At 43.9% G+C, this 72,089-nt stretch overlaps 1 long non-coding RNA gene across 1 annotated transcript; it reads right to left on the bottom strand.

Annotated features, from left to right (window-relative positions):
* Positions 1–23,512: 23,512 nt before the first annotated feature.
* On the bottom strand, positions 23,513–60,863 carry LOC112643973 (uncharacterized). The gene is made up of 5 exons (XR_007411633.1): positions 60,755–60,863; positions 30,342–30,463; positions 28,974–29,048; positions 28,240–28,359; positions 23,513–27,141 (listed from the first exon to the last, which is right to left on the bottom strand). It is a non-coding gene; the product is annotated as an uncharacterized LOC112643973 (long non-coding RNA).
* Between the last annotated feature and the right edge of the window lie 11,226 nt (positions 60,864–72,089).

Raw genomic sequence — 72,089 nt, 5'->3', positions numbered from 1 at the left:
AAGGGGCCTTGAACTCAATTCTTGCTCTGTCTCTGCCGACTCTGTGATCCTGAACAGTCACTAACACGTTCTCAGCACCAGCTGCTTAATCCGGAAATGAAGATACAATCTGCCCCATCTCTTCTCCGGGCTTTGGGTATCAGGAGATAGGGGATATTAAAGCGTTTAAAGAACAAGTGGGAAAGCATGACTGCCTCCTCTGTCAGAGTTTGAGTTTTTGCAACGGAACACAGACAGGTGTGCCCAGAAGTGCCTCAAGCGCATCAACAGCCAGGTGCACACAGCACTGACTTGAGAATCAGTAGCTACAGGTCCAATTCCCGCCTTTCCACAGAAATCCAACATGGCTTAGAAATGCCCTAAACTTCTATCTCCCCACACCATACCCAGCGTTGTGTTCTCTCTCTGCAAAAGAAAAATGTAATTCTCAACATCATGCCAATGCGAGGAGAAACCTGCAGCCATCGGCCCAATATGGCAGGAGCCAAACCTCCATAAATAAGAGGTTTGAGATAAGTTATCAATTGTTTCCAAATTCCATAAATGGGGAAAAGTGAAACTTCACATATAGGAGAGTTGGAGGCACTAAATATAATAGTTTGGGTGGATCGTTTTGGGTCATGTTTAACACGTAGTAAGTTCACAATAAATGTGTGATCCCTTCTCCTGAAAGCCGATTGTGATACTGTCTCTCATCGTATTCCATAACCAGGGGTTTCTCTTTTCTTTAGGTCAGGTAACATAGCTCTGGGAATGCCTTCTTTAGAGATAGATAGATAGATAGATAGATAGATAGATAGATAGATAGATATAGAGATAGAGATAGATAGAGAGAGATAGAGATATATGTGTTCGATTTGTCAACATATAGTATAACACCCAGTGCTCATCCCGTCAAGTGCTCCCTTCAGTGCCTGTCACCCAGTCACCCCATCCCCCTGCCTGCCTCCCCTTCTACTTCCCTTTGTTCGTTTCCAAGAGTTAGGAGTCTCTCGTATTTTGTCAGCCTCTCTAATTTTTCCCACTCATTTTCCCTCCTTTCCCCTTTAATCCCTTTCACTATTTCTTATATTCCCCGTATGAGTGAAACTATATAATGATTGTCCGTCTCTGACGGACTTACTTCACTCAGCATGATACCCAGTTCTAGCCATATTGAAGCAAATAGTGGGCATTCATCCTTTCTAATAGCTGAATAATATTCCAGTGTATATATACCACATCTTCTTAAAATCAAAGTGAAATTAAATGAAGCCAACACACACCTACTGGAACAGCTAAAACTGAAGAGCATGGTAACATCCCTACCAACATAAAACAACTGGAACGTCAGTAAGAGTACTATTGATAAAACTGTTGAGAGATGACTCTCAGGAGAAGTATGAGGTCATCAGTACGCCAGCAGTAAGCCATCTTAGCTTTCAACCTGTTTATCACATTCTTTTCTAGCATTTGCCGTGGCTGAGAGCAAAAGCTGAAAGGAATGACGTTTGATGCTTTTGTAGTGAGGGTAAAAGTTCTTCTAGATGGAGCAAGAAAGGCTCAGATCACAGAGAAACAGATGGGTGAAGGGAAGAAATCCTTCATGGGTACCAAAGACAGGAGACAGCAGGTGGGGAGAAACATGAAAATGGGCATAGGCATCAAAAGGGAGGAGGTGAAAGCTGAGAAGGAAAGTACCCAACACCAACTTGACAACCCAGATGATCTATGACGCACCCCCCAATTACAATGATAAGAAAATCAGTATGATACACATTCCTAGGTTGAAAATATTTTTTGTGCACAACCCGGAAAATAAATGACAATTTGAAGAGCTTAATTTACATATGCACAGTGCTTTACAGTTTACAAAGTATGGTGTAATACTAATTTCTGAACGCTCTGAATAATGGTCATTAGTTCAGTTTCATAGATGAGGAAACTGGAGTTTCCGGGGCCCCAGTTACCCATGATCACAGAGTTAGTAAGTGGCAGATATACCCTTGAGCAACCTGCCAATCCTAAACCAGGGATTCTTTCTTCTGTGCCTGTGGTTCTCAACTGGGGGATGATATGGCACTGCAGGGGCCACTGGCAATGTCTGAAGACATTCCTGATTGCCACAACTCGGAGGGAGTGGTGAGTGATGTTACAGTCATCTAGTGGTAGAAGCCAGGGATACAGTTGTTACTCTGACAATGGGTAACAGTAGCCCCTAGAACAAAGAATTATCCATCCCAAATATCAATAAAGCCAAGTTTGAGAAACCTTGCTTTATACAACACCTCGCTTCCCAAGTATATGTTGCAAAACTGGTATTATAAACAGCCTTTTCTCCAGCTTCCAAGCAAAAATAATAGAAGTATAACCAAAATATATGAATTTTTGCTTCTTCTTCCCTTTCTTATTGGTTTCACATCACCCAGGACCAATGCTAATCTCTATTTTCTTCTACCTTTAAGTCACAGCTAGTAGCTGCTGTGTGGTTGCACATACTCCCGTGGACTGTGAGTCAGCCCAATGGTCAAGATTAAATGGCAACAAAATAAAAAAAAAAACAAAAAACTAAAGTAGTACAAAGATTAATTCCTGATTCACATTATATGCCCAAAAAGTGTTGATGAGATTCCCATTCCACAAATATTCAGGGACACAGGACACGAGAGGCTTCACCATCTGTAGCATATGGGTCCCTCAACTGCATGACAGGAGACAGCCTGAAGGCTGCACACTAGTCTTAAGACTTCGCAGCCCACCACCCAAAACTAAGAGAGTACAGGGAGACTGGAAATAAACACTGGGGGCTGCTCCCCTCTGATACAGTGAATACTTTGGACTCCTTCTTTAGAGATGGAGTCAGAGCCCAGAGTGACACAAGGAAAGGATGTTCTCTCTGGGCCGAGGTGGGTTGTTAACCTAGTGCGTGGGGGCACAGAATGAATCCTTGTCCCTTGTATGTCTATGGCTTGGCCCTCTGACCAACCAGCAATGGCTTGCACCTCACAGAAGTTGAATCTGTAGTTGTGCACTCAGTACAACATCGCTGAACACCCTGTGTGTACAAGGCAGTGTGTGCTTCATAGGAACATACAAGGAACACGGGGTATCCATAAAGTACACGAAGGAACTGGAAGTTCACAACTGCACAGAAATGTGATGATGTGATTTTAGACTATGTGGATAATTGCAACAGGTAATTTAAGTAGGAGCTGGGCATTTCTCGGCGGATTTTAAGCACAGGAGTTCTAGAAGAGGATAAGAGCTGCAAAGAGTTCTCAAATGCAATTCTGACTGCTATAGTGGCTGCCTGTTAGCCTTGTGCTAACAGGACTCTGAGGCTGTGCTCCAGACCAGCAGGTACCTGGACTCAAAGTCCAGTTAAGGGCACTGCCTTCCAGGCCGCGACATCTGTCCAAGACTTCTGCCACCAACCACAGGAGCTCAGCTTCCCTGCCGACAGCCTCCCTGCAGACCAGCTAACTGCAAATTCAGGCATGCCCATGGACTCTCTCAGGTTTGATAATTTCCTAGAATGACTCACAGACTTCCGGAAAACACCGTACTCACAATCACAGGGGCTTTTTATAGCAAAGGGATAACAATCAGAGCCTGCCAGAGGAAGAGACGCTACAATAGACTGTACATCTGTGTCCCTCAAATTCATACATTGAACACGTAACCCCCAGTGAGATGGTATTAGGAGGGAAGCCTTTGGGAGATGACAAGGTCATGAGGGTTGAGTCCTCATGAATGGTTAAGTACTCTCATTAGAGAGGCCCCAGAGAGTTCCCTCACCCCTTTCACCGTGTGAGGACATGGCAAACATCTATGGTCCAGGAAGCTCTCACCAGATACCAAATTGCCAGTACCATGATCTTCGATTTCCCAGAGTCCAGGACTGGAAGAAATAAATTTATTTATTTATTAACACATATATAACACTCTGTTGTTATAAGCCACCCAGTTTATGGTATTTTTGTCATAGCAGCCCAAATGGACTAAGACACATAGGGGTTAGGAGAGTTCCATGTCCCTCAGGGATGCCTCACCCTCTTGGCATCTAACTATGGCAGTTTGCACACACAGCGTTAACACCTGGGGTCCCATGAGTTCGGTGTCCATAGTCTGTGCTGGAGTTTCATTAGACAGACATGATTGAATCATTGCCCACATGGCTATCCAAAGTGCCTTCCCTTAAATCACATGGCTGGCCTTTCTGGTTTGGCCAGCCCCCACCCTGAATCATCTACTTAGCATGAGCCATCAGGTGTGGGCAAGGAGCCCACCATAAATCATGAAGATCCTCCTATCACTCTGATAATCCCACAGGTTAGAAGTTACCTCCAGGCACCAGGGACGAGCGCCAGACATCCCTTTGGGTAGAGCTAATTCTTCACTAAGCAGCAGAAAGTACAAAGAATGTTAGTAAGGATTTTATTATTAATGAGTTCACATGTAAATAATTTCATAAAAATTTTATTATCAGTGATACAATTTATTAAGAGCAAATTATATGCCAGGTCCTGTGCTAAATATTTTATGCAGTGATTTCATTCACTCCTCAGAAAAACCTTCGAGATGGGATTATCTGCAAATGAGGAGACTTAGTTTTGTAGGGTAACGTGCCCACCTATTGTTAGAGGAGGAGATGTCAAAGCCACAGGCCTGACTCCAGAACATGTGATCTTAACCACTCTGCTCTGCGGCCCTGACCAATGACCACTGTCCACCTCCAGCACAGGAGTGGCACACAGGGCACACAGCTGCTGTGCCTAGGACAGGTTTCTAGAAGGCAAGGAGTGGATGTGTGAGGCTCAGTGCCCAGGCTCACACCAGCCCCTTGTTTGCTCTCAACTCTGCAGTGAGTCTTCGCCCCGCGACCCCACAGTATCTCAGGAGGCAGCACAGCCCCTGCCCCCACCAGCTAACAGTCTAGACATGCTCAGAACTGATGAGAAGGGGCTCTGAATTGTGTCATACAAGGCAGCCGCTTGGAGGCTCCTTTTTCCTCCGTGCACATGGTCTGTAAACCTCGATCTTTCAACCTCTTTTTCACATGTCCCTGGAACCCCCACCCTAGTCAGTAGCTGGGGTCTGATTTCCTGGCTCATCTCCAGCCCCTTATCTTCTAAGTTCCATTTATCCTCCTCCCTTCATTCCAGGAATTCCCAGAGTGACCCACTCTAATAGAGGGAAGATTTTCCTTCTACCCCAGAAGCAGTGCTCCACCCCCACTGCCAGGCTCAGCCACCACACTGCTCGCTGAATGTCTCCCACTGAATTGAGTCTTCCCTGATGTCACCTGGACGTGATCTCTGCATGCTGCCCCTCCCCATGGCTGCAGTCTGCACGCTAGCTGGCTGTGCACTCCTGGTTGGTTTTCTCCTACCTACCCTTCCCTTATTCTCTCTGTGCCCCGAGAAGCCTTTCTTCAGCTTGTACTGGTTCTCCAGACATGCCAGGGTTTTGACCCCTTTGGAACAGAAGGTGGGTGAGAAAAAATTAAAAGATGAGAATGTTTTCAAATTAACTCCCAGTTTATGCCAGATGCTGGAAAATTACTATAACCATAATGGTCAAAGAATAAAAGGTCTCTTCCTCAATTTCTTTCAGAAGTGTTCTATAGTTTTGAGGGTATAGATCCTTTACATCTTTGGTTAGGTTTATTCCTAGGTATCTTATGCTTTTGGGTGCAATTGTAAATGGGATTGACTCCTTAATTTCTCTTTCTTCAGTCTCATTGTTAGTGTATAGAAATGCCACTGATTTCTGGGCATTGATTTTGTATCCTGCCGCGCTACCGAATTGCTGTATGAGTTCTAGCAATCTTGGGGTGGAGGCTTTTGGGTTTTCTACGTAGAGTATCATGTCATCGGCAAAGAGGGAGAGTTTGACTTCTTCTTTGCCAATTTGAATGCCTTTAATGTCTTTTTGTTGTCTGATTGCTGAGGCTAGGACTTCCAGTACTATGTTGAACAGCAATGGTGAGAGTGGACATCCCTGTTGTGTTCCTGATCTTAGGGGAAAGGCTCCCAGTGCTTCCCCATTGAGAATGATATTTGCTGTGGGCTTTTCGTAGATGGCTTTTAAGATGTTGAGGAATGTTCCCTCTATCCCTACACTCTGAAGAGTTTTGATCAGGAATGGATGCTGCATTTTGTCAAATGCTTTCTCTGCATCTAATGAGAAGATCATATGGTTCTTGGTTTTTCTCTTGCTGATATGATGAATCACATTGATTGTTTTACGGGTGTTGAACCATCCTTGTGTCCCAGGGATAAATCCTACTTGGTCATGGTGAATAATTTTCTTAATGTACTGTTGGATCCTATTGGCCAGTATCTTGTTGAGAATTTTTGCATCCATGTTCACATGGATATTGGTCTGTAATTCTCCTTTTTGGTGGGGTCTTTGTCTGGTTTTGGAATTAAGGTGATGCTGGCCTCATAGAACGAATTTGGAAGTACTCCATCTCTTTCTATCTTTCCAAACAGCTTTAGGAGAATAGGTATGGTTTCTTCTTTAAACGTTTGATAAAATTCCCCTGGGAAGCCATCTGGCCCTGGACTCTTGTGTCTTGGGAGGTTTTTGATGACTGCTTCAATTTCCTCCCTGGTTATTGGCCTGTTTAGATTTTCTATTTCTTCCTGTTCCAGTTTTGGTAGTTTGTGGCTTCCCAGGAATGCGTCCATTTCTCCTAGATTGCCTAATTTATTGGCGTATAGCTGTTCATAATATGTTTTTAAAATCGTTTGTATTTCCTTGGTGTTGGTAGTGATCTCTCCTTTCTCATTCATGATTTTATTAATTTGAGTCTTCTCTCCCTTCTTTTTCATAAGGCTGGCTAATGGTTTATCTATCTTATTAATTCTTTCAAAGAACCAACTCCTGGTTCTGTTGATCTGTTCCACAGTTCTTCTGGTCTCGATTTCGTTGAGTTCTGCTTGAATCTTTATTAACTCCCTTCTTCTCCTGTGTGTAGGATCTATTTGCTGTTTTTTCTCTAGCTCCTATAGGTGTAAGGTTAGCTTTTGTATTTGAGTTCTTTCCAGTTTTTGAATGGATGCTTGTATTGCGATGTATTTCCCCCTTAGGACTGCTTTTGCTGCATCCCAAAGATTTTGAATGGTTGTATCTTCATTCTCATTAGTTTCCATGAATCTTTTTAATTCTTCCTTAATTTCCTGGTTGACCCATTCATCTTTTAGCAGGATGGTCCTTAACCTCCACGTGTTTGAGGTCCTTCCAAACTTCTTGTTGTGATTTAGTTCTAATTTCAAGGCATTATGGTCTGAGAATATGCAGGGGACAATCCCAATCTTTTGGTATCGGTTCAGACCCGATTTGTGACCCAATATGTGGTCTATTCTGGAGAAAGTTCCATGTGCACTTGAGAAGAATGTGTATTCAGTTGAGTTTGGATGTAAAGTTCTGTAGATATCTGTGAAATCCATCTGGTCCAGTGTATCCTTTAAAGCTCTCATTTCTTTGGAGATGTTGTGCTTAGAAGACCTATCGAGTATAGAAAGAGCTAGATTGAAGTCACCTAGTATAAGTGTATTATTATCTAAGTATTTCTTCACTTTGGTTAATAATTGATTTATATATTTGGCAGCTCCCACATTCGGGGCATATATATTGAGGATTGTTAAGTCCTCTTGTTGGATAGATCCTTTAAGTATAATATAGTGTCCCTCTTCATCTCTCACTACAGTTGAGGAAGACACAAAGAGATGGAAAAATATTCCATGCTCATGGATTGGCAGAATTAATATTGTGAAAATGTCAATGTTACCCAGGACAATATACACGTTTAATGCAATCCCTATCAAAATAGCATGGACTTTCTTCAGGGAGTTAGAACAAATTATTTTAAGATTTGTGTGGAATCAGAAAAGACCCCGAATAGCCAGGAGAATTTTAAAAAAGAAAACCATATCTGGGGGCATCACAATGCCAGATTTCAGGTTGTACTACAAAGCTGTGGTCATCAGGACAGTGTGGTACTGGCACAAAAACAGACACATAGATCAGTGGAACAGAATAGAGAACCCAGAGGTGGACCCTGAACTTTATGGTCAACTAATATTCGATAAAGGAGGAAAGACTATCCATTGGAAGAAAGACAGTCTCTTCAATAAATGGTGCTGGGAAAATTGGACATCCACATGCAGAAGAATGAAACTAGACCACTCCCTTGCATCATACACAAAGATAAACTCAAAAAGGATGAAAGATCTAAATGTGAGGCAAGATTCCGTCAAAATCCTAGGGAAGAACACAGGCAACACCCTTTTTGAACTCGGCTACAGTAACTTCTTGCAAGATACATCCACGAAGGCAAAAGAAACAAAAGCAAAAATGAACTATTGGGACTTCATCAAGATAAGAAGCTTTTGCACAGCAAAGGATACAGTCAACAAAACTCAAAGACAACCTACAGAATGGGAGAAGATATTTGCAAATGACGTATCAGATAAAGGGCTAGTTTCCAAGATCTATAAAGAACTTATTCAACTCAACAGCAAAGAAACAAACAATCCAATCATGAAATGGGCAAAAGACATGAACAGAAATCTCACAGAGGAAGACATAGACATGGCCAACATGCATATGAGAAAATGCTGTGCATCACTTGCCATCAGGGAAATACAAATCAAAACCACAATGAGATACCACCTCACACCAGTAAGAATGGGGCAAATTAACAAGGCAGGAAACAACAAATGTTGGAGAGGATGCGGAGAAAAGGGAACCCTCTTACACTGTTGGTGGGAATGTGAACTGGTGCAGCCACTCTGGAAAACTGTGTGGAGGTTCCTCAAAGAGTTAAAAATAGACCTGCCCTATGCCCCAGCAATTGCACTGTTGGGGATTTACCCCAAAGATACAGATGCAGTGAAACGCCGGGACACCTGCACCCCGATGTTTATAGCAGCAATGGCCACAATAGCCAAACTGTGGAAGGAGCCTCGGTGTCCATCGAAAGATGAATGGATAAAGAAGATGTGGTTTATGTATACAATGGGATATTACTCAGCCATTAGAAATGACAAATACCCACCATTTGCTTCAACGTGGATGGAACTGGAGGGTATTATGCTGAGTGAAGTAAGTCAATCGGAGAAGGACAAACATTATATGTTCTCATTCATTTGGTTAATATAAATAATAGTGAAAGGGAATATAAGGGAAGGGAGAAGAAATGTGTGGGAAATATCAGAAAGGGAGACAGAACGTAAAGACTGCTAACTCTGGGAAACGAACTAGGGGTGGTAGAAGGGGAGGAGGGCGGGGGGTGGGAGTGAATGTGTGACGGGCACTGGGGGTTATTCTGTATGTTAGTAAATTGAACACCAAAAAAAAATAATTAAAAAAAAAAAGAATAAAAGGTCTCCTTGGACTTTCCAGCATGCCTATCTCCTAGTCCTGTGGGAGATTATGCACATCAGCAGGGCCCTCATTCTGCACAACTCTTTCTTCCACACTTACTTGTCTACCTTTAGACATGTGAGAGCCTACCTTGTAGGAGAGCAGGCTTTCCATGGACACACTCGGACCTCGCAATTTAATTCAGCAAAGAAACAAAAGATCATATCACAGCACATGGAAAAGAAAAAGGATGTTCATATTCTGACATTTTGCTCTAGTGAAATAATCTCCAAATGCACAGGATGGGTATGATGGAGAAAAGAAGCCAAGAGTGGGCTCTATTGGGCCAAGGATTTCTTCTGTGCTCCCACACCTGTTCAGAGGGTTACCCATGTCATCAGGGATGAGTTTGAGAAATCAGCTCAGGCCACATTTGCCATTATTTTTGATCTTCAGAATTTTCTAGAGGTTGGCATTAGGGACCCTAAGTATTTCTGTCTAAGAGTTGAAGCACTTCTAAGAATCCCTCCTGGCTCAAGCAGCTATTTCAAATCTCCTAAAAGCAGCAAATTTGGCAACACTGTGAAGCAGCCCGAGGTTAATTGTTTACTTTGGACAGATGCATCAAAGATTAATCCAGAGTGGCATTTATCTGTTGTTCATTGGACACTAGTGGTCAAATGTGCCCAAGCTGGGCAAGATACCCACAAGGGGAAGAGATCCCAGAGACCACGAACCACAGTAATCCTCAAAAGAAAGCTATTTTCAGTCAAGACTCAAAAGCCTATCTTTCCCATCCTATTTTTTAAAATCATGATATGCATTGTAAAAGTTGTGCTTTCCTCAAACCCAGGCACAGCCACTCAGAAAATTGTGCTTTTGTTGCATCCTATCCATGGGCTGCTCCCTTCCTCAGAATTTTTCTGATTATGAGAAACTGATTCAGTCATTCTTCCTCAGGATATTGTCAGAGTTTCTTGGAAATAGTCCTTTCCTGAATAACTAACATAAGATTAAAAATTGGCAAAGGTAAAAGATGGTAGGGAAGACATTGGAAATGTGTCTGCCGTCAATTCACAGCCCTGTTCCAACTTGCACAAGACCTATTGCAATGAAGGTTATCTGGGTTTTCTGTATCCAAGATAATGTATGACATGGCTTCACATTTAGTGTTCACTGGAAGAGTGGCAAAAGTCATGATAGAGGTCTGGTCTGGTCGACAATGTTCCCTTTGGATTAGAGGGAAGATTTCCATGGATGCTACTTTCAGTAGAAAGCTGTAAGAAACAGAATGGGGAGCTCTAGATTCAAAACTAGGGCTCTGAGCATCAGAATTAGAACCCAAGGAGGAGGGTGGCCTGGCAAGGACAGTAGTGAAGGGCAAGACAGAAGATGCAGCCCCACTTGGGAACAGCGACTCATTGTTAGGAAGGCCTGGGTCTGAGTGTGTCTCGCATACCTGCCCCTCACACACTAGCTCCTCACACAGTTCTGGGGAATTTGCCCCAAGCTCATAGTTGGCACTTCAACTGGAAGTGCCAGGCTCCTCTGTAGGAACACAAAAGCTAACTCAGGGGGCAGCTGGGGTGGGCCCTGGAGGAAGGAGCTGCAGGAAGACTCCCTGGGCCATTCAGAATTGGCCCTTTATTTCAGTAAATCCTGGGGGATCATGAATGCCTGTCTGAGAGCCCCCAGAGACAGAGACAGCAGCTGGGACAGTCAAGTCACCAGATGTGCAGCTCAAGTCCTTCCAGAGAGAAGTTGGAAGGCTGGGGGGGTCTTCCCTGGAGCAAGCGGAGGATGGGGAATCATGCAGACTGTCAACATCATTGGGGATGTCTGAGGTCTTTCTGCGCAGTGGGGGAGATTTCTCTCCAATGGCTAAGGGATCAATGATGGTAAGAAGAGGACTGAGCAAATGTGCACACAGTGTGGCCATGAAGGAATGGCACAACCACGGTGGTGGGAAAGCCTCCAGGCCCAAGGCTGAGTCCACCTCCTGGGACCCATGTGAGGGAGTGGGAGGGACAGGACAGCCCCAGGAATCCCACTGAATGACTCCCACTGTCACAGCAAAGCACTTTATTTCCCCAGGAGGGCCTCAGTTTGGAGACTGGGCTCATCAGGAATAAAGAGGACAGAATAAGGGTCAGTTAGATCCCAGACAAGAGCTTTCTTTTGATGTGACTCATTGTACATCTTTTATTTCTTTTCCCATGGGACGAAAGGGACACATTTAAAAACTACCATTTTATTATTTTATTTCCAATAGATACCTTTCGTCATAAGCATCTGTAGTGGGTTGAGTTGTGCCTCCTACGAGGATGTGTCCAAGTTCAATCCCCGTGGACTCTCTGAATGTGATCTTATATGAAAATGGGATCTGGGATCCCTGGGTGGCTCAGCAGTTTAGTGCCTGCTTTCGGCCCAGGGCAGTGATCCTGGAGTCCTGGGATCGAGTCCCACATCGGGCTCCCAGCATTGAGCCTGATTCTCCCTCTGCCTGTGTCTCTGCCCCTCTCTCTTTCTGTGTCTCTCATGAATAGATAAATAAAATCTTTTTTTAAAAGAAAGAAAATGGGATCTTTGTAGATGTGATCAAGTTACAGTGAGATTGCAGGAGCTTAGGGTGGGCCCCAATCCAGTGATTTTCCTGATAAGGGGAGAAGTTCAGGTGCAGAGACACACAAAGAAAAGACCTGGTGAAGGCCGAGACAGACTGGAGTGTTGGGTCTGTAGGAAAGAGAATGCCAGGGTGGCCAGCAACCCCCAGAAGCTAAGAGAGGCATAGAAAGGATTCTCCGGAAGGAAGAAGCAACCTGCCTGACACTTGATTTCAGATTTCAGCCTCCAGAACTGTGAGAGAATAAATTTCTGTTGTCTTAAGCCACCCAGTTTCTGATCATTTGTCATGGCAGCTCCAGCAAACTAATACAGTGTCATTTGCATTTTTCTCAAAACTCATAAATTATAGGGTTATGAAGCAGTGGTTAACTCAGTCATCACTTAGGTGAATTTAGTGCATGTACTTGTCACCCACCGTTTTGTCCATTACTTTACCTCTGTCCTCCGTAATTCCTGTCTCTGACCCAGCTGTCACCCTGGCCTGAGACATGGTACTTCCCTGTGTCTCTGTCTCTCTCTCCCTCTATCTCTCTGTTACTGACTCTCTGTCTCTGTGTCTTTCTCCCTTCTCTGTGTCTCTGTCTCTGCCCCCTTCTGTCTCTCTCTCTCTCCCCCCCTCTGTCTCTGTCTTTCTTTCCCATCTCTCTATTTTTGTCTGTCTCTGTGTCTCTCTCCTTGCTCTGTGTTTGTCTCTGTCTCTCTCCCCCTCCGTGTCTCTGTCTCTCTTTCCGATCTCTCTGTTGCTATCTCTCTCCCTTCTATGTGTCTGTCTCTGTCTCTTTCCCACTCTGTTTCTCTGCCTCCCGGCCCCATGCTGCATGCTGAATGCAGGGGCATGAAAACAGGGGGCTCAGCTCAGCCCTCAAGCAGCTTATCCCTGGAAGTTCTTCCAAGCAATATCTCCATTTGTCAGGCCGGGGGTGGAGCATGAAAAAGTCATTCTGTCTTTATTTCCAAAACAGAAGAGAAAGCATGTACATGACAGTCCTTTTATCAACAGGAAATAGATGCCAATCGCTATCTTTCTCTTAAGATAGCTCCTTTTTAAAAGAAGGCAGGTGAAGAAAGGTTCAGATGAGTAACAAAGGAGTAACGCGGGTCTGGAAGCGGAGGCAGGGTTGGGCATGACTGCTGTGGGCCACCAGCACCTCCCAAGTGTTTACTTGGAGTAGTTTACCGGGCACTGGGCCCAGAGGGAGGAGAGATTCCAAACAGATCAAAAAGTAGCTGATACTTACAAGAAAGTCACCACTAATACAGAAGGAAGAATTCCATCAAATTAAGTTTTTCTGAACTTGAGATGTCCTTGGGGACACAATAAACAAATGAAAAAGAGAACACATGAGAATACTCACAGGAGAAAACCAAAAATAAGCACAAATCAATATGTACAAACCCTTGCTGAGTTGGGCTAACTGAAAGGCCAATATTAATTAGTGAAAGGTCTGAAAGATAGAATCTCACCTAAAAATATCTGTTCATGGCTCTCAGGTTCACCAACCTGTGCCTGCCAATAACAGGAATGAGAAACCAGTATAGTATGCCCAGTGATCTACAAGTTTAACTGGATCTGGGTTCTGAAGAGTACATGGAGAGAGTGTGGGGTGGTCCTGGCAAGAACCCAGGGTCTAGACCGGGAGCAGTGGGATTCCAACAGCCGGGCTCCGGGAACCTCACACGCCTCACAGAATGAACCAACGCCATCAGGCAGTTGAGAGTCCAGGCCAGGAGGCTGAGGTGGGGTTCCAATCCCAGCTTCTTTGTAGCCAGCTGTGTAAATGTGGGCAAGTTGCCTAACTGCTCTTTGCCTCAGTAGATGGCCATGATGGTAGCACCCTGGCCCACGGGGGTGCTGGGAGGCACACAGTAAAGTTAGCCACTTCAGCACCGCCTCTGTGACATCTTTGTAACTGTGGCTGGACAAAGAGATCCAGCCAGAGCAGTGACTGTAGTAACCCCACAGGCCTACTGTTCACAGCCCCCCTTGAGCCAACTGTGATCCCAAAGCCTCTCCATAGAACTGGACTTTCCCCCCCATCCCTGGGACCCTCTCATCCAATCTCCTGGCAGAGTAAGCAACCCACGGTTATCCCAACTAGGGCAAAGCTGGCCCACAGTGTACCATCTGCCGCCAAGTGGCTGGCCCCGAACAGAGGCCACCAGACAGCAGTGGTGGTGGTGTCTAAACCTGCCGTGGTGTGGGAGCCATGCTGACAGCTTGTGTCTGGCCATCATGCCCAATGCCCTGGACGCTCCATTCATAGCCCACTCTAAAACATTGGAACCAAGGACAGAGGCTGGCTGACACCCATGGAGCAGGCCCCCTTTAGGACAGATGTCGTGTCCTCAGTGCTGTGTTCTTGGGCACCATCAGCATTTCACAAGGTGCTTACATATGTTTCTACTGCTATGAGACCACTGACATTCTCTTCCTTCCCTGGTGTGCCACCTGTCCTCATCCTTCGGGTCCTTCACCAATAGCCAAGCCTGACATGGGCTAGAAATCTGCAAACACACTAGTACCTGGAGCATATTCACTTCATCCAAAGGGGATGACTGAGTGCCCCACACTGCCCCTGACTCAGGCCCCAGTGTGGCCCATTCTCTTCTAGCTCCCCAGTATCAAGCCCACTATCTGGGAACTGGGCCCAAGGGTTTCTTAGCCACAGCTGTGAGCTGAGGTGTCTCTGCAACAGAGACACACAAGTGCACGAATGTGTTCATGTAACTGGGCCTCTAGACCTGCTTGGGAGTGATCTTCAATGTAGGATGTGATCCTACACCTGCCTGGCCCAGTGGCTTGACAGATCTGACAATACCCAGGCCCCCACAGACGCTTCCAGCCATGCTTTCAGGCCAGCAACGTGATGCCTTTCAAAGTGGGGAGTAACTCCCTGCTGCAGATGTGCTCTTGCTCCAGATCTTGAGGGGTCTGCACTGACTCTTCCGTTTGGGGATTCCCAGACCTCTACCCAGCACCTCCATCTACCATGGATACCTCTTGAACCATCAGACTTGCTGAGTCATACACTATGATCAACAGAGCTGTTTGCACTGCAGCTGGACCTGCTGCAAACCTCAGTTTTGTTCTGGGAAAGTTTCAAAACTGCAAACATTTGAGTCACCTGATAAATGGGTTGAAACAAGACTCTGCTTCCAAATGCCAGAGAGTCTTACCCAGCAAGATGCCTCCTTCTTAATAGCAGGGAAGGTGAATGCAATCACTTGCCACTGTCATTTACCTGAAAGAGGATAAGGCGATATCCCCCCAGACAATGGGCCCCTAAAATTTCCTCGATGTGGCAGGCCACTGACTCCGCATGGGGTCCATCTCCTGCCTCATGCATTTGTGTCTTCTTGAGGTTTTCCAGGATTCTTAAAGGCACCAGTGTTTGTCCGTCTTGCTTGGGTTCCCATACTACTTTATTGAAAGGTGTGTCCTCTGAGCCCATTCAAGGAACATAATTCTGATGATAGATTTTCTGCTCTCACATAATCAACACATCCCTACATCTTTTCCACCCTGAGCCTCCCTTCTGCTCCCTTCTCAAGACTACACCAAGGCATTTGGAGATCTCTAGGTCATGTCTGTAGTGCGTGATGTGTCTCAGCTTCAAGGGCATACTTAGCAGCACCGCGGGACCTGCCCCAGTGTCTGTGGAAGGATGCTAAATCACAAAGCAAGGCAAATGCTCTCATGCCTGTCATCGTCTCTTACCTGCAATTTATCCCAATTCCTTGTCAGCGCAGCCTTAATCATTGTGATACATGTGATCCAGTTCTAGAACACCATCCCTACCACCACTTTCCCCTGGTCTTTTCCAGAAAGCATACCCAGAGACATACCTCAGTGCAGGTACTACTTGGAGACACATGATATCAGAAACAGAAGTGGGGGCTGAGAAGCACAGAACAGGGAAAGAAAACTAACACACAGCAGTGTTTTTGAGCTGTTCACCATCGTGGACATGAGCTCAATTCCGCTGAGACCCCCTGAGAAATGATGTGGAAAGTGCATCAGGACTGTTCAGAAAAAAGGAAAGCTTATCCACCAGCTCAGACTTCATTTGTCAGTTGTGACCCAATAGGTGTGAACCCCTATACTGTTGGGTTTGCACCTGAGTCCAGGTGCGAACCCCTCACACTGCCAGGTTTACATCTGTGCCCCACACCTCGCCTCAGAGAAGCCATGGAGCAGAAAGAGTATGTCATGAATCCATGTGAAATTTCATTAGGTTACATTGTGTGGAGTCATTTCCAGCAATATGAATGGAATAGAAGATAAGCAAGCAGAGAGGATGTGAGGCACAAGCCATGTCTGAGCTAGGAGTATAGAAAATTAGATATAAGAAAATCAAAGAGGCAAAAAAGATAGTAATAGTTTTTTTGTACCATCCAAGTCTCATAGCAGAAGGAATCTATTCGTGGACCTAGATACAGCAGGTTACCCTCATGTGCCATGAAAATTTGAGTCATGTGACTGACTCCCCTTGCTCTCAATTCCATGCTCACCATGCTCACTGTCTAAATATAATTTGGCCTCCATGTGACTCAGCTTCAGGAGAATGCACTAGAGAGAATGTGATTTTCTTGTCCTTACGGCAATTACAGTCTTCATTATAAATTAATTAGGGCAATAGGATTTGATACATCAGGCTCTTGTGAACTATGAGACTGAGTCAGCACTCTCAGGGCCAAGAACCACAAACAAGATTGACTTTTGAGACCAAAATGCTTTTGCTGTGAGCAGGGAGAGAAGGGGGAAGAGAGAATTTTCCAGGGGTCCAAGTTACTAAGGTTCTAATGAGCCTGGAGGAGAGGGGCTGGTGAAATTGCATCATTTGACTTTATCTGTGTCGGTGGATTGTTAAATCTTAGAAAATCTCAAATTATAACATCCACTAGCTAAAAGCCTCCTTTGATCTTTGTAGGTAAGGCCCAAGAGAAGGTAGCATGCTGTATACAATGACTCCAGAGAAGAATTCTGTGCATGTGTGTGTGCAGAACACTTAACAGAAGATCTACTCTCTGAACAAATTCTTAAGTGTGCTCTACAGCTTTGTTAGCTACAAGCAGGTGGAGCTCCAGGGCTTATTCATCAGGCATCACTAGCACTTTCTACCTGCTGGCAGTGACTTCCAGTTCCCTCGCCCAGGCCCCATATCTACCAACCTACCCTCCTGTTTCAGTGAGTCTGACTACTTTCGATCCCTCAGATCCCTCACGTAAGAGGGATTGGGCTGTTACTTGTGCTTCTGTGTCTGGTTTATTTCTCTTAGCACAATATCCTCCAGGTTCATCTTTGTTGCTACAAACAGCAGGATTTCCGTTTTTTAATCCCCTTTGCATGGATGTACCACATTCTCTTCATTCATTCTGTCCATGGATATTTGAGTTGTCCCCGTATCTCAGCTATAGAGAGCAGAGCTGCAAACATGAGAGTGCTAATATCTCTTCAAGGTCCTGATGTCAATTCTTTCAAATAACCAGATATGGAACTGCTGTATGATATGGTAGCTCTATTTTAATTTTTGAGGAACCTCCACATCTGTTTTCTACAGTGGCTTCACTATTTTACATTCCCCATCAGTGCACAAGGGTTTTAACTTCTCTACATTCTAACACTTGTTATCTTTTGCTGTTTTTTTTTTAATGATAGCCATCCTAATTTGCATGAAATCATCTCTCATTGTGATGTTGGTTTGCATTTCCTGACAATTTTCCTGATGATACAGGACCATTGTTTCATATATGTGTTGGCCACTTATATATCTTCTTTGGAGAAATGTCAATTCAAGTCCTTTGCCCATTTTTAAATCAGGTTCTTTTTGCTGTTGAATTGTTGGATATTCACCTGTTATCAGACACATACAGTTTATAAAAAATCTCCCATTCCATAAATGGCTTTTTCACTCTGCTGTTTCCTTTGCTGTGCAGATTTTTAGTTTGATGCAGTCCCATATGCCTATTTTTGCTTTTGTTGCCTGTGTTTTTGATGATATATTCAGGAAACTTAATCATTGCCTAGACCAAAGTCATGAAGCTTTTCCCTAGTTTTACTTGAAGAGTTTTATAGATTCCTGTTTTACCTTTAAAGCTTCAATCCATACTGAGTTGATTTTTGCATATGGTGTAAAAGAAGGGGAAAAGAATTTCATTCTTTTGCATGTGAATATCCAGTGTTCCCAACACCATTTGTTGACTACGGATGAGGATTCTTGAAGGCTAATACATTGGCCTCCCCTGGCCTTCAAGTGAGTCTTTTAATCGGTGTTTTTACAACCTGAGAATGTGCAAAAACAAGCCAGAAAGGAGTCAGAACTTATTATATGCAAAATACTACACATAAAAGAAGGAAAACACAAGAGCAGAGGGAAAGAAAAAATACACACTGTGAGGTGAAGATGTGAGTATGAACAGCATCATATTGGGGTTCCAGACATTCTGATTTATGTTCAGAATCCTAGGGCCATAGCACATCAGCCTTCAGAGTATAATTTGCAATTCATATAATAGCCATGAGAGCTTTAGATCCATCCTATCTCCCCTTGCTTTCACATTTCCTCCTGTTTCCATTACAAAAGAGTAGCCACCTTGGCCAGAAAAGAAAGAAAGAAGGGAAGGGAAGGGAAGGGAAGAGAAGGGAAGGGAAGGGAAGGGAAGGGAAGGGAAGGAAAAGAACTCATTTCCCAGATCCTGATAAGAGGATTGAAGTTCTTTTGGTAAGTATAGATGTTTTGTCGCTATTACAGAAAAGGGTCCATTTGCCAGGAAAACAACCATGCCCCTCTGCTATCTACAAGCATCCTACACTTCTGGGTATTTGGGCATAAAGGGCTATTTAAACAAGCACTTCTATTGCTTTTAGGATGTGAAGCAATAAACAACAGCTGTGATTATTTAAATGCTGAAGTGGAACTGAATCAGTTTAATTAATCACAAAAGACATTTACTGCAAGTAAGCTGCAGAGGCAAAGACATGACTGTAATTATACCAAATGGGGGAAACCAGAGAACGTTGCTCTTAAATTCCTTGGAAGGGGTTTGAAAATACAGATGTATCTGCCCTTCTCATTTGCCCTGGTAATTTATTGTACATATTTCGAGAATATATTGAATGCAGTCAAAAACGTTAACTGGATAGGAATGAGTGAAAATCACAAGAATTTCACGAAGGTAGAGAGTTTCTTCCTCGATAATTCAAAATGAAGAGTAGAGATGAGCCTTCTTAGCAAAGATCTTGAGAAAAATTATGATGGTTAACCTGACAGAGGATGAAGCAGAGAGAAAAGAATCCTTATTGTCAAGATATTCTTAGACAAAGCGTTTCATAGAGTCTGTTTGGGTATTAGCTGTAGAGGTAGGATTGCTAGATAAACTTAAAATTTTAAGGGGCAAAACATGCTGTTTGTTGCTTATCTAAAATTTAAATTTAACTGGAAGTTCTGTATTTTTTCTGCGCTATACCTGGCAACCCAACTTAGAGGTCACTTAGTCTAACTGGATGACTCTCCCAATAAAAGATAACATGTACTGAAAGAGTTGGTACGCTACTTAAGTATTTCGGCCACTTCCAAGAGTAACATGTGTCACAAAACAAGAAGGGAAATATTACATGTGCAGGGTAAATTAAGTGCATCCTGTGGAGCAGTAAATGGAGCGAACCTAGTGGAGTCACCTAATGTCCCCGTGTCTCTCTTAGCTGGAGGATCTTACGATAGTCAGGGTAAGTGGGTTACCCCTGATGTAGGAAGCAGGTGAGGGAGATGTTTATCTCTTATTCCTGGTCTTCATACTCTGGCTCCATAAAACACAACCTAACTGCAAAAAAGTCAGACTCGGGCAGTCTGGCCACATGCCCCTATGGGAGGCAAGCAGGTGACAGAGCAACAGAGAACCTAAGGTCACTCAGGATAAGCTGAGAAAGAGAAAGGAAACTGGGTGCCACAAGAAAATGAGATGGTTCCCATGACATTTCATAGAATAGGCCTTGAAGCGTGTCTGAGAAGTGCCCTCTGTTGCAGCAGAGTGAACAGTTTGCTGTGGAAGGATGTGCAGAGAACATCAAGGCTCTTCTTCCTTTGACCTCCTAAGACACGGGAACTTGGGGCTTATGATTGTTCGCTTGATTCCCTCATAGCTTTGCAAGGAAAGCCTAGGGATCTCCATCTGAGAATCAAAGGCATAGGGCAGGGATAAGATGACTACTCCATGTGATGATGTGACATCTGGAAGAAGTCAGGAGATGAAAAGCAATGGGCCCATCCACAAGACCTCTTGTGACCAGGGAACATAAAGGGGCTTATTTGAAGACAGGCTCCCAAGTCCACGGTGAAAGCCAGTGAAGGCTGATGTTTATTTAACCAACTTCTGTTTCAGGAGATTGCTATACAAACATTTGAAATAATCAGCCTCCTCGCCATAAAATCCCAGAATTTGTTAAGGAATCCTGCAGTTACTGAACTCAAACTAGTCCCGCCCTGACACTCTACAAGCAATCCAGTCTCCCTCTGGCACATTCTCCACAGCTCATTTAATCTAAATATTGTCAGACATCGAGGACACCGTGGAGATTGGCCCAGCCCAGCCCCACTGCAGCCCTGTGCCCCTTCCTCACCCCTGGGAGAGCCAGGTGCCAGGCAGCGTAGGTTGGCTAAAACAGCTAGTCTTAATAGAGTCACAGCGGGGTGGGGGGAAAGGGAAAATACATTATGGAAAGACAGGTAGCTTGGCTTATTCGTTTAATGAAGGAAAAATCAAGAAATGTGCCTAAAGGAGAAAATATGCTGAATGGCTGATTCTGTGCATCTTACATGGAAAAACAGTCAAGGTTGTAGCCGACTTGCTAGCCTTGACTTAGAAGTCATTAAAAGGGCTATCCTTGATAAGGCTGGGATTCTCTGGCTTTGGCCACTCCATAAAAGGGCATCACGGTAGCTCTGGCTGTCAGGTGACATGTGGTCTCTACTCCTCGACTGGTCTGGTGAGCAGCATCCCCCCATCCCCCCCAGGGAAAGACAGGCTCCTGTTACCACACCAACTAGAATCAGGCCCTCTCCAGCCTGTGCCAGCCAAGACTGCCCATCAGCTGACACGGCCTGTCTCAGAGTCCCCAGCTCGAACCTGCTGGCTGTAAATTGCTCACATGGCCCAGAACACCTCTGACAGGCACTGCGTCTGTGCTGCAGGTTTGGGGGAAAAAAAAAAATAGGGCAGAAGTAATTCTAAAAACTGCTTGCAGCAATTGCCATACAGTTGGAACTCAGTGTGGATCTGCCCCCCTCCCCTCTTTCTTAATGTGGTCATTATGGAGCTAATGGTCTAATTAGAACATTCATGTTGCCCAGCACTGTGCCCTCCTGGCATTGAGAACTCTAGGTTTGCAAAGCCATAACTTTCCAGAGTCTTAACTCAGCGTTAAATGTAAAGAAGGAGTAGCACAAACTTGACTTGGAAAGTCGGAAGGCAGCTCAGAGCATCACATGCATTTCAGTGACAATCCCTGTAACCTTGGAAGAGTCAGCAAATCCCCATGTCCCTCGCACCATATTGCAGCAGGGCCTTGAGTCAATAAGCGATGAGGTTAGTGATGCATCCTCCTGGGGAGGTGGCGGACGAGGCATCCATCATGTCGCTCCCTCAGCCTGTTCCAAGGAGTGAGCCTTAGAGAGCTGGAAAGCTACTTCCCGGGGCCCATTAGGCTTCTGTCCCGTGGCGAGGTAGCAGCTGTCATCCTGCACAGAGGCCAAGGTGGGGCAGAGGGAAAGGCGGGTACACAAGCTCATACCTGGAGGCGAGGCAGGGCCTGGGCCTCAGAGCACAGAGAGGCTAAGCCTTCCTCTGCTCCTCAGGATTGGCAGGCTAGAGTCAGCCCTGATCGGGGCTCCAGTCAGGTCCGGGGAGGCAGTGGTCATGTATGCAACCCCCTAAACCATGCGGGGATGCTCCAGACACTGCTGCTGCATTTAGGGAATAACCCAGCCGAGTGCCCACTTTGTTACAAATAATGCACTTACAGGATACAAATTATATGATATGAATAGAAGACGAACAATATAGAGGAACAACACACGGAAAGTAAAGATGCACGCCACTGCTTCCCTCTGGCTCCATTTCCTGAGGGGAACAGCTGTACTTTCGTGTTCATTTTTTTCCAGACTTTTCTATGCCATCGAAGCACACACACAAACATGTATCTACACAATTAATGGAGCCTTACTTTTTATATAAATGGTAACATGTCATCAATGCCATTCCGCATTTTTTTTTCACTTCTTAGTTCTTGAATGTTGTTGAGAGATATATCAGTATATGGATGGTGTTTCGGCAAATATAAGTCATTGTAATCCATCTGTCTGAGTAACAGCACTGCATTCATTCCCTTGAATGCATACACCCTCATTCATTTAATCAATCTGTTGGTGGTAGACATTTAGGTTAGGTTGCTTCTAGACTTTTGTTCTTACAAGTGATGTTGTAATAAAAAAATCTTCTCATGTGCCTTTGACTTCTGTGCAAGGATGCAGGTAGGTTAAATCCTTAGCCCTGGAATTGCTGGGTCAAAGGATAAGTGCTTTTTGAGTGCTTGCAGGTGACTAGTTGCTCTGCAAAGAGTTCATACTTCCTCACATCTACCCATGATAGTGGCCAAGCTCACTATTGAAGAGGTGCCTCTTCTGGCCAATAAAAGGGTCTGTATCAGTAAAACGTTAAATAAAAGCATCGAGAAGGTTGACAAACATGCCCTAACCAATAGCAACTGGCTAAATACCTGAATCAAAGCTTAGACTGGACAAGCTCTAAGCAGCAGTCATCTCAATCAAAATGAAACATTTTTGTAGGTTAGAGTAGGGAATGAGAGCCGGGCACATGGAGAGCGGTCCATGGTCTAATCTCAGGGCGTGTTTGCTTCACTGGGATCCAGAGATTCCCCTGCTTTGTCTTTCAGCAATTGTATGCCACTGGCTAGATGGCCCAATCATTATCCATCAATAAAAATGCTTGTTTAATGGGAGATAAGTGCTATACATTGAATATGTATTGAGCATCACAAATATACCCAGGCTGCTCATTGCCTCTATTACCAGGGAGATAATATCTTGCATGAAAAGTTTTTACTACCTTAAGCTTAAAGCCAAGTAGGATAGAGACCTCATGGGGAAGGTTGCATTCATATATACAAGTGAAGACAACAAAGAATTATTCTTTCATTTTCTTTAACTTCTCTTTTGCCTTCAGAAAAGTAGGAACTACTCTAATTAAAAAGTAAATAAAATAAAGTGAAATAAATAAAATAAAATTCATGCCTAAATTTGAATCAGAAGTCTATTTCCTCCTAATATGCTTAACTAGAAATGTAATTAATTTTGTGCTGGACAGATAAGAAGCTGTCAGGCAGACATTTTACTCCCAAGATCTCTACCAAAGTTGTCAAAGAAGGCAAACAGTCATTACTTTATCCACAGACCCATCAAGAGCCCCATTATTTATTTCTTCAGTCATTTCGAGAGCTGAATGCAAATGCTTTCTCCAGTTGCTCCATCTAGCGGACCACGCGGACAATCGCAGCTCTGATTGCTCCCTTGAGGCAAAGCCCCAATACCAGAGAGCAATCTTGATCAGTGTAAAAATGACATCATTTGTTTAATTTTGATAAGTATCCAATAACAAAAGTTACAATCTCAGGTTGAACTAATACCCACCATGAAGATGAGTTTGCATTGCCCTTGGAGAGAAGAGAAATGTTGTTGTCAAGATAGCAAGAAAAAAGACTGCCTTAAGCTTGTGTGGTAACCAGAGTTCCCTAAAGAATCAATCAAGAATGTCATCAGAAAGTGAATATAAGATAGTTGGCATGGTAACTGGGACACTGAGGCAGCTCTTTGTCATCTGCACTCACATTCATTTAGAACCCACGAATCATCATCCCAGGCAAGCAGGAGGAAATGCTAATTAATAAAATGCCGTCCAAATATTATGTATTCCATAAGCACCATGGCTCGTGCTAGCTATACAAAGAGTGATGATTGGATAATTGCCCTGCTTTCTAATCAAATGATATTATGATCATTGCTGCGATTCCACAACCAACGTGTTCACTATTGTCTCCAAGTAGAACAAAATAACAAAATGGGGCAAGTTTGATAAACTCAAGCTACAGGGAAGAAGCAACAGGCTGCATTCCACTCGAAAGTCCTGACACAGTGGATCACAAATGAGATGCAAGCTTTAAGCACACAAGCAATCAAGCGTGCACAGCATGAGTCTAATGATTCCCATAAATGGCAGTTTAATCAAATGCTTTATTCCTGCCTGGAGTGAACTCGTCCACAATTCACAAATCAAATTTCACCAAGTTGCGTTTTTTACCTGGTGCAGCAAGATCTTCACTCTCCTGCCCACTCGAGGCCTTGTCCCCATCAACAGGGTGCACCCCCGCAGAACTATTTTAAACAGGCAGCTGGAATGGGCCCCAAAATCGCCACAAGGAGGATGGACCAAAAAGTCATTGCAGGTAAAAACCAAACGTGAAATGTCCTCTGTACCTCAGTTTCTAACACAGAAGAACCATGGCATCAAAAATACAGACTCACAATCAGTTCTGACAGAAGAGACTTCCTGTTGCAAAAGCATACAGACAACAGCAAAAGGGCACAAGAAAATAACCTCTTTCACTGGTGGCTGATACAACCCTGAGATGCACCTGCAGGCCCTGCTACAGAACAGGACAGAGGGAGAGCTTTCCATGTCTGCTAAAACATTTGTATGCCCACCCTGATGAAACAAAAGAGAAGGCACCAGAAGATTGTTTAGATCAATATATGTCTATATTTTTTATACTATTAAAACTTGAGTTTCTGAGGCCTTGTACGACTAAGGATACTTGTATGTAGAATGATTAAGATAAGCAGAGGATGTGACTCGAAAATGCTCCTGAGCCATAGTATTAGCCTGGGAGAGGGGTCCTGCTGTTACAAAGTACCCCAGATTAGGCAGCTTGAAGGGCACACCCTTGTTCCATCACGCAGCTGGAGCCTGCAGGCCTGAGATCGAGGTGGCCACAGGGATCCTTCTAAGACCTTTTCTCCTGGCTTGCAGTCTTCACTCTGTGTCTTCATGTGGCTTTCCCTGGGTGTGTATCTGTGTCCTAATCCCCCTTGCAAGGACACCAGTCATGCTGGGTTAGGGCTGACAGTGTTCAGAAGATGCCACTTTAGTGTGTGAATTATTTTGAGTTAAAGGTGATGGGAAACCAGAATACACAGAAAAAGCTCTTTACCTCCCCCTAACTGCTTAAAATAAAGCCTGTGTCTCCCCTTTTGTAAAGGAAATTTCCATTAGTCAAGGTGTCTGTTCCAGAAGGAGGATAACTCCCAGAGATAATTTTGTTACCTGAGAGACTCTCGTCTGCAAGGCAAGGTAAACTCTGTCATAATCTCCTCTCCCCCTACAAACTCCAAGCCCCTGTTCTTCACAGTAGCTCAGGGTGGCATGTGTCTCAATCATCTGGCCACCTGCCTCCGAGTCTCATATTTTTGTGAAACTCCCATGAATATGTGTATAATTTAAACTGATTTTTTTTCTCCTGCTCATCAGTTTTATGTCAACTTAGTTCTTGGACCAGCCACGGGATCAAAAAGAGTGGAAGAAGCCTTTTGCTTCTCCTGAAGGGCCCACCCTAAATTAATTACCACTCTAAAACTACTCTCTCCAAATACAGGCGTATTCTAAGGTCCTGCGGGTTAGGATTTCAACATAGGAATTGGAGGGGACATGACTGAGCCTATAGTCGTTCACTCACATGCCCTGGGAGTCTGGAAAATGGAGAGGGGAGCTAACTAAAGATGGTGTGGGGAAAGGATCCCTCCCCAGGAAATGTGGGGTGTAGGCACAGACCATCTGTCTCAGAGAGGGTCCTAGAAAGAAGACTCGGGGAATCTGAGTGGAGCGTGTTAGCACCCTGTCCCCCGGTGCCTTAGATGCAGCCAGGGAAGAGAGGCATGCACAGATGGAAACATGAGGACCTCCTAAGACTCCAAAGGAGTCTGGCTTCTCTCTGCCAATAGGACCAGTACTCCCCCAGATGCTCCCCTATCCCTGGTTGGGGAAATAGAAATAAAAGCAAAATCTCCTCCCAACCCAGAAGCCCTCTCTGCAAAGGTAGAAAGGAAAGAAAACACCTATATTATTGAGTTAACATGAAACCAGAATGTGATGCAGATCATAGCAATCCGCTAAGAGATCCCAAAAAGAGAAAGAAATCTCACCTGGAGCATGGCCAAGCAGATACAACACACTACATAAGTGTTCTCAAGGTAAACGATAACTAGTCCTCAGGTAGAGGACTTGACAGTACCATGTGTCACACAGAGTTCCTCCTAGAGTCCCTGGCCCTGGGGTGACCATCTGTGTTAGGTAGGTGGCTCTAGTTCAGAGGAAGAACAAGCTTCTCATACTTTTATGACAGGAGGTAGCTTTGCAACTTGGAGCAAGCTCCCGCGGGAGTTAGACTCCTAGCCTCCCCCAGGAACTGGGAGATGGGGGTGCTTCTTCCCTTTCCAGTGCTCAAGAAAGGCAATCCTGGGCATTAATGCTGGCCAGAGACCTTTCTAGTCTGTGAAAGGATTTATACACACTTCAAAGAGAGGAGAAAGAATTTATAATGACATGTTTTCTAAGGTAACTGATCTAAAACAAAAAGGAGGGGGTATAAGTCTTTTCCCTTATTTTCAACAGGGAGGCTTAAGCCTCTTCTTTCTAATTTATATTTGTCCTTTGCCAAGTCCCCCCAGGAGGCTGTGGGGGCCATGGACGCTGGCTCCAGGTGTGGGGGGGGCGTGAGGCATGGGCAGGATCTGGTGGGGGTCGGCTGCACCCCCTTGGAAAGCCCTCAGTGGGCACAGGTGGCAACACATCACTGCTTTCAGAAGCTTGAGTAGGAAAGAAAGATGTGACTTGATCAATGATTATTGTGATGTTCAGAGAAATGCCTGGAGTCATTAAATACCAAGTCTTATGCTGATCAACTTAGGGATGCTGAATAAAATAAAACTAGACGCGGTGTGGAGCCAGTGCTGCTGGGAGTCGGCCTCTATCCAGTCTGGTCTGGGCTCTCCCAGGTGTCTGCGGGGTCCTCCATCCATGTAAGGGGCTGCAAAGCTCCTTCTTCCCCAAGGCAGATGAGAGAGGGAGAAAGAGGTAGGGAGAGAGAGGGAGAGAGACAGAGGTGGAGAGAGAGAGAGAGGCAGAGATACAGAGACACAGAGAGATAGAGAGACAAAGAGAGACATAGTGAGAGAGAGAAGCCAATAGATAAAACCAGGAATCAGCTAGAGCATCCTCAAGGACATCAGGGATTGACAAAAGGGTTGTGCTAAATCAAAGACATTCAGTAAAAATTACATATTCTTTTAAGATTGAAGAGGGAGCTTCTGTGGCTCACAAATGTAGCTTTCATTATAAGCCCGTTGAATATATACACACTGGTGCCTAATGTATGTCTTATTCTCCAAACAGAAACCCAGACCCCACATACCTCTTTTAAAATGGTCTTTGCTACTTCTTGAGGATGTTTAAGATAGGAATCACAACTTCTAATTTATTTTGTGAAATGCATGAAAAATGTTTTGTTTTTAAATAAGATTATAAGTTTCTATAGAATAGAAATATAAGTTTCTATAAATAGAAGATATCTGCTTGCTCTTTCCCCAGCAAATTCCCACATATTTATCTCGGGACCCACTTAGCATGTTCAGGCAAAGCACTATCAGAAGACCCCATACCACAGCTAGGAATGAGCTGATGGGCTTAGACCCCAGCTCTCTGCTCACGACCACAAGGCCCGGGTCGTGATGTCTTACCCAGCCTCAGTCTTCACAATCTCAGCTATGAGTCAGGATGACAACACAAATCATGAGGTTCTCAGGAGGACTGATTGAAATAGTACCTATTTTATGAATGGTGGGTACTGAAATTATAAATATCCTGTTTATAAAACATCTAGTACAATTACATTAAACACATACATGAGCATCCTTTGAAAATGTGTTCGTTTACCCAAATCCTACCTCAGTGCTGTCTCCATAGATGCTGCTCAGTTTCTATAAGAACTGGAACAGACATACCTTGATGGTGGGGTTTGTTTTTGTCTTTTCTGAAAGTATGTTTTCTTTTCCGCAATTCCACATTTGTTAATCAAATCTCACAGTTTTCTCCTTGCTTTTCCTCTGACCCTCACCATGTATGTCAGTGTTCACTCACTCAAGCAACCACCGTTTATAGGCTTCTTTCTTTGAATCATCCCACGATTTCACGAATATCGAAATAACCTCATCTTCAAAGTACTGCGTGTTAAAATTGAATTCGGATAAACACAGCTACCTAAAATGTAGGTTAGAAAGAAAAGGGGATGATCAAAGGAAAAATCCATGTATTCTGAAACCGTGACGTGGATTCTCTGAACCTCATTGGGAGTGCTTAGCCCTGGGGACAGACAAAGCCATGGAGGAGTCTAAGAGATGGGCAGTAGGGTCTCACCCTCCCCTGACTTCCCACAGACTGGGATGTGAGCAAGGACATGAGGAGGGGCCACCAGTTAAAACATTTACAGGCTGATGCAACCAGAAGGCAGGGACTCTCTCCAGGTTTCCTGCAGCGCCTCCCTCTTTGTGAGGGGAGCCAGGCTCCGTGATGAATGGCCAGGGAAACAACTTCTCAATCTTCTCTGGTAGAGACACCACACAAATACTTTTTCCCCATATCCACTAGCCAACAGCAGATAAACAAAATGTCCCCTTTCAAGTCACTTCAGTGGCTTCTGTTCACATAGACATGGTGGTTTAAGCTCCCACTGAAAAGTTCCCTCTTCTAATAAAACCTTGTCCACTTGAAATAAAGGAGTGTTTGTACCCCCCCCCCCTCCATGTTATAGGACATTTAAATAAGATATTATCTCAAAATGAATTATATACCTTAAAGTAGCAAAACATACTCACTGTTTTTCAAGCCAGCCATTGCATAGAAGGCATCAAGAGTAAAATCAACAGTGACCTTCCCTGAAAGCTTATCATCTGGAAGAGAAGAGATGAACACACAAAAACTATGTCACAAATAGTTAGAGATGACCAAGGCTTTTGAGACCGAGGGACTAGGGAAATTGATCTCCCACTAATAACTACAGACAAGTCAAAAGCAAAGCCTGTATTTTTGGGCAGGAGAGGTGTAACTGGTTCTGTATTGGTGACACTGAGTTGTCCAGTCCACCAGAGATGTTTGCATGAATCCTAAGGAGAGTGCCTGGGATTCAGCAAAAGAGACCAGAGCAGAAACTCCTAGTTTTAGGACAAAGATTATGGATGGAGAAAGAGTTGACAAACAGTTCGAAGAACCAGTGAAATCTGGTGACCAACAAGTCAGTGAAGGAGAGAGCTTTAGGAAGACAGAGTAACCAACTATATGGGGGCAGTGGGGTGGGACTCTGCAGAAAAAACTCCTGTATTTAGTGATTGGGGTCTACAGTCTACACAAGATACAATTCATGGCTTCTATCATCTCAGCGACATCCGCAGCCAAGTTACTGGTAAGTCCTGGTAAGCAGAGATGGCTCAGCACAAAAAGAAATCCATAGAAGGAGCCGGGCACATACCCAGCCAGAATGAACCAGTTTGGCCATTCACAGACTGGGAGGAAAGCTCAGTTTATAGCCAACCAATTTCAGGGTGAAAACATGTCACTAAACAGGGAATGGGGAAGAGATGCACAGTAGTCAACCATCACACAGCACTTCCACCATCCCGACATGAGAGGCTTGAACAACCTCACAAGCACAAGTAACAGTTAAGTGTATTAAAATAAATGATGACCGTCGAGTTTGGGGTATTTATCACTTGTGCGTATTTTTAATACAAGTTTACATTATTTAACATGTGATTAACTGCTGTGATTAAAAAACCAGCTCACAAAATTCCTGGAAAGGTAACAAGCGGTCCTCAAGCGTTGGTACAAGCTGGTCCTGGCACTCCACTGAACAGGACAAAATTGACTGTCAAAAATCAATGTTTCCTTTTTCCTGAGTAAATAGCCACTGCCCCCCAGGGCTTCTCCAGCCCCTCTTAAGAATCTACTGGATGTTCCTTTGATTTACCGACTGAAGAGACAATTCTTGAGAAAGGAAGGGTGTCCCTCTCCAAGAGTGCCACTTGCGAGGGTCCCCGCTGAGTGTCCCTGGCCTCTGCACACTGATCACTACCTACCCTGAATGTCACCTTACATTGTGGGCATACACATCTGTGTTTGTGATGAGAGAAACCCTAAGTACAAGCTACACACACAAAAACGTTGTATTTTCATTTCCCAGCACTCACCTCCTGCTCTGTTTCCTTTAACGTGAAAAGTCCCCTGGCAGCTACTTTCATCATCCAGAGCATTCCTTCCCAAAGACCACTGAGTTGTCACTGGAGTCTATTTCCTTATGCTGAGACCAGCTCTTGAAAGTGACAAAGGGAGGAAATAATTTTGAATGGTTTTGCTCAGAAATTCTGAATTCCCACAAATTCTATGTAAGTTACCAGCCAAGAAAATTGTCTCAAGCTACAATATCCGTGGGCCACCGTTAGTGCTGGCTAAGAAGAGTGTAAACAGTGGAGCGTGTCTCCTCGCTCCCAGGGTTCCAGCTTTATGGCCAAGCACCCAAGAAAACCAAACAAATCAGGCCAAAGAATGGTTGAAGAACCAGTGATAAAAATAATTAAAGTTCTTGGTACAGAAGAACTCAGTTATCAAGGGACATGAGTCAGTAGGAAGCTGAAGCCAAAAAAGAAAAAAAAAAAATGTCTGCCTTGGGGCATTACTGGAATTCTTGCTTACTTCAGGAAAGTTCTCTTTTCAAAGAACATCTTGAATCTGTAAAAATTTGAGCAACAAGGAAATGCAGTAAAGAGATCGTTTTGCAAGGATCTCTACTCGTGATAGCCTCAGCAATACAGTGCAAGATGGAAGTCGGTAAGGGAGTAAGAAAGTGGTCAGTGGAGGGATATAATAAGATGGGGGTCTTGTTCTGGTTAAACTAGTGGCTGGCTGAGTAACCCCATGACAATCGCTTCTCAACTCTGGGCCTCATTTTTTCTCAACTATCAAGAAGGAAAGGTGAAGATCCATAACGCAGTGCAGGGTTTATCTGCAATAGAAAATAGTTTTCATTATCTTTAGGATGGGTCCCCTACTGGCTGAAATGAAAGGTCTTGCAGTTTACTTGAGATCAAACAGATGAATCAAACAGGGCAAATTAAGCAAGTGAACACGTCTATGTATACATCCTCCGATAACCAGTCCTAACTTAGCCTCGCAAGACTATATATATTTGAAGTGCTCTAATAATGAGATACTTTATAAATACGCTTATAATAGAGAATATGAACAAGCAGGTAGGGGGAGCAAAGATCCAGCTGTGCAATCAGAAGCTGCTCTTCTCATTCCCAGAGACCAGCACCCCCTTGAACCACTGCAGACCCCTGCTTGGGAAGGCCTCCACCAGAACAGATCCCAGCCTCATACAGTCCACATTTTTATCACTTGTTCCAAACTTGTGTCAACTTGTGTCACTTGTGTCAACCAGGTGGTGCCTCTAAACATCATGATTTGAAGGCATTAGCCCTACTTCACAAAGATTAAATACAACATAAAAGACTTAGTCCTACTTGGGATTTTTTTTTTTTTTCTGTTTCTTCATCCAGTGTTGTAATTTCATGGAGTTATCATCTTGAGGCCATAGAATGATGATCCTGCTAAGATTCTTCTATCATTTAGGGAAAGTCAGATTTCACCAAATAGACTTTTAGGAGTCCCTTTCTGTAAGCTTACTCATAAAAAATGCAATTAAATGAGAACAAATGGTCTGTTTGTTCCAAAACCCCTTCGCAATATCAGGTCCTGACAGTAAGTCCAAGGGCATAACCCGGAAGTCTAGTCACCGTACCTGGAGAGCTCTTTCATGCGATGCCGCCCTCTACACCAGCTCAAGGTGAGCCGGGTCCTCCCTGTCTCCCCCCTGGCTCTGTGCTCTGTGCTCCTGTAAAGGCCTGCTCCCACCTCAGGTGAATCTGGGATAACTGGTTGCAGCTGCACAAGCTGCAGGCAGGTGACCTTGACAACTTTGGTCAGAAAAGCAATGTCCCTGAAATAGTGCTAGGGAAGAGTTTTGGGGAAAGCTGTCTTCAGAAAATGACCCTGAAGCTAGTCATGAAGGAAATCCCTCTTTGCAACAATTTCTTCAAAGAGGCAGGATGGAGGTAAAGGGAGAAGAAAATTAGTCTCTATGCACTAAAGCCAATGAAACAGGTTTAAAAATCTTACACTTACAGCGTATGACTTCTGACGTGAAACTCCTGCTGATAATTCATGGAGAATCATTACTGGCTGAGAAGTAGTGCAAATTAGTTGTTTTCAAAGGAACTTTTTTTTTGAAGTTTGAGTGACTGCAAACTGATTAATATGATCCCTTATGTCTTTTTTTTTTTTTTTTTTTTTACCATTAATTCTCCTTAGATCTTCCCTCTGAAACTACATTTCGAAAGACTAAGACTGCAGATCACAGGCATCCTCCATTCTGAACAGATGGTCAGCCAGAAATCAAGTGCTAGAACATGGGTGTTTCTCCCGCATGTTGATGAGAGGACACACACCTCAACCTTTGGAAATGCTTCAAGATTTCCAGAGCTTTAAGCAGGCAAATGACACTGATTCTCTAATAGGGTCGTGAGAACTATTAGACATTAAATTGGCTGACATTGGTAGACCAGACCAAGTGCACATATGGACCTGACACACAAGCACCCAGCACCTCACACTCTTCAAGAGTGCACAGATCGAGGTTGTATAGTAAATTTTCGAGCATGAATTTTCCAGGTCTTTAAAAAAAAACTTTTAAGAAAAGTATATTGGGCTTTAAAAGTTTCAGAGAGGATAATATTAATCAGAAACTAAATGCCAGCATAGGTTTCCTGGGGAAATTTGGAAGCAACTCAAGCAGGTTGACATTTAATTTCATACACAAAGGCCTCATTCCAAATGTCTCAAAGCTCATCGCAATGTCAGTGCATGGTGGGAGTACGGGAGATGCCAGAAGATGCTGAAGAAGAAAGGGAAAAATTGCAAAAGGCTCATAAGGGAATGCCTATAACAATCCATGCACTTATATAGTAAGTCACTGATACAAACTTTAGTACAAAATTCCCACTTTTAGAAGAGATTAGTAGAATGTCTAACATATCTGAAGCTCATAAAGACTGAACAGCCAGCTGCCCCAAACTGTGGAACCAGAGGGGGTGCCCACCAGAGCTTAGGCTCCTCCCTTTGTCCTGAGCCATGACACCACCTGTAAGTGTCCCAGCACCCAGCCGCCTGTCGTGAGTGGATAGCTGATGGCGGTGTGGTGGGTAGAACATTGGATCTGGAATTCTAGCACCAGGATCTAGACCTCAAGGCTGCTGCAAACCAGCTCTAACACTCTGTGAAGCACTTGACTTCTATGAGCTGAAGTCCCATTTAGAGAGTAGAGATGGCAAATGGTAGGCATGAGAGATGAAGAATATCCATATCCTGGCACAAGGTAGACACTCAATGTGCTTTAGATTGATAGAATACCCATGTTCTTCTAGGAAGTCAGTTTTTGGCATTAGGGACAGGAATAGGCAAGATGTCATTGATGAAGAACTCTTTCTTCAAAGTACCTCCCAAGCAAAGTTCATCAGAGAAGTCCACAGGTGAGGACTTCTCTCTTGAGGCAGAGAGAAGATAAATAACTTGCTAAAGGTCACACAAGAAGTAAGTGCAAAATCCAGGATTCAAACCCAGGAAGGCTGACTACAGGGTCTAACCTCTTGACAATAATATAGAGCAAATATTATCAAGGAAGTTTAAGATAACCACTCATACCCTCGTACTCAATGACTAATTCTTGCCATAATGGTTTTATTTTAGGTCAACTAAATTATAAATGGGAATTTGGGAGAAACTGGGAATTCTGATAGGAAACAAATGTGATAAATAAGGTATGATGCACTTTTGGAGTCTTTAGATAACCAGATATTCTTAAGAATCTTTTCCTGGAATTTAGCAGTTTGAGCAATTGCTCTGTACCTTTGACTGTGAAAAGCTGTTGATTAACAGCTATTGGGGTCAGAGAAAGTAGGGGCAGCTGTGGACAGCAGACCAGTGAAGTTGACTCATCACCAGCAAAGCACACCTCTTCTGTGGTGTGATATTAATTTGGCATCCAGTTCACTGGATCTTAGGGTGCCAGATATTTGGTTAAATATTATTTCTAGGTGTATCTGTGAGGGTGTTTCCAAATGAGATTGACATCTGAATCCAAAGATTGAGTAAAGAAGACCTCCCCAGCAAAGGAGGTATCATCCAATATGTTGAAGGCCTGCCTAGAACAAGAACAGAGGAAGGGAGAATTTGTTCTCTCTGCCTGACTTCTTGACCTGGACATTGGTTTTCTGCCATTGGTCTAGGACTTACACCAGCAGCTTTCCTGGGTCTCTGGCTTGCAGATGGCATATTATGGAACTTCTCTGTGTCTGCAAACACGTGATCCATTCCTTATAATAAATCTCTCAGAAGAGAGAGAGAGAGAGCAAGGGAGAGCTATAGCTTGGTTTTGTTTCTCTGGAGAACGCTGACATGGACCTCCATACACATATTTTCTCTTGCCCACTTATAAAAGGACTTTAGAACATTAGTGCATTTACTATAATTCCTAATTGGGGCTGGGGTGGGGTGGGGTATGATGATAAGCATGTAAAATTGCTGATAATCAATTTTTTGGCCTTCAGAAAGTCATATTCATAAGGTTCAACTTGATTGAGGCTCTTTTTGAATTGATCTCTGCCCAGTGGGGTGGAAGCATTCCCCAAGAGCTGAATTCAGCCTCCTCAGGCTCCCCTCCATCACCCAACAATCCCCCAGGAGGCTGCTATTTCTCAACACACCCCAGGACCCCATATGACCCTCCCATCTGCCTGATTCAAAACCCCTAGTCCTGCCTGGTAACTGTTTCATAACCAGGAGGAGCAGAGCTTGCCAATGTCAATCTGAGAGGAAAAGCAATTTTCTATCCACATGTCTTAAAAAAATAATTCATTCCTTTCATTTTAGGTATAGTTACCTGTTATCTTAGAGCTCTGTTGAAAATATCTGAGTTGTTTATATAGAAGAACTTCTGAGAACTTTTCACATTTGGTAAAAATGTGTCCCTTAACTACTGTCTATTCCTCTTCCATAAATCCCAAGTTCATTTTGTGCTGCACCCAGAGCCTCTCCCTCAGAGCAGTCTTGAGTACAGCCCCACCAACACTCATTAGACAAGACACACTCATAGTCCACTCACCTATCCTTAGTTGGTTTGTTGCCTCTAGTTATTTTAGCTTCTCCCTCTTCATGTGTTAGAGTTCCAGACTGAAAATCTATGGCTAATAAAAATCTGTGAAGGAAGAATTCCTTTTCATGGGTATGACCTTAGTATTTTCTCTTGTGACAGAGGTATCAGCTCAGTACCCCTAAAGACACTGTTTAGGGAAACATTTGGTCCTCTGGCCTCTCATGTGAGACATATGCCAACAATTCTAGCAGCAGACAGAATGCCCTGCCCCATCCCACCTTGCTGGGGAATAATCCCCAGGCCTAAATATGAAATTGGTATTGATCTGATGCCATTGAATGTAAGTCTGCCATTTATGAGAGAAGAGCACTTGTTTCATGAGGCAGACAGTGATCTGTTTCACTTGAACAAGAAAGCAAAACCCAGCAGGTGAAATGAAAGATTTTATTTTCTATTTTTGAAATAAAAATAGCATAGGGCTCTCCATTCCTTCCAGAATCATCTCTACTAGAGGGGGGAAAAACAGAGGGGTAGATTTTCTAGATACAATGGGACTGGCTGGGGTGCAACCCAGGTGGTCCTGTGGACAGGGATCACTATTACAAACTGACTTGAATACCTGAAGCCCAAGAAGTAGGCCACATAGGAAGGAAGCTGTCACAGACTGTGGTGAGACCCCACCCCATACCCAACATTGGGTCTGCTCTATGTATCCTATGAATGGAGATGAGGATAGTGTTATTGGTCCTTTTATCAATCTTCTTTATTCTTTCCCCATCTTGTCAATGGTTTGTTTGTTTGTTTGTTTTGGATTTACAAATGACATTTAATGTCCACTTAAAGGACTCACAAAATTGCAGAAAATGAAATAAAAATAAGAAGAAAACATGATAGCTATTATAGATTGAATAAGGTATATTGGGTCTTAACCCCCAGTATCACCCAGTCTGACCTTACTTGGCTACAGGGTCTTTGCAGAGGTAGTTGAGTTAAAATGAAATCATCAGTGTCAGTCTTTTTTTCTTAAGATTTATTTATTTATTCATGAGGGACAGAGAGGGAGAGGCAGAGACACAGGCAGAGGGAGAAGCAGGGTCCTCGCAGGGAGCATGATGTGGGACTCGATCCCAGGACCCCAGGATCATGCCCTGGGCTGAAGGCAGATGCTCAACCACTGACCCACCCAGGCGTCCCAAGGGTGGATCTTAATCCACTATGACCAGTGTCCTTATAAGACAAGGAATCTGGACACAGACATACATAGAGTTAGAATGCCCCATGAAGATGAAGGCAGAGATGAGAGTGATGCTTCAAACAGAAAGAAATACCAAACGCTGCTAGCTAGCCCCAGAAGCTAGGAGAGAGAGAAACATGAAATATATTCTTTTTCACAGCCCCAGAAGGAACCAACCTTCTGGAACCTTGATCTTGGACTTCCTACCTCCAGAACGGAGACAATGATTTGCTATCCTTTGGACCAGCCAGTCTGTGGCACTTTGTTATGGCAGCCCTAGCAAATTAATAGAGTGCCTATCATAAAATAAAAGGGGTATCCCTGGGTAGGCACATTCTCAATGGAGGAGATATAGTAGAGGGCAATGTATCTTATTCACTCATTGATCAAGAATTGGTTTTGTGTGCTGGGTTGTTGAATACAGCTATGAATAGGACGTCACAGGTCTTCCTTCACGGAGCTTTCAATCAGTCATGGAAGATAAATATGAAACATGTACGTACAATCCACTGCCTATGTCCAAAGAGTTAGTTTCAAAGCTTGCAAGTCATCCCAGGAAACACTGTGAATTTATGACGAATGGTGCCAAATTCCCTGCGTCCATCTTGAATATGAAAAAACAGAGATGATTATTTCAGGATTTAGAATATGATTTTCCTCAGAAACATGTGCCAGTAACTCTACAGCCCTATAATTTCAAGCAATCAAAAGTTATAATTAAGTGTCTGCACTTCCAATTCCAAGGGAGAAAAGTACACAGAGTTCTTGATTTAGTGGTGGAAGCCAGTTAAATGAGCCTCTGGTTTGCATTAAGAAGCTGAGCAGTGTGGCAGCCAGAATCCAGGTCTAGAAGCCCATTTTGTGTCCACCTTCATGGCTTCTGGGTCATGACCAAGACAACTCACCTTCTGGAGTCTCAGTTTTCTTGTGTATAAAAAAGAATTATCTTGAAGATTAAATGCAAAACGTGCTAATAATTTTTTGTAAAAATATAAGCACTTTAATACACACTTTATTTTTATGTTGTAAAGCAACAATTGACAAAGCATTCTCCAAGACATGAACTCATCCAGTCTTACCAGCAACTGTATGAAGACAGCCCCATCAACTATATTCTATGCAAGAAATCTATGGCCCCAATAAATGTCATCATTCACCCAAAGTCAAACAATAAACGCAAGAGAAGAAATCAAACCTAAGTGCCCCTACTTCACATTTCAAGTGTTTCATTGCCCACCCCCTGCTGCTTCTCATCCAATCCGGTTTCCCTCATTCATTCATTCATTCATTCATTCATTCATTCAAGCATTCGTTATTTTTGGTGCTTATTGCTAACCTACAGGGGCTTTTCCCAACATTCTCATGGTCACCCACCCAAAGAAACAGAATCAGGGCATATCGCTAATGATGGAGCCTGAGAGCTCATTGGGAAAATGCCAATCTAACAAGAGATGGATACAAAAGAGGCACTAATCTTGGGAATGGAGCACAGGGAAGCAATAGTGACACAGGCCCTGGAGGCAGGAATTATCCAGAAAGGAGGCTGTTCTTGATAGCTGGAAGAGTTTTGCCTGGCCGCATCTGTTCTTCAGGCAGCATGTCCCACAACTGGGCCACAGAGACGCAACCCCTCTCACCAGCCTACTTGGTTGGGAGTGTTTCTTCACATTATTCTTCTCCTTGACTCTAATATTTTTTTACTCATCAAGCAATCTTCAGATCTGTAATTTGGTCTCTTGAGTGAATTCTGGAAGGAGGCCTTGCAAATGTCTGATCATTTTATCCCTGATTAAAACACTTCAATGCATCCATATCACCCCACAGAATGAAACATTCTCATCTCTCTTTCAAAGGCCATGATGTTAAGACCCATCCTCTCTCTCCAGGCTGGTAGCTCCCCACACCCCACCACATGAAATCTATGCTCAGACACGCTGAACACTACCATTCCTCCCAACGCACCATGTTCTCTTCAGACCCAGGTCTCGGGACATACTCTCTTCTCCACAGGGGCTCTCCTCTGGAACTTACCTCTCAACCCCACACCTCCTCTGAAGACCCACAGCACCTGGACATAACTCCACGTTGCCTTTGGTTTATCTATCCCTCTGTCCCCCTGAAATGTATGCAACTTGAGGGGAAGAAGGTCTTATTTATTCTTATATCCCCCACACACTTTGTCACCCAGTGTGTAACAGACACTATGCACAAGTGTTTGACAATGAGCAAGCCCTGAGCCAGATCCCTCTCCCACTGTGAATCAACAACCCATCCTAATCCCCCAGACTGCTACCCCCATACAGGCAGACTTCTGCCCTGGCATAACTCGAGAGCCCTGCGGTGGCCTGACAAAGACACAGACACACAAAATGTGAAGCTTGTCCCCAAGCACCCACAGCTGAGCTTCAAAATCAAACTATTGCAACAAGAAGAAATTAAAAACACAAATGGCACAACCCTCAGAAGCCCCTGTGACCACCACAACAGCCTCATATGCAATGTGGAAATGCCTGCTGAAGGTGGCACTGGTGTAGAACCATCCAACTAGAGTGAGCGCAAGGGGCCCCCCAAGTTTACAGTGGGCACTGGCCACCGTTTCATGTTTGGGAGATCTGTGGCTCCTGACAGCAATTCCCCTTGGTGGAAGACAAAGGCAGCCTCTGCTCAGATGCCAGGGCACAGTGCACGTATGTCTCCCAGAGAACTCTGGGGCCTCATGAAGCCCTTTCCTCTTCAGAATACAACTGAAGGCAACACAATCTATCAACGTAACTCAGTTTTCTGACTCATGATACACTTGGATTTGTTTGCAGGATCTTCTACAAAATGATTTTTAGGGATGTGGCCAATGGAATGATTGAGTCTTTGCAAATTATTTTTTTAGATTGCTGTGTTGGTGCAACTATAAAATCTACTACAGTCATGTTTTTGTTCAAGTGCACACACACAAAAATCTAAAACTTAAGTTTCTTTTTTTTTTTTTTTTACAGTTTAAGTTTCTACAAGTTAAATACATCCTGTAGTTGGGATGTCTGGGGGGCTCAGTCAGTTAAGCATCTGACCCTGGGCCACCCTGTTGCAGCAGGCATCTGCTGAGTGCTTGACAATTTTCACAGTGCCTCTCTCACCCTTGCAGCCATACTCCAGTGTCCTTATTTTACCAGTGAGACACCTGGGAGTCAGAGGTTGGGTGACTTGTGGGATGTCCAAGATGAGTCTGTGAAACCTTTGCCTTTGCTTTGGACTCCTGTATCTCCCACTCACCCTTCCCAAGTGTCCCCTTTGTCCCTGCCCCTTCTGCTCTCTACCCTCCTCTTCAGGCAACCTGTGCTTACACACTGCACTGATGGGTTCTCAGGACCACAGGGTTGGGTTCTAAGCAGCACAGCATGGCCCAGCAAGGTTCCTGCCTCCAATCAGTGTCTCAGTCACCTCCTTACCGAGAGAAAAATGTCCCAGTCCCCTTCTTACCGAACCCTGCTTGCTGCCAAGTATATACACACACACACACACATGCACATTACATATACGCACACATGCATGTATGTGTTGGAGTATGTATTACTTTAGTTTTGAATCTTACTATTTTTATAATTTTATATTTATATTTGATGCCTAGTGTTCAATATAAAATATGCTAAACATTGGGCATAGTTTCATATAATAAATTACAAGCTTAGTTATATTTATTATTGTGCCTTACATTTTATATTCTGCTGTTTTTATAAACCATAGGCTGGAACCATATACCAAGTCTATAGATAAGTGTAAAGTCTAGTTCCTGGAATCAAAATTAATCTGGATGGGGGAGATGTGAGTAAGAAGCAACATCTATGAAAAGATACTGAAGTTCTAGTCAACTTCGTGCTTAAGATGAGTCAACGGTGCAAATGAACCCACCTCAGAGCTCAATGGTTGTAATCCAGTATTCATGAGAAGAAGGGAGTCCACTCTGGCCTGAGTGGGTCAGTCCCACCCTGATCACTACCCAGTTCTGGAAGCCACAGTATAGGTAGTAGGCAAGGGATGCCCACAAACTGGGGCACATCCAGGGCTAATCAGCAGGAGTGTGACACTTCTGCAAAACGTTGAAGAAGTGACTGACAATACAAATAATTCAATGGAAAGGATAAGAAGTCAGTGGAGACCTCGTTAAAATACAGAACCATGAGGACATAAATGTATGGGTTCGTGGGAATCCAAAATGTGTTAATGGAAGCTTACCAAGATATAAAAAAACTCAGCTAGCTAAAATAATTTCAACTGAACTTCACATTTTGAAGGCTCTCCTTGATCTGATGTCAAGCCTTTTAAGAACAGTAACTTGACAAGACATTCTGTACCCAAAGTTCTTTGAGCCTAGGACAGCAAAACCATTGATGTAAACAGCAGACCTACAAAATTACTCACCCTAAAAAAGTGCCAATGCCACATAGAGCATCTCCACACTTGAGGAAGTGTGTGGGCATCCCAGATGGTATATGGAAGATCCATGGGGAAAAAAATGACTTTTCTCAAGGGCATGTCATTGAAATGGTAAATGAATCCAATTCCTGTTTCTTCCCAAGCAAGTGTGTGTATGTGTGTGTGTGTGTGTGTGTGTGTGTGCACATGCCCATGCATACGTGAGAGAGAAGACAGGAAACTTATGCTTGTAGAATTGGGTTTTAATTCAAAGACAAGAATTTTGCTCCATCAGTGATCTTTCATATACTGCATTTATACTATTTGTTATACAAGTCCTTCTGAGATGTCACACCAGAAAGAGAGAGAGAGAGAGAGAATGAGGCTGGTTTGAATTCTTCATCTTGTTCCTCAACATCCACCTCCTTTACATTTTCCTTCTTCTGATGAGAAGTGTCAACCATCTTCTCAAATTCCCCAGCCAGAATTCTGACGGTCACTCTGGACCCTCTACTTCCCTTGCCATGCCTACATCCAACTGATTATAGATCTTCCACTCACTCTCCTGAGTATCACTTAAATCCACGTGGCCAGCACCTGAGCTTAGGCTGCTGACATCTCTCACCGAGGCTGCACTGATCCCCTGGCTTCCAGTATGACCCCTTTCATGCCATTCTCCTCTCTGCCACCAAAGTAATGCTTCTAAAAGGCAAACCTAAACACACCATAGCTCTCATTAAGATCCCTCAACAGTTCCTGATAGTCCTCATGACAAAATCCCAGTTCCTTACAACAGCAAGCAGGGCTGTGTATCAGTTCATCCCTACCCAACTCTCCAGCTGTGTCCCCTCCCCACCCCTGCCCCCTGCTCCAGGCAGACCTCACCACCTGCAGTGTGCCTGTCCAGAACTCCAGGTTTCCAGAAGTCTATCCCTCCCACACCTCCCTGCTTAACCCATTCATTGCTACACTCCAAATAGAGCATCTCAGTGCTGAGCTCTTTCTCTAGAGTTTTGGGCCACAAGCACATGTCAATGAGCGATGGAGGCCATGGTCAAATCTTTGCACAGAGGTCACAACGACTACTAGGGTAGCTATCTGGAAAGGTATAGAGACATGAAGTTGAAAGAAAAGGTTTCTGGAAGCCATCAGTCATCCAAGGAGAGTGAGAAGAGAGGCAGTGGTAGGAGGCTGGTGGATGCCGGCATCTAATGTGCAGCAAACCTGAATGCCTCTCAGAAGCTGGGCAGAATGTGAATCAGGAAGGGGCCTTAACATCAGCAATCAGGCGTTTGTGGGCAGCCTCTCAGAAATTAATTCCAACAGTATTGGAGGGAGTATTCTTTAATATTTTACTTCTCTTCCTTTATAAATAGCATTGTTAATGTCCCCAGTGTCTCTGACCTGTTCGTTTCCACTGTTTGCTATACGCTATTGCAACCTATTACTGAAGATATTTCCAAACAACCATACAATTTCTCGTAAACTCAGCAGAAATAGAGAATTATCTACTTGGGCTCTCTAAATCATGATTTGGCATAATTTACTCAAAGACAGTCTTTCTAATCACCCAGATTATATCTGATTCCCTTTTTATTGCAGACAGTGCTGTTTATTCTTCATCACTGAAATATTTCTTAGGTATCTATCACATTCAGATGACTTCATGAACTTTCTTCCCCACTATTGCCTCTATTAGTTGCAATCTCATCCTGTAAATAAAATTCTACTGACAGTTGCTAACCACAACTTCCCTTATCATGATTTAAATTGACATTTGTGTTCCAAAACTCACAACTTTTCAGTCACTTTTGAAGACAGTTGTTTCTTTCCATTCATCTCTGCAACCAGGGCACTGTATCTCCTAGAGTCACCACTTGCATTTTAAGGCAATGAATAGTATTTGTGTTTGTTGGTTTTTTCCAGTGAGGTGGAATCACCACTAAGTTTCTCTGGCAGGGCTGAGCCTTTCTCCAACTAGTTCTTTAGAAGCTAAAGCATAGCACAAATGTCTTATTTTTATAAATTTCAATTGCCAAAAACATGTCTTACATTTATACATTGACTTGTTCAGCGCCCATAAGTACATATGATCTTGCTGGACAGTTCATGTGTGCCACGATATTGGGAATGGTCCTTTAGTTGAGAGCCTTCTCTCTTATATCAGGACAAAATATTTTTTCCTTTTGTTTCCTTTTCTCATTCCTTGATTCCAACATTCTAGTCCTACTCTTGAGCTTTTCTGCATAGTCCCTGATGTCCACAACCCAGGACCCCGTGTTTTTGAGCCCCAGGTCTTGCTGCACCTCCATGTCTGGTCTGCCTTCCCCTACCTTCTTCATTGTCTCTCCCTACCCATACTTGACATGATAGGCTGCCCCTCATGCACTCCCACACTTCTGCATTGCGTCTAGGGTCTTTTGACAAGACCGAGTGCCTCTGTCACTTGAGAGATTTTAGTCACACTACAGGATGACTATTATCCCATAACATCAGCTTTCTCCTCCCTCAAGATCAGCTTTCCCCACTGGCTGAACTCAGGAACTTGAAATCCAGTATACTTTTGTGAATTTTAAATTGAGCTCTCGGGGGTTCTTCCAAGATGCTGGCAAACTTGCCTGTGGAAAGTAGTCTCTTTAAAACCTGCTTTAAATTCAGAGTTTTCTCCATATTGTTGTTTATTGCCTCAAACTATCTTTCAGCAAAGGCATTTTTCTTACATGAATAAAAATTTCAAACACTTTAATGGGAACATTAAATTCTGCTTCACTTGGTTCTCCCCAACTGCAGTAGGTCTTTCGTCAAAAGCCCTGACAGGACCACAACTCTTTTCACTTTTTTATAAGCAACTTGTTTATAGGAATCTGTGAAATGAAAGCTCCCCCCGCCCCCATCACCTGGGTCTTGTGGCCGAGGGTCACCTATATTTAACCATTTGGATTCAGGTTGCGAGACTGTGAGATTTGGGAACCATTCAGGCTCTATGAACCACTACAGTCCCTGATGTCCACAACCAGCTGTGACCAGCTGCTATGAATTCCAAGGTGAACTGGCACCATGGAATGAGGGGTGAGGGGGCAAGGGGTTCATAATCCTTCTGATTGTGCTTGCAGAGAATAAACATTATTCTCACTTTATTTTGGAGTAAGTAGTTCATCATTTTACCTTTAGAGTTTACATTTATGGCCATTACAATTTCTTTTAATTCTAAAATATTAATCATGTCACCTCTAATTCCATTTAAGTGAAAAGTCACAGTTGCTGGAAGAAAAAAGAAAACCTCCTGGACTTCTCATAGAGTGGTGATGGTAGAAGGATTTCTATAAGGAATGTTTTTGAAAGCGACTAGACGTCTTTAGCTCTCCACACAGCCCTAGGAGAAGTGAGGGCCTTAAAAGGCACTTCCACATGCCACACGCAGGGAGCAGGTTCAGCCCTCTTGTGTCCCATCAGACCAGGGGTGCTGCCTTTGGCTCTCCTGGGCATATAGCAGCCACATGCAGGTCCCAGAGAATAAGTGACTAGGGAAATGCGTCATGTGTCCTTCACTTGATAGCACACATTGCAAAGTGGGTGGAGAGCCTGAATACTCAAGAAAATAAAACCTTTAGGTTTTATTAACCTAACCTTGTTAGGTTCCACTTCAGCTTCTTCAGAAATTGTTTGCACTCAATTCTTTTTCTCTTTCTTTTCTAGGCACATCTGCCTACCCCTTGTATTATGTTCCATTCCTACTCCCTTTTGTGAAAGCTGAGAATTTATCTACTCTGGAGTTAAATTCTCTGGCGGGAAAGCCCATTGTGCAGTGGCTGACAATACTGCCAGTACACAAATACCACCGGTATATATCCCTTGAGGCCAGGAGCTCCTGAATGATGGTCTCAGGCTGCCTCGGCAATGCCTGTGGGTAGATCTACAGCCATAAGATGAAAAGAGCCTTCATGAAATCACCATGACAACATTAGTATAACTTGAGGCACTGTTTTTCCCATGAACCATCAAAAAAAAAGTGGGTGCACACATTTTTTAAGCCATTAACTTCAGAGCTATAAAAGTAGTGAACATGTTTTCCTTTCTCCACCTCTCTTACTTTATCAGCTCAACATGATGGTTGAAATAAACCTGTCCACTAACTCCTGATGTGAAGCAAGAATAAATGTGACTTTTACAAGCTGTCAGAATTTAATGCTGTTCAGAAAATGTAGTCTGGTTTTTCAGGTGCAACGGTGATTACAGACAGCCTTGAAAAAATGTTCTTATTACCTTTTTAGAGTTGTGGCGTCCGTCAGATCTGATCTTTTGTGGCCGCCTATCTTCATGTCAGCTATGCAAATGCCCACAAATAAATGAAACTTCCTATGGACTCCTATCGAAGATAGCAATGCAGAAAAGCTACCCACCCAAACATTGGAGTAACACAGCCCTATTTAGAGGACACGCTGTAACTACTAATAACACTGAAGATAAATCAGAATGCATGAAAATGGCTACACTGTGGTTGTACTGCAAGCAGACAGATGGCAATCACACATTTTAAGGAAGTTCTCAGAGATTCATTAATTGCCTAGAAAAGGACACAGAAAGATCATGTCACCATTGGACTAGAATCTTGTTTGAAATAGAGTTGAGAGGATATCTAAATTAGATCCATCAATGCCATCATGTTACAGATGTGGCTGATATTGGTGAATTCTAATTAATGGACTGTTTCTATGTAATAGCCATGCTCCACAGTTCCCAGTAAATTGTTTGAATGTTCATGCTATTTACTGACAGAAACTGAACTTGTTTTCACAGGGTAGAAGTAGTCTTGATGTTATTTGATATCAAAATCCACTCCCGAGTCTAAAAGCTGCCCTTTACATTAGGAAAGGCTGGACCATAAACCTTCCTCACCCCAGGGACCATGGCTTCTACTCCCTTAGTAACCTTCCACTGGATAAAGGACAGTCCCCCATTCACAAGGTTACTTGATACCCCTGACTTACTCATTGGTTGAGGGATGACAAGAGTTAGTGGTGAAACAATAGGGTAAGGAAGAGGACTATGCACGGGGCAGGGGTGAAGGCATGACATGTCAAAAGCTCCACCCCTGACTGCTTGTAAATGTCATGTCATCGACCACAGCACCACAGTGGAATGAACTGTCCCACACTTACCCTAATTTGCTCATTTGTCTAACTTTAACAGAGCCCTCTAGTTCAACACTGAGGCACATTTGGGTGTTACTTGAGAGCTAAACATTTAACACCCACAGTAACCACTTTGGAATGCCACCATTTCCCTACTAGAGGAAAGCATTTGAAGTGTTATGTGACATGGAGCGGTAGATAATTCCTGAGAAGCTCATTGGGTGCAACTGACAAGTCTTCCATGAGAGGCAACACTGGTTTTAGAGCCAGAAGACATGACATCAAGTCCCAGCTGGCCCACTTAGAAGCTATGTGGCCTTGGGAAAATCATAATCACACTTAGCACCCTTCCTTTTTTGTATGAAGGGATGGTCACTATCCCAGCCCATAGTAAAGGGCTATTAGTAGGAGGATCAATGTGTAACTATGACTGCCCTGCAGGCCACAGAGGGATATGCAACATATAAGTATGCTGTTCATCTTGCTACCCCCGACCACACACACACACACACACACTTATTCTGCATGGCAATAACAAGACCACAGGTGTCCTCAACAGGTAAGGAAAGCAGTATCTAGTGGCTGAGAAGCAGGGACACACCACCTGTCATGACCACCAGAGGGTTTCCCCATCTCCAGGATATGCCACCCACAGGACAAATCCAACCCTTGGGCAACTGCTCTGACTTTAGGAAGCCTAGAAGTGTAGAGAACACTATGGAGAACACTCCATAGTTAACACTAATGATGCTCTCTGCACCTGTCCCAGAACTTTCACCTCTCCTTTCTCAAAGGACACGCGTGTGCGAGGGTGGTGTGGTGTCATGTTTACCTAATTACATGAATTAAGTAACATTCTGTAGTCTATAATACTTCCATGAGTGTACTCCCTGCTGGGTAACAACTAGGTAGTCTTCTCACAAGGAGCACTCAAATCAAATTACACAAAAGACAAAATTAGTCAAAGGGGTCCCTCGATAATCACGGCCTTCATGTGATCCAGGAGCTCACACCCTGACTGGGTCTTCTGAGGTGAACACCAAGGGGCAAACCTCTCCAGACCCTTTCTCAAAAGTATGTTTCAGTATGAGGAAGGCACAGCCTCTGAAACATGAGCTGTTACTATGTGCTGGGCACTGCAAGTGAGGCATTGAGAATGCAGACATATATTCCATCTGAAAGTGTTTACCATCTAGCACCCACAGAGCACACAGGTGCGTGCACAATCAGAGGTGTGAACAGCTGAACAGGTGCTATGAGAGCACAGGAGGACAGGAAGAAATAAGGTTACCAGATCTGGAGGCTAGACAAGATTTCTCTGGAATAAACATTAGAGTTAATCCTTAAAGGGCCAAGGAAAGTTAGCCAAGGATAAGGATTTCTCTCAGCAGAGGGAATAGCATATATAAGACAAAAAGTGAGAAAGAACATGCTGGAAATACCAAGTACAAAGTGAAAAGTGGCAAAAGATGAGATAGGAGATGTAACAGGGACATGCCAAGGAGGATCTTATAGTCTATGGGAAGAAGCTGGAGGTCAGTCCTATAGATCAGTGACCTACCTTTGAGGATTTCAGAGCACCCTGATAATATGACAAAAAGCTCTCGTCCCCATCCCAAGTCAAATGGCTCAGACACTCAAGAACACTCACTTTGTCCCCTGCGTGCCTGCGAGCTGGTGGACCCTGACTGAGTATGGAGCTCGGCCCCTGGAAGCTATTGTGGGGCCTCTAGCGGGGTGTGGAATGCTCAGAGTTGTGTGATGGTAATGCTGGCTCGGGCCGAAGCTGAGGAGGGCATGTTATACTGAAGCAAGTCCAGGACCAGATAGCACAGAGACATTATCTCATCAAAAGATGGGGAGGGGGGCAGCCCCAGTGGCGCAGCGGTTTAGTGCCGCCTGCAGCCCGGGGTGTGATCCTGGAGTCCTGGGATCGAGTCCCACATCGGGCTCCCTGCATGGAGCCTGCTTCTCTCTCTGCCTCTCTCTCTCGCTCTGTGTCTCTCATGAATAAATAAAAAACAAAATCTTTAAAAAAAAAAAAAAAAAGATGGGGAGGATCTGAACAGAGTCCTGACAGGGTGTCTGGAGAGCCATAAACAGACCTGAGAACAAACATTCCAGGAGTGGCTGACAGAATACCTCCAGGAGGCGGGGAAGGAGAGGGTTCCCCTCAGGCTTTGCTCTTTGGGAGCAGGTTTTGGAAAAGAAGCAGCACAGCTCAGCCTGAGTGTGTGTGTAGCTGGCAGTGGGAGCAAGGGATCCCCAGACACGTGCTGGTGGGGAGTCGGGTTGGGAGCTCCCGAGGTAACTCTGGGCTGTAAGACAGAAGTCTAGCTGGGACTAGTCAAGCCATGTGAGCAGATGAGCGTGGCCACTGGGGAAGTGTGCAGGAGCACTAAACCTGCAGTGATAAGCAGAGGGAGTACATCCATGGAGGAGAATGATTTAATTTTAGATTTTAGATATTTCTAGTACTTGCAAAACAGAAGCTGAGAGAAGGAAGGAACAGGTGGATGCATGTGGAAGAAGCAAGACAAGAGTCTGCAGTGGGGACAAAGCAACAGCAGAGGAACAGAGGGGAGGAGGAGATGCTGGAGGAGGAGGAATAGAGTAAACATTAATCTGAAGGTCCCGAGAGCGAAGGTTTAGAGGCTGGAACATGCAGTAGATCAAAACCACGAACGCACGGGATGGTCTCAGGTGGCCAGCAAAGGGATTTCCCAAAGACTAAAAGAAGTGAGCGAAAACTCAATCTTGAAAATATTCTAAAGATACAAGACATGGAGAGGAAAGAGATGCCCCCGTGTCTGCATTGTTCTTTACGGATTTCAAAATGATGCACCATCTCTAGTGGGTAATATGAGATGCATATGCATCTATTAGATAATATTAGAATAATGTTATCGGATCATTGTGCCAATTTTATAAAATTGGAAACCCCCAGGGGCTAAGTGACTGGCCGGAGGTCACACGTGGCCGCAGGGCACAATCACACCGCGAGCCCTGCATCCCTGGGAGGTCATAGCGCATCCTGCTGCCTGCCAGTGGGGCATGGAAACCAGACCGAAACAGTAGAAAAATGATGTGAAGGAGGTAAAACTCTTTCCCTTTCCCTCCCCCCTTTGAAAGGACACACTTCAGTAAAACTTCTAACACTAAAGGAAAAATAAAATATTCTTTCTGCCACTGAATGAAACTGACCCCCGGAGATTAAATAAATACTTGAAGGAAAAGAGAGGAAAAAGAGATGTTTTTGTATTCAAAATCTTTCTGCGGTTACACTTATTTTGTAGTGATGAAGAATATCAACTGTTGGTAAAGCACATTAAATATGCTAAGTGCTCGCCTATGCATAATAGCTCCGAGCGATCTGCCAGGGCTCAAATGAGATGTTGAATAATGATGGCACATCATGCCATGTACTGTCGCTGAAAATAAATCGCCATACACAGTCCTAATCAGAGGGATGTCATACAAGGTTTTGACAAAACAGTATTAACTCTCATAATTTGGACTCCATAAATAAACTTGCAACATGTCAGCTAGGTACTTATTGACTGAGACGAGTAGGGAAATAGTTTGCCCTTTTGGGGGGTTCCTGAAATACCCCATTCTGATTTTAAACCAGCGTCGTGGTGTTTCCATAAAGGAAGAGGTCAGAGACCGTCTGACTCAAAAAAAAAAAAAAAAAAGAGCAAGCAACTTTGGGTAGCTTCCAGAGACCAACACTCTTTTCACATTACATGAAAATCAATGGTCGAATGTGTGCGCTCTGGTTTTGTTTTTGTGTTTCATCTGAAAGCTAGTCAAGGATTTCTTGATGAGAACCACAGGTACAGGAAACTCAGTCAGCATGTTCTCCATCTGGGAACAAGGCTCAGTGAATTAATCTCCACGTGCTAAGGGCTGTAATCAAAGAAAGAGTTCTTCACTAAAAAGTTAGCTTTGGCATAGGACTGAACAGAAGTACACTCTTTGGACTTGCGAGTGTTGTTTCCAAATAAAATCAGGAACTTTTAAAAAAATTTTAAACTCAATTTATCAACATATAGTATAACACTCAGTGCTCATCACATCACATGTCCATTTAAGTGCCTGTCACCCAGTTATCCCATGCCCCCATCCACCTCCCCTCCAGCAACCTTCTGTGTGTTTCCCAGTATTAAGAGTCTCTCAGAGTTTGTCTTCCTCTCTGATTTTCTCCCACTCAGTTTCCCTCCTTTCCCTTATGGTCCTCTGAACTACTTCTTATATTCCACAAATGAGTGAGACCATATTATAATTGTCTTTCTTTGACTGACTTATTTCACTCAGCATCATACCCTCCAGTTCCATTCACGTCCATGTAAATGGTGAGGATTCGTCCTCTCCGATGGCTGAGTAATATTCCACTGTGTATATAGACCACATCTTCTTTATCCATTCGTCTGTTGAAGGGCATCATGGCTCCTTCCACAGTGTGGCTGTTGTGGACATTGCTGCTATGAACATTGGGGTGCAGGTGTCCCAGTATTTCACTACATCTCTATCTTTGGGGTAAATATCCAGCAGTGCAATTGCTGGGTCATAGGGTAGCTCTACTATTAACTTCTTAAGGAGCCTCCACACTCATTTCAAGAGTGGCTGCACCAGTTCACATTCCCACCAACAGTGCACGAGGTTTCCCCTTTCTCCACATCCTCTCCAACATTTGTGGTTTCCTGTGTTGTTAATTTTAACCACTCTTATTGGTGTGAGGTGGTATCTCATTGTGGTTTTGACTTGTATTTCCCTGATGACGAATGATGTGGAGCATTTTTTCATGTGCCTATTGGCCATGTGTAGGTCTTATTTGGAGAAATGTCTGTTCAGGAACTCTTTATTGTGCTTTTTCTATGTGCAAAGCACTATGGCACGCACTATAGTGATACAAAGAAGCAAAAGCTTCCATCTCTATCCTCAAAAAACTCATAAGCAGAAAACAGATGGATAGTTGCCAGAGGCGGGGTTGAAAATAGGGGATGGGTGAAATGGATGAAGGTGGTCAAAAAGTACACACTTTCAGTTATAAAATAAGTCCTGGGATATAATGTACAGCATGGCAACTAGAGTTAACAATACTCTACTGCATATTTGAAAGTCACTGGAAGAGTGTTTCTTGAAAGTTCTCATCATAAGAAAAGAAATTTTGAGGGAATCCCTGGGTGGCTCAGCAGTTTAGCGCCTGCCTTTGGCCCAGGGTGTGGTCCTGGAGTCCCGGGATTAAGTCCCACGTCGGGTTCCTTGCATGGAGCCTGCTTCTCTCTCTCTGCCTCTCTCTCTCTCTCTCTCTGTGTCTCTCATGAATAAATAAATAAAATCTTTAAAAAAAAAAGAAAAGAAATTTTGTGACCCTGCATGGTGACCAATGGTAACTAGAATTATTGTGATGATCATTTCACAATATATACAAATTGAATCATTATGTCACACACTTGAAACTAATGTAATGTTATGTGTTGATAATATCTCAATAAAAGCAACCTTATGAGCATGTTGGAAAAGACATTTGGGTGATGGGAATTCAAGACATAATACCAGGTTCATGGAGAAATGAAACAGTGTGAGAAAGTTCCAGTCATGTTACTGCTGAGCGCCTCTGCTCATTTCCTTTGTGGTCCCACACGTGTGTCCTGGCCTCAGTTTCTCAGCTCCTGGGAGTGGCTGCTGGGAAGCGTGGGTGCCATCACAGCTCCCACCATGGAGCCTGGCGCCCAGCGAGCCCTCCACGAACGGTAGTGTTTGTTCTTGCTGCGCTGTGATTCCAACACTAGTAAGTATCAGATTCCGCTTGATTCCATGCCTCCCTAGCAGGGCCCTAACTGTAATCACATTTCCATCTTCTTCTCATTCTAAGTTTTGGATGGAAGGATGATCGCTGAAGGAAAGAAAGGCAGCAAAGCTGATTCTATCACCCATTTCATGCTCACAAAGCAAGATGCCCTGTGCTCCGAGCCCTGAGTCAGGAACTTGCCCATCCATGTCAGACTGTCACCCTTAATCCATTCATCAAATAGATTAGGAAAACATGCAAAACATGTGTAAAATCCTCTTGTACACTGCAAAACACTCTCACCAAATGTGAGGTGCAGTTTTAGCTGCTGCCATACAGAAAGTTAGCCTGGTGTAGCCCAAAGGACCCAGGACAAATCCCCCATTCTTCTCTGCATGAGCTGTGTGAAATGGGGCAAAGCTGCTTCATCTCAAACAGTATTTCCTTATATATAAATTGGGCTGATAACGTAATCATAAGGGTTAAATAGCAGAATGTTTGCAAAGCATCTAGCATAAAGCCTGGCATAATATAAGTTCTCTGTTTTATATATATATATATATATATATATATATATACACACACACACACATATATTCTCTCTTATAGACCCCAGAGGCTTTTGCTCACAGACTTTCTGATTGTCAAAATCTGGCTTTCCAGATGATAGAGTCAGGACCAGTTTTATTTCAGGACCCACCCTTGATAGCACCAACATAAACACAAAGTACTTTTTTGTTAGGCATTGAGGAGTCTAACTGATCTCTACCTAGAAACATATAGAAGGCATCAAAATTAGCAAAGCCCTACCCTGCTCCTTGTGGATCCCACCCCTGTACCTACAGTATAGAATCTTTAGGATGTCTATCTTCTTCCCCAACTTTGGCTATTTTTAAATGAAGAGATAGGAACTTCTGTACTCTGCTTCCCATTAGTGTTTGAACACCTTTACCATGTGAGAGCTAGAATCCCTTATCCTTCCCCTGTCTGCCAGAGATGGATCTTCCTTCTTCGCCTTATCCTGCCCTATGAATGCTGGATCCTGAGAGCATATATGTGGGTTTGAGTGCTACACTTGGTGCTAAGACATCAAGAATACCATGACAATCTGGGAACTTCTACAGTGTTCAATACACACGTTTCTGAACATGCCAAGAGTACAGAGGAAGAGGACGAGAGCCTCAGTTGGGACTGGAAGAACACCACCAAAAGGACTCCCTTTGTGGAATGTGTATTGGCGTGATGCAAGGTGGGGGGTAAGTTGAAAGGGGTCCTTAAAAGATACCGTGACATGCAAATGTATGCCTGCCTTTAGAAATGCCAAGAACATCTGAGCTGCTGAGCAGAATGTAAGACATGGTAGTTCTTCCTTTCGTGCATCACGAGGTCAGAAACAGTCCCTGAGACTATGAAACCCACTGCCACCCACCCCATGGTACCCCACAGTGTGGGGGAGTCCTGGCCCTGAAGGGTGCTGGGGGAGGAGAGCACTTAAAAATTGATCATCGTCATGTGAATGATCTGTGTGTCCTGGAGGAAAAGTGGCCAGTGGTTCATTCTGTCACTTTAACAGACATTGTTCATAGGTCTACCGATGCTAATTCTGAAACTTTCAGGATTTTGAAGGGTAATCAAAGACACTGGGGAAGTTCTAGCACCATCCCTAATTCCTATTTCCCAGATGCAGATGCTGGTCTCAATCTAATTTGGAAACTTCATTCCTAATTACACACTAAATCAACTCCCCCACTAGAATGTCCGAGTGGCTCCAAAAAAAAAAAAAATATATATATATATATAATATATATATGCTGTGGAAATATTGCATATATTATAGGTACAAATTTATGGACAAATGTAAATTGTGAATATATAATTAAAGAATCCCAAAACCAAAGTCTGGCTCTGGGAATTGAAATTCAGTGGAGGTATGAAAATTTCAGTCAGTGTTTAATTTTGTACTTTGTAATCACGTGTCACCATGTATCTCTGCATAATTACTACTTTGTTTGTCTCTTATCATCACCACTGAAAGTCCCTATTCTTTAATTGGATATTAAACACATAGTCACAGTCCATGGAATGCATAAATGCTTTTCATAATGCCGGTCATCTGGAGCTCTGGCATATTAATTTTTGGCACAGCATTTGAGTTCGATTGAAACTATAGAAGCGACATTTGTATTTGGCTAACTTAAGGGGTTTGCAGGAGCAAGGACATTCAAAGTTCGCCTACAGCAATGAGCACTAAGCTGCCTTTCTCAGATGGGAGGCTCCGGGGCAGTCGGAGCACATTTCAACAAAGTGTTAGCCATAATTTGGCTATTTGTGCAAACCAACGATAGTGGGTTAAAGGAATGAGCTAGAAACAAAACTCATTTGAGAACAACAACAACAAAAAATAATAATAAACTGACATATTCTATCAAATGTTTATAGTAAACTTATTTCTAAAACCTGGTTTAGGGGCACCTGAGGGGCTGTTGGTCAGGCATCCAACTCGAGATTTCGGCTCAGGTCATAATCTCAGGGTCATGGGATTGAGCCCCGCGTCGGGCTCTGCGCTCTGTGTGGAGTATGCTTGAGACTCTCTCCCTCTACCCTCCCCCAAGTAAATACGTTAAAAATCTTAAAAAAAAACAGTTTAGATGTGGTCACAGCACTCAAATGAAGTGTGGATTTGCATCCAGTGAAGTGGTAACAGGAAATAAAGATAGAGCTGGCATCCTTAAAACAGAAAGGCCATCCTTTTACCAGGAGCTCAGAGGACAGTGGAGTCCAGTGAAGCAAAGCCAGCCCCACAGAACGAAGGAGGCAAGAGGCACCATTTCAGAACAGAGAGACCTGCTCACCACTTTGCTGTCTGTGGAGGCCCTGACCTGTCAGGCACTAACAGAAATCTGCTTCAGGACCCTACACATCATGATCTCAGGGTCATGGGATCAAGTCCCGCATCTGGCTCCCTGTTCAGCGGGGAGTCCGCTTCTCCCTCTGCTTATGTTCTCTCTCTCTCTCTCTCTCTCTCTTTCTGTGTGTCAAATAAACAAATAAAAACCTCTAAAATATAAATAAATAAAAAATAAAGATTCTACGAAAGCTTATGAGAGCAAAGACTTGCTCTGTTTTGGTCACAGCTGTATCCCTAGCTCTAGAAGAATTGATAGGCCCTCAAATAAATGTTTATTGCATCAATAAATAAAAGTATGAATGACCAAAAATGGGAAAAAATACCAGAATATGATTATATAACATTAAGCAGTTTTCTTTCTATAAGTTTTCTCAGAGCCTGCTAATCCCTAGGGTACACACCACAATCTTTAAGAGGTAATCTGCTTGGCATGTTTCCCAAATATAATTTACCACAGAAACCTTTCTCTCAGATCATTTGAGACTCATGTTAAATGGAGAACATGAGATTAGCAGTGTTTACACTCCAAGGACCGTTCTTCCTTAGGCAAGTACACACATCATTTTTAATAGTACTCTGTTTGCAGTAGTGATGATCAGTTCTAATGCTACGTGTTTCTGAAATAATATCCTCAAATTATCTCACACTGTACATAAGCAATCAATTCCAGTATGGTGTGAGCTATCAATCAATTGATTCATCAATCAACAGAGAGAGCTGTGATCTTGTGCAAGTGTGCATATCACGTATGCCTCTGGCTCTCTGGGGCCTCTCTTTCCGGTGAGTGTCCTGTTTCCTGGCAAACAGTGTTGACCTATATTGGTTCATGGGACGTTGTACAAGTGGTAACTTTATACCTGCCACCAGAAAATAAAGGAAGGGGTCCTGCTGGCTATTCAAAAGCATGTCATCACCAGGGCTCAAGGAGCCTTCAAGATCCTGGTTGATGGGGCAGAAACAGTGGTTACCGAACGTGCTCAGATGATGTAGAAGGTATGTTAGGGCCACTCAGGCTGTGGCCTGATGGCAGCTGGCAGAAGTCCATGGTGACAGGGCTACACCACAGACTGAGCGGGATGGAGCCCTTCAGGATGGGACCTGCCCTCCTAGCTCCCACAGTATGCTGGCTCAGACCCCACCCAGGGGTCAACTATGGGGGGGTAGTTCCACCAGATGAGCACCCTGAGCGGGCCTTCCATGCCCAAGGCAAACCTGCGGCAGGACAGGGGAGATTGGTGGAAGTAAACAGCTCTTCTCAGTTTCCTCCCTCAAACTGCTTTTTTTTTGTTTTGTTTTTTAAAGATTTTATTTATTTATTTTAGAGAGAGAGAGAGAGAGAGAGCACAAGCAGGGGGAGCGGCAGGCAGAGGGAGAGGGAGAAGCAGGCTCCTCGATAAGCGGGGAGCCCGATGCAGGGCTCGATCCCAGGACCCTGAGATGATGACCTGAGCTGAAGGCAGATGCTTCACCGACAGAGCACCCAGGTGCCCCCTCCCTCAAACCTCTGCCCTATTTCTCCAAATATCCGAGGAGGCCACCACAGTGTGGCTGCTACCAGCAGAGGCTCATGTTCCTGGTGCTTCTCCACGTATTTTCCAGGCCATGTGACTGCATGAGCAAATGAAAGATGACATCCAATGTCAGACCAAAATGCATCTTGAGAATAAAAGTACAGGAAAGTTCGCCTGTTGTCAGGAATTTAACCATGAGGAAAACTCTCCCGAAGGGTTTTTTGAGTAAAGACTTCACCCCAAAGGGCAAAGATGTGATTCGCTTCAAGGACAGGTTCCTGGGGTCCAGCAGCATGCTCATGGCGGGGCAGAAGCATGAGTGTGAAACAGGCCCAAGCTGGGCTGGCCGTTGGTCCTGGTGCTACAGGCAGGTTCCTGACACCACCAAGCAGAGGCTCGGACTCTCCCTTGCCACAAAGATGAAAGTAACTAGCTCTTCCTCGCTTTCCATGAAGAAGATGAGCAAGAACAGTGTGCGAAATTGTTTCATCTTGAGCAAGGTTTCCTTTCTCTTAAATCATCCCATGGTAAATACCAAATAATATGTAAGTATGGCATCTTGGCAGGTGGGTATTTAAAAGTCAGTAGTAAGCCTCATGTCTATTTAAAAGGGCAGCCCTTCTGCTCAATGAAGATGTAAGGGAATTGAATTAGCAGTTGTCCATCTGCTGAAGTCAAGAGAATGGTTAGGAGGTGGGAACAGAGCCAAGAGGCAGGGCACACCCAGAGGTGGCAGGATGGGCGGTCTCAGCCCCCACATGGGCCCTGTGGCCCCAGGACGGAGCGGGAAGGCTGCATGCGAAGGCCCACTGGGAAGCTGGGGTGACACCCGAGGCCGCCTGTCACTGTGCACTCATGATGAGCATCACACCTGCTCCTTTCATCCACTCCCTTTCCTGGAGTGACCTGGCCACGTGGCAGTGGCCTAGCCATCACCCTGCTCTGGCTCTGTGAGACCGAACTCTGATCATGGCTCCTCTTTGCCCCTTGGTGTCGCGACCTCGGGGTATGACAGCCAGCTTTATGGGGTGATGGATTAACAGGGTCTTCCCCGAGTGGGAGCCACATTTCTGCCACCCCATTTGTCCAGACATAAAGGTCTCGTGACTAGAACAATGAGACCCAGGCAGTCATTGATCACTCTAAGTTAGACAACATTCACGTGGGGATTTGGAGAAATGCACCTTCCTGGTCATGTTCACGTATCTTAAAAACATTCCTAGAAATTATGAACCTTAATGTTTTCCCTCTGTTGCCTATTGATTCATATTTAAAATACCATTTTTTAGGGATCCCTGGGTGGCACAGCGGTTTAGCGCCTGCCTTTGGCCCAGGGCGGGATCCTGGAGACCCGGGATCAAATCCCACGTCAGGCTCCCGGTGCATGGAGCCTGCTTCTCCCTCTGCCTGTGTCTCTGCCTCTCTCTCTCTCTCTCTCTGTGTGACTATCATAAATAAATTTAAAAAAAAACTGTTTAAAAGACCATTTTTAGCACTCACATTAATAATGCTTCTTGTTGTCATTTTTCTGGTGTAGCTGTACATCCAGAGGTAGAGAAATTTAATTATTTTGCTTAAGGAGAGAGTGGACCTATGCCTGTATTAAAATATTCTGCTTATGCCAAAGAGGGGATTCTTTGGATTCTTCTCCAGCCCCTCCCCAACACTCAGGACTCAAATCTTCACTTTGTACTAAGTGACCTGGGTTCAGAATGGAAACAAAGGTGCAGGCTTTGTGGTTGTTCCTTGCTGGGTGGCGCTCGCTGTCCCAAATCAGATCAGATGTCAGGACTGCTGGCATTACACACACACCCAGCCTGGATGAGAATTACCAGTCCTGTGATGAGACCTTCAGGGTGGCCAGGGGGCCCTCACAGCCTCTGAATCAGCCCCAAGGGGCTTGGCTTTCGCAGCGGTCGAGGTGTGGTCAGGGTGAGGGTCCCTCCCGTCACCACTAGCTCTAACAGCTCACTCACAGCCCTGGGACTGTCATCTGGCAATGCACTGACATTTAACGGACTTGAAGACAAAGATAGCTTACAATTCAAAGTGGGGCAGGAAGACAGCGGGGGTGATGCTGCAAGGTGTCTGCCATCCAGCAGGCTCTGCAGTGCTCATCTAAAGAGTCACCTCAAATGCCAATTGTCACCAAAATACAACCATCAGACTCCCATCTCTCAGGCCAGATGTCTGACATGCTGCTGCACCAACTCAGTATGGATCAGACCCCTCCACTTCATGATCCCAACCTTGTCATGCACTGATCACGGGCATGTGACAGATATTCTGTTGGAACCACTTCTATCCTGGTACCACCAAGGCAATGCACATCTAGGGAATCAACCACAGGAATTCCTGCCATGGGAAGCGCCCCAGGAGGCCAGTGGCAGGTGGCGGGTGGGCAGGTGAACAGAGAGGGTGTACAGTGCAAAGAAAACCATCCCTCCCCATTTCTTCAAAAACGAGCTGCTCCACCCTCAGACTCCCAGTGAATAACACCCAGGCCTACCAACAAGGGTAGCTTCAAAGCATGTTGAAGAAGTTAGAACCAATGCCACTGCCATGCATCTACTCCCTTTTAATTTCACCTATAGCGGTTAGGCCCACAGTGCCCGGCAGTAGGCAGTACACAGGTGAAGGGATGAACCAAGATCCCCATGAGTCTACCTGAAAAGACGACTGTGCCAACAACACAGACAATGTTAGCACAGCCTGGCTTGTGCTGGGGTAGGTGAGCAGGGCGGCAGGATCCCCGAGGAGAGAGAAACAGGCAGCTGTGCTCAGAAAGGAGGGGCTCTGTCCTTGTGGAGAAGGTAATCTTGATGACAGAAAGGAGGAAGGAAGGCATGCTGCATAGAAGACACAGAGTGAACAGAGCTTTATGAAAAATGACTTTTTGAAAAACAGACAGAAAGGTGGCATTGCTTTACATTTGCAAATTTCCTTAGTGCCGGGCCTAATGAAGAGAGCTATAGTCTCAGGTTTGCTGATGCTCAAGTCTGGCACAACATCGTATGCCATGCAGCTTCTGGAAAATGCCATCATACACTCATGAGAGGATAAGTGGGAGAGGCAAATACCATCTTATTATCATGATGAAATTAGTTTTAGGCCCTGGAAGGTAGACCACTGCTATTAGACATGAGATCCTGGCGGCAAGGAATAAGCCCAAGTCACCCATAGGTCCCCAGACACACACAGTCACAGAGTAGGTACCCAGTGAACCAGTGGGTAGACTGATGTCCCAGCAGTTAACAGTATTTTGCATAAAAACAAGTTATAGTTTCATCTACTCTTTTAAAAACATTGAACACAAAATACCACAGCTGTAGTGATGTGATGAATTGTTCTGTTTCATTCCATCATGCCTTATAAGCCATCAAAAAAATAAAATGATAAATAAAATAAAATAAAATAAAATAAAATAAAATAAAATAAAAACCAGTGTCTACTAATGAGTAGTGACCAGAGCTTTAGAAATGTCTTCTTTTAAGCTACTGACCAAATGGCAGGATATATGGAGGTCATACAAAGAAAAGCATTGGGCTTAGAAGAAACTGGATTCCAACCCAGTTCTAACTGAGCCAGCTGCGCGGCCTGAGGAAAGTCATGCACGGCGTTTTATTCTCTCGGCTATAAAAGAAAGCAGTACTGCAGCCACTTGACCTCCACTCTTCTGCTGTTCTGACCACGGGTCCCTCCTTATAAGCCACATCTGTGATCAGGTAAAGACACCACCTCTTACCCCTCTGAAACCTCTGCTCTCAGGCTCGCCAAGATTCTGATCAGAGTGATTTTTCTTCAGTAGAGTACCTGCCTGGAGAAAAGGTTTTGTCACATTTTCAAATGTATGTTTGAATCCCTTCAAAATTATTGATCTGAAGAAAATAGAGAAATATTTTTTCAATAGTTTTTAAAGTGAGTGTATCTACAGAGGATCTTCTTTAGAAACAAGGCGATAGCAATATTCTTTTCCTGCCAAATTCAAATGCCATTTTGAAGAGAACAGAGAGATTACCAGCTGATTTCTCAAATTCATTTTTTACATATGAAAAGCCACTTATAAAAAAAATCCGAACTATCTTCAGCTAATTCAAATTTATGGAACCTGCACATTTCATATTTAAAAATCCAAATAAGTCAACCCCAAGAGGAAGCATACACAATGTCTGTACTTGCAATAATCTTAAGGATAACACATAATCATTTCATGGATTCATAACTGTATTAAAAGAAGCGATGTGGGCTGTGTACCAGCTTAAGATTTGGGATCCAGCAAACCGGCCTCATCCCTGGGGACAGAGGGCGCACGCCTGCCCAGCACTGCTGGTTGCTACAAGGGGCTTCCAGGTCACTGGCATAAACTCCCCACCTGGGGCTCTATTTGCTCCCACCTCACTTCCCTGGCTCACCTTGCGTGTCCCTCTGTCGTGCTGGTTCTGACCTGGACATTCCACGTCTGCATCCCACCGGTCTGATGGACCCTGCTGCTGAGTCAGGGCCCTGCCAGGCTGGCCACCATTAACCACTGGAGGTTTTCTATTTCGATTGCTCTGTTACCAACCAGCCTTGTGAGGTCACTTGCCTTTGGCAAGTCATAATCTCCCCAGGCTTTAACTTTGTCGTCCATGAAGTGGGAATAATAATCCACACGCTGACACAGACTGCCTGAAAGACTAAAATGCTTCATTGACAAGGTGACTTTCCATGTGCAAAGCCATGCCACATATTGAAATTATGGGTTTTCCTTCAATCCTTACATAAGCCTTAAAGTAGCCCTCTCATTTAAGGAACTCCTAAGAACTGGGAAACGTGGTCTTTTCTCTTATTATTCAGAATGTCCTGGTTCTTTCCTCCTACAAGGCCAGGTACGGAGGGCAGTGAATGTCATGTAAAACTTTGAGCATCAGTCCCATAGCCTTCAGAAACTGAGGTAGCTTTGAGGTCACTCAAGGGCCTTGTGGACAGCCCTCTAGCAAATAGGGAGTTGGTGATGGATACGTTCCCTCTCAGGTCACACTGCTGGAAGCTGGGCACGAGGCACGGTGACAAGGTGCTGCAATGACACTTCTTCTCAGCAGAAACTCTGCCAAGTGCTGAGACCCGCCAGGTTGGGAATTGCAGGTTACAGCAGTACCATAAAAGTCTGCAGCCGTCAGAAGCATTGCCCTTGCCTGGGGCCTGTCCTCACTGATTAAGAGATTGACAATTCACTATGCATAATGTTTTTCAGACCAAGGGAGAAATCTCTGTATGTCCACTATTTTCCAACTTCTGCCACACTGAGGGCATTTAGAAGTCCCTGACACTGTTTGTAAACACCACTGCTATTAGATGAGGTGAATAAACCTGTCTACCAAGTTTTATTGAAAGACAAACTGTGGTTAGTTAAGTGAAAGAGCTAGGGCTGCAGCCATTTAGAAATCTACGTGCTGCAGCTCTGAGTCTCCACCAGCACATGTGCCCCCTGGGACACATCTCCCAAGTGCACGGCCCAGGTTTAAGAGAACCTGTAACAGAAGTTACACAGCCTTTTAGTCTTTCAAAGATCAGAACATTGTACTAATGCCAAGAGATATGGGACCTGGAGACCTTGAAACATTACAACGTCAGTCCCTAAAGGTCAGCCCTACCTCTGATCCCAAAAACTAGGAACTAAAGTTTTGCATATTGTTTGCTGCAATTATAATATGTATATTTCTTTTGTAAGGAAATTCTGGGGTCAAACTTATAAAGTTATAACATCATTTTCCTTCAAACTTCTATGTAGTTTAAATAAAGCTAATAATCTCAGAATGCATCCTATGAAACCAGCTGATTTCACAGCATTGAATTATGTGTAGGACCACAGTATCAATATTGCTTTACATGTTCGTCATAAGTCATGACTTATAAGTTGCTTAAGGCTTCATTCTCTTCTCCTTTCAAACCTACAGTTTGAACTGCAGTGAATTTTGCATTTCAACTCAGAGTCTGTGTTTTGTTTTGTTCTGTTTTTATCCATCATTCCCTTGTGAACTTTGGGAAGATATGATAAAATAAAAAATAACTAGACATTTATGAATGAGTATGATATGATGTCTGATCCTTGAAATGGTTGGTGATGATGGTATGATGATGACTGTAGTTTGCAGGTTACAAAAATCTGTGGGGGCAAATGCTTCTATAGTAAAAATCCAGTTGGATCAAAGTATAGAGTTTCAGTAGAGAAACTAATATGTTCAGGTGAAGCATCATCTATTGCATTGATTGCAACTAATTAAAACTCTTCATTAATTATGTTGCCATTTATATAAAACATGGAAATTTTCATTTTGGGCAGCAAAAAGATGTGAGGTCATAAGTGTTTGCTGTACATGTTCACTATAAATCACTAAAAAAAAAATCATAAGTGATGTCATTGGTATTCCCAGTAATAAGAGCCAGGATTTACTGAACATCCCCCAGTTGTAAGGGTACCATGCTACATTCTCTAGGGAGTGCAATGATGAACAAAACAGAAGCTTTGTCTTTGAGACCATTCTAGACTGGAAGATGGAAGAAAAGGTACAATGAAAAAAGTGCTAATGAGACACATCCATTGTATTTGGGATGACAGAAGGGATAAATGAAATTTGACTCTGGTGTGGTAAGAAAATGTTTCAGATGAGAAGAGGACTTCCTGCCATGGAGGAAGAGAGGGAGAAACTGGTAGAGGGGCAGCTCACACAAATCACTCAGTGTGTGCGGGGAACACAAGAAGTCTGTTTTGCTGGAGTTTAGACCAGACTCAAGCTAAAAGGGAGAGTATAAAGTTTCAGTTATACAAGATGAATACACTCTTAAGATATGCTGCACAACACAGTGCCTATAGTTAACAATACTGCACTGTGCACTTAAAAATGTAATAGAATAAATCTCATATTAAGAGTTCTTACCATATGGGAGCATTATTTACAATACTCAAATTATAGAAGCAGTCCAGGTATTCATCAATAGATGAATAAATATGTGATATATATATATATCACATCTTTATATTCCTATGTGTGATATATATATCACATGTATATTCCTATATATATACATATATATATATATATGGGAATATTATTCAGCCATTAAGAAAGAATGAAATCTTACCATTTGCAACAACATGGATGGAACTAGAGAGTATAATGCTGAGCAAACTAAGTCAGTCAGAGAAAGACAAATACCATATGATTTCACTCATAAGTGGAATTTAAGTAACAAAACAAATGAGTAAAGGGAAAAAAAAAGAGAGAGAAACAAACCAAGAAACAGACTCTTAACTATAAAGAACAAACTGGGGCTCCTGGGTGGCTCACTTCATTAAGCATCTGAGTCTTGATTTTGGCTCAGGTCATGATCTCAGGATTGTGAGATCGAGCCCCGAGTGGGGCTCTGCATCAGGTGTGGAGCCTACTTAAGGTTCTCTCTCTTCTTCTCCCTCCACTCCTCCCCGCCCCTCCCCCGCCTGTCTAAAACAAAACACAACAAAAACAAAGACAAAAAAATCTGTGGAGAACAAACAGAGGTTTATCAGAGGGGAGGTGTGGGGGGGATGGGATGGGAGAAGTAGGTGTTGGGGATTAAGAGTACACTTGTCGTGATGAGCACTGGGTGATGTATGGAATCGTTGAATCACTGTATTATACACCTGAAACTAAAATAACACTGTATGTTATGTTAACATATTGAAATTAAAAGTTTTAAAATTTTTTAAAAACTTCTCATACAAAAATGAAAAGGACACAAGGAAAGTTACCTTGATTGTGGCAATGATTTCATGGTTCATGCATATGTACAAACTCATCAAACAGCATATGTTACATATGTGCAATTTTATGTATATCGCCTATATACCTTTACTCTAAAAAAAGTAAAGAAAAACCCATGCCAGTTACATCGATCAGTTCTTCTCCAGACACAATGATTTGCTTAGTCACTGCATCTAAAGATGCTTCTAGTCTTAATATATATGAAAAACCAGCATGATCCAATTATAAGTGCCAGGAAAAAATATGAAAGTAAGGGTAGTTTTAATTAGGTTAAAGCTTTATGTTCTGGTATACAAAGGAATCTCTTAAGAAAAATTTGCTCACAGAAAGTGGACAGTTGTCCTTTATTGAGCAAGTATTTAGGGAATGCCCACTCACAGGGGTCCATTTGGGGCACCTGCTACATGGCACAGCTCCAGGCCCAGAGCAAAGGGCACCCCAGATGCAACAGTGCCTGCTCTCCTGATCCCTCCTCACATGGGACCCTTTCTTCTGAATTAGGGCAGTTCTATTCAGGAAAGAATTCATCCATGTTGTGGTGACCCCAAATCAGTAAAGGGTAGATCAGAGAAAAAAAACCCTGCCCTCTTCCCTTTGGTTGCCCTGTATAGCAGAAAAAAAATGGTGGTGGGGAGAACACAGACTACGAAAGTACTCCTGTAGAGTGGGGGCAGGACTCCAGCCTGCCCTTCCAGGTGGCTTCACTGCTGGTGATGTGCCAGGATCAGCACTACAGTCAGCCGGCTCAGACCTGCCCTCTCAGAAGGGCACCTGTGCATCATGACAGCCTTGGTGTGTCTCCCAGGCCAGTCCGTCTTCCCTCGGCCAGTGGGTGCTGAGGTTTACAGCTCATGGTTAAAGCCTCTCTACTTCCAGCATCAATGTATTCTTTGCCTATTTTACTTTTCCTATGGTTCCTTCCATTTCTTCTAGGAGTGTTTGAATGGCAGCTCTTGGTGTCCATCTTTTCCAGAATACAGTTTGATCCTGGAAAATCAAGCTTGATGTCAGGTGCTGTCGTGGTCTGTCCCCGTTCTGAGGACTGATCAGATGAGAAGGTTTAAATCAGAGGGGCTCTCAGGGCTCTAGAATTAGTGCCTTCTAAGACCTGCCTCTTGCTTGTATGCTGTGTGTCAAGCACTAGGTGACACCCCTAGGGAGACACACTGGGTTATTTTCATAACAGGGGAGGTGGATTTGCACCAAGCTGCCCCAACTTACACACCCCTGGGACAAACAGCACCCATCCCGAGAGCAGAGCAGCAGCCCCTGCAGCAGCCAAGTGATCCAAGAGGAAGGTTCCAGGGGCTTCTCTCCTACCACCCACACCTTTCTTTTCACCTAAAAGTAAATGTTTAATGATAGGACAGAGAGACAGAACATATTTTAAGCACTATTAGAACAAAGAAGCAATCTAAAGGAATCCTATAATTTTAAACCAAGATACAAGAAGAAAACCTAAATGTTTTATTTTCAGACATTACAAATTACTATCATATTTAGGAGCCAGAGGTAAGAATTTACGGTGATTGTTTTATTCGAAACCAGCGGGTAAAGCAGTCAACATCTGCACACCAGAATCTCCCTCCACAACTTTCTAAGAATAACACACCTCAAGTTCTTTTTTTTTTTAATTTTTATTTATTTATGATAGGCACACAGTGAGAGAGAGAGAGGCAGAGACACAGGCAGAGGGAGAAGCAGGCTCCATGCACTGGGAGCCCGACGTAGGATTCGATCCCGGGTCTCCAGGATCGCTCCCTGGGCCAAAGGCAGGCGCTAAACCACCCAGGGATCCCCCACACCTCAAGTTCTATGCATTGCGATTTGTCACAGCACCATGAGGGCCTCTGGGCGGCACAAAGCTTGAGTGAGGGGTGGGGGGTACGGGCAGTGTGCAGAGCATAACTCAGTGAACAGAATCAGAAGCAGGATCTCTGCCTTCTCTGCTTCTTGGCACCTAAATGCTATTTGTTCCATGGCTGCAGACATCGGAGTTGGGACATAAGACCTAGGAAGACCATCGACAACTAGGTTCACCTTCAGCTCTGCAAATGCATAGGAGGGTGAGCATAAAGGGAAGTGGATGGGATGGGGACTCGGGTAGGCACAGGTTCAGTTAGAGCAGAGGTGGAGTAGGTTATATATCCAACTGCAGGTCAGGATGAAGGGGCCAATTCTAATTAACTTATCTGAAATTCATCCAAGAGACAAATTCGCTGCAGTGCAAGCCCATGGGACCATTTTGTGGGGAAGAAGAAGGACGAATCATGGCATTCAGGGACACGACTGACATGTAGATGGGGCTTCATCACCCCCCACCGTGCACCAAGCCTATGGGTGGCCTTCCACATTTTGAGTTTAGAAAGCAGAGCTGCTGAGAAGTACTATGTTTTGATCTTGATCCTTGGTGGTAGAGATGAGTGTAATTGCGATAGGAGGACCAGCTGCCCCCGTCACCCCAGCACTGGCAGAGCCTTCCAGAATGGAAGCTGTGTCTTCTTCCTCCCCCTGGTCTCTGGCAGGTGCTGGGAGAGTGCAGCAGGGCACAGACCAGGCCCAGCAGGCCCTGGCGTCATTATTTCCTATGACTTTATAAACTCACATGACTAATTTAAAAATGTTTTTTTTTTTTACTTTTTCTTAAATAATACTGTTAAAACCCTATTTAGCTTTTTTTGAAGTGTAAGGCAAATACATACAATGAAATGTTATTCGGCCTAAATGAAGAAGACAGTCGTGCTCCATGGGCAACGTGGGTGAATGTGAAGGACACTTTGCTAAGGGACATAAGCTGGTTCTGGAGGACAAGCACTGCACATGCGAGGTAAAGGAAACAGACACAGAGACTAGCGAGTCCAGTGTGGTCGCCAGGGACTGTGGGATGGAAAGTAGAGGTTGCTAATCGATGGGCAGAAAGCCTCATTACACAAGATGAAGATGAATACGGTCTGGACGTCGGCTGTATGACACAGTACCTAATATTTAATGATGCTTGCTCATTCGCTTCAAAAGTTATTAAGAGAGAAAATCTCAGGGCACCTGGGTGGCTCAGTGGTTGAACGTCTGCCTTTGGCTCAGGGTGTGATCCCAGGGATCGAGTCCCTCATCAGGCTACCTGCAGGGAGCCTGCTTCTCATCTACCTATGTCTCTGCCTCTCCTCTGTATCTCTTGTGTATAAACAAATAAAATCTTAAAAAAAGAGAGTGAGAGTAGATCTCATGTTGTGTTCTTATCACAGTAATATAAAATAAAATAGAAAGTGTAAGGTGTTATCCTATTAGAGAATGAATGGATACAAACTCTGTGGAAGTTATCTACCCCATGCCTGTTAGGTGGGGGGGCCCCTCAGCCCTAGACCCCTGAGCTCTGCTAGGTTTATTTAGCACTGTGGTAAACCATGTATATGTGTTTTTGCCCCTCACACAAATGAAGGGGACACTCTTTAAAGCTGGCTTCACAAGAAGTCAGGGAAAAAAACATTTGGCAGGCGTTGTCCACAGAGTGAAAGCAGCAACTGCTCCTGCCCTGCCCATCCTAAGCCAGTCCCTTCTTTTCAAGGCATGGAACACTTTGGGTCGTTGCCCCTGGGACTTGCCCAAAGCCACCAGTTATGAGATTAAAAAAAAAAATGTGCCAAGTTAAAAAAGTAGATGAAAGAAAATTATACTAGAAATCACAAATTGAGATAAATCACTGCAATGGAATATAAACTTTAATTCAGAATTGGCTGATTGTCAGAATCAAAAGAGAAACCTGCAAATTATTGCAAATTATTGTCTGGTAAGAGAAAGTAAGCAATTCATGGAAAGGCAAACATTTTCCATCTTACTTGTTATTTTGTTTAGCACATACTTGATGTGGCCATGTGATGATACGCCATGTGATAGGCAGTATTCCAGAAGCTACCTGCCTAAAACCAAAGCTGGTCCCTAGGTTCACAAAACGAGTTGGTAAGTGGGGGAGGGGGAGTCTGAGGGAAAATTCCAACCAGATGAGCCAGTGAGCAAAGCTGTGTGACCCTGGACAAATTACCCAACTTCTCTGAGCCTCCACTGCCTGTTGCTAAAACAGGCATAGCAAGATCTACTCTCCACCAGATCTTAAGAAGTGAAATAAAATGAAATGAAAGGAAGATCTGAAGAAATGACCTAGGGCACCAAGTGCAATGCATAAACCACAGTAGGCATGCTTTACGTTAGTTGCCTTTTTTTTTTTTTTTTTTTTTTGTACTTTCACTATTGTCACTATTAGCAGTCATTTACCATTTTAACAGGAAAGGATATTCTAGAAGATACCTGGGTGCAGGTTTTAACAAGGGAAGAAAAGTTCAGAACAACAGACTTATCTCCTCACACTTTTGACTAAGGCCAGCTTGTTTGCTGAACAAGCACAGGCTTCTTTTGCTAGTTCTAGTAAATACTACAAAGCAAACAGGGACTCCCTGTTTCTGGGGCACCTGAGCTCATGTAGGGGCCACTCCCGACACCTGGCCTTGCAAACCCTCCAGTTGAAGCCTCACGTGCAGTGCTGACCCACCGACAAGCATGAGAGGTTCTAAGTTCCTTGGTGGGTGGGGGGAGGGAAGAGTCAGCCCCTCTTTTCTGTGACTCTGCTGTGATGATCATCAGTTATCCACACACCTGACCCCTGACAAGAGCAGCTTTCCATCCCCAGCCCCCCGTTCTCAAAACACAGGCCAGAGGGGGCTTCCCTGGCTACAGAGCATCATTGGCTCCCCATGATGCACATTGTCACTTTGCTTGGGAAGTGGAGAACACCTGCCCTAAGGAACAGTAGCTGAATGCCAGCCCTCTAAGACCGAAGATCTTTGGGAATGGAGATGGGCAACAGGATGGGACCCGGGAGTCATTTACTTCTTGCTCTGAAACCCTTCCCGACACCGCCCACCCCACCACCTCTCCCACAGCACCTGAAGTACGTGGATTCTGGTAAAGCACTCGTGACCTCACTTGGTTAATATGTTCTTACATCCTTGAATCTTCACATCCACAATTCCTCCTTGTGGGGAGAAAAATATAAGATGAATCCATTTCACGCCAAGTGCTCTACACAAAGCTCATCACAAAATCGGTCCTAACTCCTTCCTAGAATAAGCGAGTGGACATCTGTGGACAGTTCCATAACCAGTTCTTGTACCCACTCCCTGTAGGCTTCCAAATTCAACTCATTATAGGGTTCTTTTAAACACTTATTCTTTAAAATTATATTCTATAAAATCATTTGAATAAGTGGTTTCCAAAAAATGGTTGGAATTTATAACCATGACTGGTATTAATACCTAAAGGGTAATTTACCCTCTACAGTTTGTTTTTTTTTTAAAGCGATTAACTTCAGGGGATCCCTGGGTGGCTCAGTGGTTTAGCGCCTGCCTTTGGCCCAGGATGTGATCCTGGAGGCCCGGGATCGAGTCCCGCATCAGGCTTCCTGCATGGAGCCTACTTCTCCCTCTGCCTGTGTCTCTGCCTCATTCTCTCTCTATGTCTATCATGAATAAATAAAAAATCTTTAAAAAAAAGTGATTAACTTCAACTTTTCATTTTCCCAATCATTTTCCTTTTCCTAAATTTCTGCTTATTTCATTTGCTTCCCTATGTCATTCCTAAATCAACAGTGTTCTGACAACCACTGAATGCAAGTTCATTGTACTGGACATCTTGTGTGCTCCACCTCCCACGCCCACAGCCCACCTCTGCAGCCATGGGTGTAGTAAGTGTATTCACATGGGTGTAGACTGAGGGCAGATGCAGAGCCTTCCTCCAGCTGCCCCTACACATGGCTTGCTTTCTGAAAGTGTCAGGTTTGCTGAAACCCACCCTTGACCAACAGCCCATGGGGGCCAGCAGACACATGATCCTTTTACATATTTCAGGCTGATTCATTTTGAGGCACATCATCCAAGGCTTCTCGATGAATCTAGCTCTAGCTGTCCTCAACAGTGACCAACATGGTAAAACACCCTGGGATTGGCTTTCCCACCTTCCCCATGCCACGTCCCAGACCCTCTGTCTGCTCCCAGGAATCACTCTCTATAGCAAGCCACCTGTAAGCCCATCCTTGGCTCTGCTCTGCTTCCTGTGGAGAACCCAGGCCAAGACCCTCAGCAACTAGTGAGCTGAATCTCACCCCATTGGGACACAAGTTGCTCCTGCCTTCCTTTTACTTAACAACTTCAGGGCAATTTTTCAATCAAACTCCATTATAAATATCCTTCAGGTAACTTCTCAAGACTTCTTTCTTCCCTATCCTTCCTCACACATCTGGAGTCCCAGTGTAAATTATTTGTGATAAAGAAAAAAAAAAAAAAAACCTATCCTGCCATAAATAAGACCAAAAGTTGAGAGCTGAGAAGAGACAGGGTATGTTTAGTAGATGATAGAGCAGCAGATCTTGCACTTGAGTGTTAGAAAAATAAAGGAAGTTGAGAATTAAAAATAAATAAATAAATAAAAAGCCATGACCCTATAGCCTGATTGCTGTCTATTAGGGGAAGGGAGGAAGGCACACTAGAGTTGTCTGCTGCATTTCTCCCAGCTCAGCATGGAAGGAACATTCTGCAGCCCTGCCTGCTGCGCCAGCACCTAGAAAAGCCTCCGGGAGCTTGCACAGACTCCTATCAGGTAGGATGACCTAAGCTGCATCGTATCACCCAGTGTATTTTCTAAGGAAAACACCAACCTTGCTCTGTGCTTCCAAGGCCATGTCTCCCAGAGAAAGGAAACTAAAGCACAGGGAAAAGAGAAAGTGGAGACAGAGTCCAACGGAGATACGAATGCTGGGTGGTAGAGCCAAGGCTGTGGACCAGGTCTGGATCCCAGAACAGAATAAAACATGAAGAGCTAGAAATACTCTCACCCTAAACACCTCTTCAGATACCTCCTGGGCTTCTCTGGAGCCAAGTGGGAATGGAATCAAGCCTCTGAAGGAGAAACAGCAGGCAGAGTCACTCCTGTGGGTCGCAGGGTCTGGGGCAGGCTGGGTACCCCATCCAGGGCGCATCTAGCCCACAGCAGACAGCGCTCTGTGGGGTCCCCATGCCCTTGTCCAATAGGATTGCTGGTTATCACTATCCAGTGCAGAAACAAGTCCCCGAAGCCATCAGGTATAGACCAGCCCCCTCCCAGAAAGGGAACTCTACATACAGTCAATTTCTGTGTTTAAAGGACTCATGTTCCAAAGAAACTTTTAAAAATAAGGCAGTTTTACAGAAACCTGAGCATTCCTTTTACTATTATTATCCCTTTCAGTACATGTGTTGTTTTCTCCATCTTTTCTCAGAACACTGTCTTGAAACAGGGGCAATAGATGTGGATTTACTGCTCACAGAAACAATTATACACTTGGAGTATGAGGGATGTCATGGCAATAAAGAAATGACAGGCTCATCTAATCAGCTCCCTACTCTTCATTCCACCATTAGGCTAAGGGGGAAAAAAAGGAAAGAAAACCAATCCAGTTATTTCCCCACAAATCTAAGGAAAATGGGTCTACTTCAAGGCTATTATGTGTTTTCTGTCCTTTCTGGTACTCAGACCCCACAAATGGTGCTGTGCTATAAAGAATTCAGAAGAATAAGTGATGATCTTCCTATTTATCACCAATTTTCATAACTGAGTTGAGAATAAGAAAGCCACAAAGCATCCTATGTCTTTGCATTTTTCCCTGCTGCCATGTTCACTGTACGGGTATGGTTTGATAATGACAAAAAGTAATCATACATAATCTAAGTTTTTTTCCAAAATGATGATATTACAAATGTAAAGACTAGTAGTTTTCGATTTTTAACATGTTTTCCATCTACTAACTTTGTTCTTCTTAAAGCCTGATCCATTTTTCAAAACTATCTGTAATCTGGGACCTGATCACCAATACAGAAATCCTAATTTTCTTAATGACAAACAGTCTTTGATTTCAACACTCAGAATCTGCTGTTTTAATTAATGA

Source organism: Canis lupus, chromosome 1, assembly GCF_003254725.2.
Source record: "Canis lupus dingo isolate Sandy chromosome 1, ASM325472v2, whole genome shotgun sequence".
Classification (NCBI taxonomy): domain Eukaryota; kingdom Metazoa; phylum Chordata; class Mammalia; order Carnivora; family Canidae; genus Canis; species Canis lupus.
This window is presented reverse-complemented; position numbering and strand designations above follow the sequence as displayed.